Source organism: Labrus bergylta, chromosome 13 (assembly GCF_963930695.1).
Source record: "Labrus bergylta chromosome 13, fLabBer1.1, whole genome shotgun sequence".
Lineage (NCBI taxonomy): Eukaryota > Metazoa > Chordata > Actinopteri > Labriformes > Labridae > Labrus > Labrus bergylta.
In genome coordinates this window covers 29477587-29548290 of record NC_089207.1, presented here as the reverse complement: position 1 = coordinate 29548290, position 70704 = coordinate 29477587, and the positions used below count along the sequence as shown (strand labels likewise).

Genomic DNA, 70704 nt, shown 5'->3' with positions numbered 1-70704 from the left:
CTGTCGCCATGTCATCACTCTCAACCAGAGGGGCCTAGAGGGACTCAAACGCAACGTTACACTACAGAACATCATAGACCGCTACCAGAAGGCTTCCCTGAGTGGACCTAACTCTCCTAACGAGACCCGGCGTGAGCGAGCTGCCCCCGACAGCAGAGCCATGACTTCTCCCACTGACCGCGTGCAGTGTCAGTTCTGCGAGCAGGACCCTCCGCAGGACGCCGTGAAGACCTGCGTCACCTGCGAGGTGTCATACTGCGACGAGTGTCTAAAGGCCACCCACCCCAACAAGAAGCCTTTCACAGGCCACCGTCTGATAGAGCCACTGCTGGACTCCCATCTGAGAGGACTCATGTGTCTGGAGCACGAGGAGGAGAAGGTCAACATGTACTGTGTGACAGACGAACAGTTGATCTGTGCTTTGTGTAAGCTGGTTGGCCGACACCGGGACCACCAAGTGTCAGCCCTCAGTGACCGCTATGACAAACTGAAGGTAAGAAATGAAAATGATCTGTAGCAATGAGAGGGGAATGATGCCCTGCACAAAACCTTCCCTACTGATTGTAGCCCACTGCATTGATTTCTGTATTTGTTCACCTCTTGTCTCAGTCTAACAGTCTAACAGGCACACCGCTAGTTCATACAAGAGTTGAGTTAAACGTTAAACACAAGTGAGCGGCTTTATTTCAGTTATAGAGAGTAGTGCCCAGATACTGAGATAAACCAAAGTCACTAATGGAAAGTCAAGATGTTTAGTTTTTACTCAGTTTGTACACTTACAGTTACATTTATTTAAAACCAGAAACCTTTAAATACCATCATTTTAGTGATGTTGATCTTATTAAAAAAGAGACCAATAACAACTGTCATCATTGTGTGTCAACAACAGATGTTCATATATCTAAACAATGGTTTTGATTTGTAGTAGTTCATCACTTTAAATCAAGAAAGATGAAGTTCTGAGTTTAAGTGGATTTGATACAGAATGCTACATAACTCTTTAATAATAATAATAAAATTGCATTACACTTTTTATAGTGCTTTTCTAAGTACTCAAAAACGCTTAATAAAATGTATTTAAAATAACTTGAATGTTCCTGTCCATACTGAATAAGAGTCGCTGCATGTTATGGCAAGTTACATTAACTGTTATGTTGTCTATTGTTGTAAATGTAAAGCCTGCATTATCTTTAATCAGATCACAAAGTACTCAGTCACACATCCTATGATAAGAAAATCTGAAACACCTAACCCAGTATGACTTCCCTTCATAGGTTCTTTTGTTTTAATGTATGTGTCTGTTCACATTTAATAGTTTTTCATGTTATCTACAAATTCTGATTCAAACAAACAGTATAAATGAGTTGGAGCCTGTCTCTCTCTTGGCCAGTCTTAAATGTAATTGCTGCCCATGCCAGAGACTTTTTTCACAGATTAAGTTAGGAGAGGAACTGCTCATGTGTAGCAGATGGGTCTGATATCAATAAGACATGAGGAGATGCTGTTAGCTGAATAGAAAGGTGGCTCTGCATTCTTGCCATTATTGACGTGAATCAACTTCTTTCTTAGCAAGTCAGTGAACGGCCAATATAGTTGTTTTTCCTTCTACCTCACTGGATCATTTTTTGTCCTTTTCAAGGCAAAGTTCTCAGTTCTTCCCTAAGTGTACCCTAACAATAGCACCGCATCCACTGCATGAAATAGAAATGAGGCTCTGCTTTGTTTCCACTCTCAGTGTCCATGCATGATTCACAAAAGGGGTGAGTTGGGGGGGGGGGTAACTGCATCACAAGTAACACTTGAAACCCTTTTGTGCCCGCTCCTCTCTTTCACAATGCTCGGTCACAGTGGGACTGGGATGCAGCATTTTGGTGAGAAGGTTCAGAGGAACAGTCTTAACCTGTCTGCCTTTGTTTAACCGTGCTGTCGTTGTGCAGAAATCTCCTGGCCGCTTTCTCTGTGTGGGGCGTGATCGTTCACACCAGGAGGCCGACCAGGTGATCAGAATTATTTCTTTAAAATTACACATTCAGGGAAGGATTTATTTGATATACTTTAGTGTTCACTGGATTGATCCTTTAAAAAGCAACAGAATGAAACACACTGTGCTTACATGCAGACACAGCACTGTAGCCTTGATGGAATACAGTTTTTTGTTGTCAGTATTCAGTGTAGTTAATTATTTTTCCCTTTAAATAAACACATCTTCACAACGGTAATATGCCGAAGAGTGGTTGACTAGAGATGAATAGATTCCTTGATCCTTTATCTTCCTTAAGCCCAGACTAACAATGATCTGTTTTCTCTGCTGTATTACATCCTCAGCTACCTGATGTCATTTAACAACGGGCTGCATTCTACTAATTCATGTTTTTATTTGTTGTCGTAACTCGTTGACCACACATTACGTGCACTTAACTGCATTGTTAGAAAACTCATAGGAAACAGCTTGTTTGAAACAGGATTGTTTTCTTCTCATGGCACGCAGCACAGGACCCAGGTGGCATGCAGCTGAGCTTGTTCAGAGTTGCTGTATTTTCCAAACATGTGTTTACAGTGCCTCACATTTCGCAGACATTCCCACACAAAGGAATATTGTGACATTGTAAAGATGCAAGTGTGTGCGTGCGTGTGTGGAAGCGTAATGTGGGACTTTTTCAGGCTTGTTTCAGCATTTACCAGTATGTGACATGATCCAGGTCCGGTATCAAGTCTGTTGTTTTCCATCGATCATCATATTTCTAGTCAGTGGTATGTTTGCGGTTCATCCCAGAATGTAGCGGGCTAAAGGGAAACGAGCATGAGGTTTCAGAGCAAGGAACTTCCTATTCCTTATTGAATCACCAAAATACAGTACTGAAATAGAGTTGGTAAAAGTATTGTAAACAGAAAAACAATTACAATCTCAAGAAAACATTTAAAAAGACGTTATGAAACCAAAGTATGTGTAGGAGTAAAATGGTCTTAATGGTGACTGCACAATTAACTAAGTGGCCTTTTCTGTATAACAAGAAACCATGTATAACTGTTGAAGAGACCCTGTGACCTGCTCTTTGTCTTGCAGGATCAGCACTAAAGACTTCAGTACTTCAGGGGTTTCCTGAACGATGGAGATCTTAATGCTAGATGTCGTTGTATTATGACACATTACAGATATACAACATGCTGTAGTTGTACTATAGAGCGTATGAAACACACTCTTAAGAAGAAGGCCATTTGTTGCATCCTGACCAGCCTTGAAGAGCTGCTAAAGATCATCAACTATGAAACACACTCCACAGTGTTTCGTTAGGCAGCCACTTTTGGAACAGGTTTGGAACCTGCTTCCACTCCCACCTTGACTGACAGCTCTTTAAATACACTTCTCTCCCAGCCAACATTTTGACTTGTCATAGCAGGAAAAACACAGGCGTTAGGATTATCATGAGCATTATGGAGGCTTTGCTTTATAGAAATATCCTAGTCAGACATAACAGTGTGACAGTGAGTCAGCATTCGGAGAGTTGAGTTTAGGAATAATGATGGTGTTTATTTGTACACTAGAATCATTAGTTTGTTTAGTGTTTCTCAGTTAAAGATACTTAGACAGTGCAGGAACACAGTGACAATCATAGATATGTAGCAAGGCCTGTGATGTTTGCAGAATGAAGTTACAACCCCTGACAAAGGATCAAATCTCAAATGTTGACAAAGGACAAAACTTCAGAGTCCTGAGTGTGACCCTTTAGGACTGTGAGAGGAAGGAAGACAGACTGGCCGAAGCAAAGGTGTGGAACCAGAAGCATTCAGGTCTAAAAAAGGAAGCAGCCTTTCTTTCCTCTCATCAGCTTAAAATGAATCTAGGAAAAAAGCTTCCATTAGAGAGAGAGAGAGCTGTCTAAACACACACAGGGTGTTAATGTTCTAGGAGAGGCCTTTTTTAGGAAGCGGGAGAAATACAAAAGACCAAAAATATTCTCAGAGGAGATGTTTTGCGTTTGCTCTCCCTCTCTGCGAGGCTTTATGTGATTCTTCAGACTATAAAAGTGAAGAGAAAGCTTTAAGCTTGTCTACATTCAACATCCTTTTGATTAATATGTCATCTCTCGTGTACATTTCTAAAGTTTAAAACTCGGCTCCTCACCTGTACCTGCAGCTCAGTATCTGAAAAGGCTTTCACCACATTCTCTCGCATATAAATGAATCATTCTTGCGAGAGTGGTTAAATAAAGCCTCTGCTATTTCAGTGCACAGTGATGCAACCACCTTATAAAATCACATTGTGAAACATCTTAAAACGATCTGGAAGAGGTCTGCCCACTCTTGGGTCTTTATGGACCCTTTGTTCTCTGTTTGTTTTCTTCTTTGGATTATTTTCAGAATTTTGTTTTTCATCAAGAGAAAAATCCTCAAGATGTAAGCATCTATACTTTGGGAGTACACGCAGTTTAATAAGTTTGGGGCGCTCAACAAATAGAGATGAAATGTGTCTTGAATTTGACGAAAAATTCATCGTGAAAGTCTCAGACATCAGTTCATTAGCATCCATATTTAGATTAAGTGTTCAGTGTTTCAATTTAGGTGTGACTGCACTTTTGTTTCCTTTTAAATTGATAGCATGCTCGCATGTAATTACACATAAATCATCTTAACGCAGAATAAAAGTTTAAATCAGAAGATATTCTCTACTGTGATGGTACAGTTCCTACCCAATTACAGCCAGAGATTAAGTTTGAAACATAAGCCTTTGATCTGAGTCAGTGATTAACACAGCCGGGGTTTAGTCGTCCAAATCGCTGGCAGATGCTCTGCTAAGCTCCGCGGCCTCAGCAGGCAGCATGATGGGATCTCTGGCTCACAGGGAGCACCCGGGGGGCTCTGCACAGATCAGAGCCCAAATGTGGACAGTCATATCCAGAGGCGGCCTTGTGTCTCCTCTCCTGTGCCCACTACACAGGAGCCAGATATGTTCCCCGTGTTCCAGTTCACCTGAGTCTCCTCCAGGATTTATTCGTCTGTTTAAATGTGTTTGTGGGTGCCTTAGTATGTAATGGTATATCATTTTCATTTTCCCCCCTCTTTGCAGCAAACCTTGGATTCCAACCTCAGCAGTCTAATCAAGAGGACCAGTGAGTTGGAAAGTCTGATGGGCAAACTTATCCAAACCTGCCAGCATGTGGAGGTGAGGCTGTTTATCTGTCTGCTTTCAGGTGCAGGCTGTTCGCTGCTGTGGCTTTTCATGGGCAACAACTCATTGAATTATTAACACAGTGATAAATGACTGGGCCTGAGGATGGCTTTTCATCATGTCAACAAGATTAAGTACTCATTAGTCTATAGATCCATCATTCCTGAAATGCTGATGCACTTTACTGCAAATAAAGTACCTTAAGAGCAAAGGCAAAATATGCATTCATATATTCATATATATCAAAAATAAACGTTAACGTGGACGTTATGTGTCCTTAGTTTATGATCTCACTCTGCCATGCATCTGTTACAAACCCTTACTTATCATACATGTTCAAAAGATAGCAAATAATCTGGTTTTGGTCGATTCAAATGCCATGAAGAATCCAAACACTGATAGAATAAAGTGTCAAAAATCTCAGATGGACATGACTTATTGAAGTTGTATTTCACTCTACATGGTCAAACACAACTGGATGCAGCCCTGTGTTGAATTCTCCTGTCTTTGTAGAGTCATTTTGAACTATAAAACTTTGAAGAAGCAGAGTGGGATTTTTTGGAACAACTTCAGCAACTAACAAGGTTCATGTAGAGTGAAAAGCTTGAAGAGGTCAAAATGCTCCAGCAACACTTGTAGTATGAAGATCAACTTTATTAACAGGCTCGTGGCCTTCATCAGGGTCATGATCTCGATGACCCTGATGAAGGCTACAAGCCGAAATGCGTCCGTCTAATTTGAACAATAAAACTTTGACATTCAAACATTTTCTATAATCAACCCCTACTCCTTGTTTTAACATAATGAGAAGCTCAGCACAGTCTTGCAGGCTGAAAAGCAATTGATTTTATGATACTAATTGCAAAATGTTGAACTTGTATTTGCAATAAACCAAATTAGTTTATATAAATTGACACCTATGGGCCCTGTGCATGATGCAGGTGGCTTTCCTATTTTCCACTTGACTCGGTTGTAATTTTAGATTTTTTAAGAAGAAAATGTCAAAGGCATTTTTCCCTTCACTGGACAGAACCTCTGAAGAGAGACAGGAGATATGAGGAGGATAGAGTGGGGATGACATGCAGCAAAGGGCTGAGCTGGAATTCAAACCCACAGGAACTGTGACGACGGTAGCCTCTGTACATTGGGTGCGCGTTCCCCTCATGCCCCTCAAGTTGTTTAAAGAGCACATTAACGCCCCCCATTAGCACCCAGGGGTGTGTTTGTTTTAAAATGAGGTGTGGTCAGGCGCAATGCTGGCAAGATCCTATCCTGAGGACACAGAAAACTGCTTCACCTTAGACTCTGTTGTGGGAATAATTCAGTAGAATAAACCTTCAGTCAAGCATCAACATATTTCATGAAGTGTCCTGTGTATGCTCTTTGTGTTCAGAAGCACACTTAAAGGAGAGAAGTTAAGTGAGCTGGTCGGAGTTTGGTTTGTTTAAAGTCTTTCTATGTGATTTTTCACTCTTAAATGTATAAATCAAGTATCTCCTCTGAAAATAACTCTGTGAGTCATGACTGTCTACAATGGGTGTAACACTCGAGTCCCACTGTCTGTGATGTTTTCAGAGTTTTTAGAGTCCTATCTTCAGTTTGTTTACATCACCTGGACGGCCGGCTGACTCCTCCCCTCACATATAAAAGTTGTTTAATTGAGGGACTAGAGAAAAGAAGAATAACATACTGTACTCACTGCTTAACTGTGTTTCTAGATCACGCTCATTTCAGGTAAATTTACATGCAGTGTGAAGATACAAACATAATAAAGATCACTAGCATTAACATGCTAACACAACAATGCAGCGCGAGTTGTTTTGGTTTCATGCTGGTGCTCAAGGGCGACATCTGCTGGATCAAAAAATCCCATATAAAGCCTTTAAGCAATAAAGAATGAAATCGGCCATGTACATACCAACATGTCAGGCTGCAGTCGCACCTGGCCGTCAATGAGAGTTTACTCTTTGATTGGTTTTAATCGTGTTACGCCCAAAACACACTTACTGTATGTTTAATTAAGCAAATTAATCAAACCTCTATGTGATCACCTCTGATTATAAAACGTAGCAGGACACGCTCCAAATCACTTTGCGCTGTGCGTTTTAGACTGCGCACTTTGTGCCCTCAAAATAGGGCCTTTAGTCTGTTCATGGATACAACATTACCCTGCAAAATATTATGTTATAACACCGTAAAGAAATATATACCCACCTCCGCTGACTGCTCCTGTGTCCGACATGAGAAGACAGATTTATCCTCTAAGGTCGTTTTCCTGCCACATGGGTTTTGCATCGTATGAATCGTGCTGTAAATAAATTAAACCCTCTCCCCTGATTGGCTTCCTCCTATCTTCTTCTCCTGTCCTGTCTAGGTTAATGCATCGCGACAAGAAAACAAGCTGCTGGAGGAGTGCGACCTGCTGATTAATATCATACAGCAGAGAAGGCAGATCATAGCTACCAAGATAAAGGAGGGGAAGGTAGTGTTTATCACCTTGTGTGTCGTGATAACCTTTGTTTGTATGTTTATCCTTGCCTCCAGGCACAGCTGACAAGCTAGCTTACAACTCCTGAGCATGCTGCTGCTGTTAGAGTGCAACAATAACAAGTCAATGCTGCTGGGTAAAATCCTTGTTTCTTGAAAATGATGTTTTTGTAAGGTGATCAGAGGAGGCAAACACGTATTCTGCACTCAAAGAGAAAAGGCACTTGGAAAAAGAGACTCTGGTAAAAGCAGAAGCACTGACATGTCCTTGCTGTTTCTGTACAAATATTTGTGGGAAAAAAATCAATATACCGAAAAATAATGAACTTTACCTTTGCTCCACTTTATGCTTTAAGCAGTTTTGGCGTCTTCAATTTCCTCTCTGTAGCTCAAAGTTTTGCTGTGGGTCAATGAAGTCACATTGTCTAAACGCTTTCTTGTCAGGTTTTTGTCTTGGATGTGTCTATCATGCAATGTTTGATTCACCAAGCAATGATCATTTTCACTTAGCATTGTCCAATTCGTTTATCGATCTTGAGGTTAGGATTAGGAAGCTGCTGCATAGTGATGCAAAACAAAAATAACGATTCCCTTTAATTGCATTAGAATCTAAAATGGCAAGCTGTTTTGAATTATTCAGGGAATAAAGGTGGCAGACTACTTGTGTGGAAATGTATTTTTGTAAAGTAAACAATGAAATATAAAGAGCATATACCTTTAATTTACTTAAGTACAGTTACAAAGCATTTGTACTATATACACTATTCCCCTTTTAACAGTACAAATATTTGTTAAACTACGGTGCTCATGCATAAGATGCTCATTAAATGAATCCTGTCCTCTTGAATTGCTTCTCTTCCTTTCCCCAAGCTAGATGCCATCAGAGAGGCTGTGGCATGTTTTGCCTTGTTCAGTGTCAGAGTAAGATCAGATCCTAGATACTGAGAGCCAGGGTGTGACGCTTTCCTTCCTCACCTCGTGCCTCATGTCAGGTTCTGGTTTCAGCCAATACACCAGTGAGGCACAGATCAGGGATTAGATGGCCATGTTACCATGGCAGTGATGTGATGGATGTTTCATTAACACACCTTTCATACCAGCATACTTTCTAAAACATGTTGAACCTCACATTTAGTGTTTATTACACAGCTAAAAAATCTTATTGTCACAGCTGGAAATTATATTTTCTTCAGTAAGACTCTCTAACTTGCAATTTAGATCAAATCTACCATCTGGCTGTGTGGTGCCTCATACAGTAGGCAGAACTCCTCGGGCTATTTACCCAGCTTTTCATCTATCAACATGTCTCTTTATTTCTCTGTGTAGTCTGTGCGGCTGAGGAAGCTAGCTCAGCAGATCGGCAGCTGCAAGCAGTGCATCGAGAGGTCCTCGTCCCTCATAACACAGGCTGACCAAACTCTTAAAGAGACGGATCACACTCGATTCCTCCAGACAGCTAAGAACATATGTGAAAGGTAATTGGGGGGGAAAAACAATAAGTCTGGAATATAAAATGGTCCACTTCTGATAATGTTCACGATTTATTACAGAGTTTCAATGGCAACAGCATCCTCCCAAATCCTGTTACCAGAAATTAACCTGAACGACACCTTCGATACTTTCGCTTTGGACTTTTCAAGGGAGAAAAAAATGCTTGAAACCTTGGATTACCTCACAGGTGAGTGAGGGCTTGCAAGGCATGAAGTCACTTAAAATAATCTAGTGCTCAACCAGTATTAACGACCATGTGAGTTCAGGTACACTACAATGTTTGAGCAGTTTTATACTCGCATCTCTTATTATTACAAAGTAATAATTTATGTTTGGCTCCTTTAGGTAAATGGCACATTTAAGATCATCCACTTTATATCCTCTGTGGCTTGAAACAGGAACAGGGATTTATATTTTAACTAGCTAATGACAGAAAAACAAAAAATCTCTCACGTTTCACCACAGTGGAGTTTTATTTTCCCCTAAATGAAACCGGTTTGATTGTTTATTCTCAGCGCCTGTTGTGCAGCGTGAATTAAACCCTGCATGGGAGCTGTAGCTCTAATAGCTGGAGGAGCTGCTACCCGGCTTAATTACACTAATCAGAACAAAGACACAGAAGATGGCATTTTTCCACCATCATTTTTTTTCTTTTTGCGGTCTCTACAACATATTCAAATTGTAGTTTATTTTGTTGTTGTCTTGTGCAGAATACCATCCACTCAGCTTTTCATTACTGGCTCTCAACAACATTTTTTTCCCTTTGTTTTTCAATTGCAGCACCAAATCCACCAGTAATCCGTGAGGAATTATGTACAGCTTCGTATGACACAATCACAGTCCACTGGACGTCAGAAGATGAATTCTCGGTCGTATCATATGAACTCCAGTATGCCATCTTCACCAGCCACTCCAATGTTGTCAGTAAGTCTGAATGCGGCTCTCCAGCTGCAAATTGTTTGTGGTGGGAAACATGACAATGACAGGGGGATTTTCAAGGGATTTTCCTGAAGGACTTAGAATTGTTTGGGGGGGCTGTGTTACAATATCTAAACATAATATTGTATTGTAGCAGCAGAAGAGGAGGGCTTTGTCCACGCTCTTATGGGGAATGAGATGTTACCAAAATACACTGCAATTTTTGCAGCATCTAGGAGGGGATAAGGGGAAAAAATAACAGCTTAGTCTGACTGGATTTACATCCAGACAGACATGGTGAGCTCGATATTGTCTTTGGGTTGGAATGAGCAGCAGACTGCTGGAATTGATTGCGCTAACAAGGTCACAACATGCTCAATCAGGCAATTTATTGTTATCTGCCTCGGTGCCGCAACACATTAGGATGAGTGGTAATGCAGCTATATTTGAGGAGTCAAAACTAGAAGCTGTATGTCTCACTTTTTGCTTTCAGACACTGGGCCTTGCTTGTGAATATTTTATGTAAATCTGTTTTTGTTTTTGTTATTGACTGTCTGTCTTGGCTGCAGGTTTGTGTAACTCTGCTGATAGCTGGATGATTGTACCAAACATCAAACAAAATCACTACACTGTGCACGGCCTCCAGTGTGGCACCAAGTACATTTTCATAGTGAAAGCCATAAACCAGGCTGGAAGCCGTAGCAGTGAACCAGGGAAGCTCAAGACCAACAGTAAGTCAAATGAAACAACGGTACATTTACATTTACATATAGTTGATCATTCTTGAGAATTGTGATGCATCTCTAAAAAACTGTATTTTTCTTTAAGGTCAACCCTTTAAGTTGGACCCAAAGTCAGCTCACAGGAAGCTAAGAGTGTCACATGACAACCTGACAGTGGAGAGGGATGAAACATCATCCAAGAAGAGCCACAGCCAGGACCGCTTCTCCAGCCACAGCAGCTACGGTGTCACAGGAAATGTCTACATCGACAGCGGACGACATTACTGGGAAGCTCTGATAGGAGGAAGCACATGGTAAAAACATTGACCTTTCTGTAGCCATGCTGGTGGTGTGATTGTTAGGAAGCTGTTGTTTGTCTGCCATTCAGACCACTACATAGATCAGAAACTGAGAATGGATGGAATTAGTTCAGTTGAGTTCATACAACAGAATGCAGCTTGTTGTGATGAAGCCTCGTCTTAGTTACAACACCAACTGGACTTTTTGACTTAATGACATTTTGCACAGACATTTATGGATTCATCCTAAAGACTTTGGAAATCCTTAATTTTTTGCTGCAGAGCCGACCTTGAAGTTGACATTTTTAGATGAATAGATACAGATGACTTGTGACAGACTTTAAGATTCTGAATCATGATAAAATGAAATATGTTTGTTGATTCCTTAACTTTAGGGCAAAATCCTTAAATGTCAAATATTATCTGTTTATGACAAAACACCCAAACACCTTCAGACCTCTTCTCATTCAACCTCATTGTGTATTCTATTGAGTACTAAATAGAAAATGCTAGTATGCTTAAACACAAAACTAACATGCACTGTACCTACGTCAGTGCTGTTGTGAGCATATTAACATTCAGATGTTAGCTTTTACCTTAAGCACCAGCTGACCAGACATAGCCACACAGAACCACTAGCACGGTTGTTGTAGACTTTGTCCTTTTAATGTTATAGGTTTAAAATGTTATAATGTAAGCATTTATGAACTCTCCTTTTTTTTTTTTGTCATGCAGGTTTGCAGTTGGAATTGCATACAAATCAACACCAAAGCATGAGTGGGTCGGCAAAAACTCTGCTTCCTGGGTCCTGTCTCGATGCAACAACTCATGGGTGGTGCGTCACAACTGTAAGGAGATGCCCATCGAGCCGTCTCCCCACCTGAGAAGACTCGGGATATTGCTGGACTATGACTCCGGATCTCTGTCTTTCTATGACGCTGTCGGCTCCCAGCACTTGTACACATTTGACATCGCCTTCGCTCAGCCTGTGTGCCCTGTGTTTAATGTGTGGAACCGGTGTTTAACAGTCCTCACTGGACTGCCAATCCCGGATCACTTAGAGGGGACCGGCTACAACGACTGAAGAAACCTGTCCTGCCACAGTTTCTTTGTTTACCCAAAAAGAGACCTGCCTGCCACCTCATTGTGATGCCTACATACTGTTGACAAAATAAAAACAGTAACCAAACGAGATGCACTTAATTTCCCAGGATAACATTCCTTGTTAAGCCCTTTGTTCAAATTAATTTTAATTATTTAAGAAAGTTATTTTGAAGCATCTGAAGATGTTTGTCTTTGCTTTGCACATTTCTGTATATTGGACTGCTGGGTGGTTTTAGGGGTTTGCTTACATTTTTAACTTCATTCTGTTATTTCTAAGACCACACATTTCACTTCCTGTGCTCATGAGGTTGATAATAAACCTCCAAGTGACAAGCAATAACTTTGACTTTAATGTTTTGGAATGTTGAATGATAGGTTATTTTTAATGAAATATTTTTTAAAGTCAACGCTCCTTCAGAAGGTGTCACTATAAAATGTATACTAAGCCACTTAGACCTTGTACCATTATGCAACCTTTCCATGTCATTGTTTTTTATGGAGAAAAACACTTCAGATAGGTTTCAGTAGATAAAAGCAGCTTCACTTGTAATGTGAAATCTGTGAAATCAGCCATTTTCAAATATTTATTCTGTGTTCATGTGCCATTCCAGACCTGCATAACTATTTTAATCTTTGTTGTAGCAGTTTCACAAAAGCTCCTCATTGCAGTTTTCACATTTTAGTTTCCTGTAACAAAATAAAAGTGACGTCCTCTGATTATTTGTGTAATTTGTCCTAATTTCTAAGGCAGACCCTATTCTAGAAATCTGTAGTGGTATAATATTATTGAATACAATGTGTACTTGTTGTTTACACTCATTTATAATTTATGTCTAATTAAAGCTTGAACAAGCTCTCACTACACCCCAGTGAAAAGAAAACATGACCTCTATAGAAAAATAAGTGTCAGTGCTGCTTTACAGGACAGAGTCTGACCCACTCAGAGCCAAAATACAACTTCTGACAAGATTGACTCTGACATGTCTTTTTGTTCGGGAGTAACGTGGCTTGAATTCTGCAGCATCTCCTTTCAACTAAAGTAGACAGGAGAAAAAGGAAAAAAATAATCTGAACTCTGTGTGACCTCCCCCACGAGACGCCCTGCAGGAAAAGCTGCAATACATGAACTCTACCTCCTCCATATTCTGCCGCTAGGTCCCTTTTCTTTGTAGGATTTTGAGATGTGTACATGTTTGTTTTTACAGGACTAATGGAAGCTGTTTTTTTAAGGTAAAAATGTAATTTCCTGTATAATCCAGTAATAAAATATATTGCTTATATAGGGATAATAGTGTACATATATTTATAGACATAAATGCTTGACAAAAGGTCCTTTCGAATTACAGTATAATACTGCAAACCAAGATTAATTTCATGTTTTTCTTGAGACAAAATTCCATTCAAAGTGAATGTTTTCTAATTTGTATCAACAGTGACACAGCATGGAAACAAATAACCAAATTTTAGCACAAGTTTTAAACCTGGCTGCAAATCTAAAATCATAACAACTAGTCATCTTCCTCATGTCTGGACAAAACAGTTATACTTATAATAGAGTTGGCAGACTCTAAAGTTTTGTGAATTCAACACTAACATGAGTGTGATCAATGTTTTACTCTGGGTGTGTACTTTAAGAAGAGGGACTTGATTGCAGACATAATAGAAGTAATAAAATATGCCCCTGGGCTCCACCTGCTGGATTTATATTTCCGTGATGAATGATTAAGTCCTCAGGCCATATCAGCCCAACCCACAAATTCCATCTATCAGGTGAGGTTGGTCTATTTGTCCTGAGGTGTTTCTTTATATTCATTATTACAGGTACAGCCGTTATCCAGGTTGTAACTTGGGCAAATTTACTTCAGACAAGTACAGATTAAATTACAGTTGGTCAGAAATATTATAATGAGACTGATAAGAGATGAGTATCAAAGTAAGGTACTATTTTTGAAAGTTGTGATAAAGACGATGAAATATCGTGCTAATTTGGATTCGGCATCTTATTTGACTTCATTTCTAGGTTTGGCTTCTTAAAAGGTTCTGTTTGCTAAATACATTTCTCATCTGTTATTTACTAGTAGGAATATTTTATGATTTGCTCAAATACTAAAATACACAACCAGAAAAACATTTTTTGGCTTTTAGGCAAGCCAGGGTCACTTTGAAAAAACTATTCTCATAGTTTATCTTCGGGTAAATGCGGTTATTTCAGAGATAAGTCTAAACTCTGCTCTGGGCTGGACCAGGACCATGACCAGGACCAGCATCTCCAACAAGCCCCGCCCACACTCCCGGAACAGGAAGTACCTGCGTGTTGCTGCTGACGTTGGTGCTATACAAAGTGACGATGGCGTTCACCGATCAGTCCCTCCTGGATCTTACAGATAAAGAAACCCGGGAGAAACTGTCGCTATGGGATCGGCGCACTGGTGCCATGGCCCCCCTCACGGAGAAACAAATGGACTCTGTCCTGGAGATCCGAGTGGTAGCTGAAACGCTTTATATCCCGTCAGAGGTGAGCTGTTACTCCGGAGCAAGCTAGCTAGCTAACAGGGTTGCTAACTTACTTTCTGAACGTCAGTGATGTTACATTAAGTCTGAAGCTGCCCTTGTTTGGCCTTTATTCACCTTTCTTAAATGTAAACATGATATTTAAGTGAACATATCTCGAAACGTTAAATTGTAGGCTAACTAGCTGGCTTGTACTTCGCCACGTCGAGCCGTCCAGCTAGCTTCATCTGAAAGCTTGTTGTGTATGTAAGGGAATAAGAAAGTGCTGGTTCTTTTTGCAGTTGCCAATTGAGGACTTGTGCAGCCTTTCGTCGAGGTCTTTGCAGTCCTCCTTCACAGCGACTGTACCCGCGTCCACAGAGGACGTCCTGCTGAAGGGTTTCCAGAGCCTCCATATGGAGAGTGACAGGATAGAAACTGCACAACAGGTGACAACAGTCATGTAAACTCTCAGACAGATTGTGCCACAATAAGATGACTGATTTTAACACACTGATAATCTGTCTTGCAGTTTTTTGCCTGGTTTGCCAATTTACAGGCAAACATGGACCAGGAGGAGAATGAGAAATACAGGTGCATTAATGTTTATTTTATGTTTCTGACATTGTGGTGATCATAGTGAGTATTGGCTGTATGCATGTTTAGAGGGAGACCGGCTGAGAGTAAGGCAGCTGATATTTACACTGTATAGACGTACTGTATGACAGCATGCTCTACATTAAACAGCATCCTCTGTTTTTCTCCTCTGCTCTTTGTCAAAACATAATAAAATCACTGCTCAAACAAACTAGTAGCTAGCTTCATTGATCACCTCGTCTTTCCTTTAGCAAACAGATAATATGTCTGTCCTCTCCCCTCAGGAAAACCAGAGATGATCTGTACTGCTACCAGGAACAATGCGATGCTATTCTGAAGGATTGCTGCACTGCTTTGGAGCACTTGGACTCTCTTCAGAAACAGTACCTGTTTGTGTCCAATAAGACCAGCAACCTGCATGAAGCCTGTGAAAAGCTCCTAAAAGAGCAGGTAAACTGCCTGCTGTTGTTTCAATCATCTATTAACCTGAGCCACGTGATCAGCTGATTATTAAGAGTTGAGAAGTTGGAAAAGTTGTGTTGTTACTGCGTGTGTTTTAGCTATAGTTCAGGGCAGACAGAGCATGATGCATTGCACCCAAAAACACAGATTTATCCGTCACATCTATACGGTCTATACTTTTGGGCTGCTTTGAATTGTGTAAAAACAAATGTGGTAACACGTCTCACCAGAAATGACTAGATATACAGAACAATATCTAGTTCAGAACACCATGACATAGATAAAGGCTTGTGTGAATAGACAAATCAAAACCATTCCCCCGGCTCCTCATTCTCTCTGTTCTATGTTTAATATCTTATTTACACAACAGTTTTCAGCTCCTCTCCAGGATCACAGCTTGTGTTCACTCACATGTAGTAAGGGTTGTTGGAGGGAAGCTGGACTGAACTGGATTTGACCATTTCTGAAATTAAACTGTCATGATGTAATATGTCAACTGTGGTTTGTTGTTTTGTTTTCCCTCTTGCAGTCAGAGCTGGTTGACCTGGCAGAAAGCATCCAGCAGAAACTTTCCTATTTTAACGAGTTAGAAAACATAAACACGGTAGGCTGGTTTTATTTCCTTGTTTACATCTTATAACTTTAAATCAGTTCACTTATGCATTATATATCTGTCGTACTAATTCCATTTGAACTTGTTTATTTCAAACAAGCGGCAGTAATGTCCCAGATTAAAATCATTCTCCGACGCTCTTGGATGTCGGCTACATTTCCAAAGTAATAATCTCTAGAAACAGATTTAATAGAAAGTACTCGGGACATTTTGACTCTAAATAGTTTTCAAAATAGAATGTGGCTTTAGAGATGTACTTTGGTCTGTTTTCATAGTCAACCCTCGTCTCTGAGAGTAGTTACTTTTAAATTAAAATATGTTGCTGACTTTAAAGACAAAGGGGTGGAGGCTTTTAATTGTTGGAAGTATTTTAAGCCTCTTATTTGTCTTTGCAGAAACTGAACTCGCCAACCTTGTCTGTAAATAGCGAAGGCTTTATACCGATGCTCTCAAAACTGGATGACTGCATTGAATACGTGTCTTCTCATGTAAGTAGCTTGTAACCCTGTCTGTGTAGATCCTGTTTCATTAGTGTCATTGAATCAATCATTACATCATGTTTGTAAGCTGTAATTGTGTATGAATGCTTTCCATCAAATGACAGCATTCTAATGCCTACTGTACTTTAAAGGTCACATTATATATTCATCATATTATAACCAGTGTAAATAAGTCTCAGAGCTCCCCTTTAACATGTCTGTGAAGTTGTTATAAATGTATTTGATCAGGTCTATAAACCCCTCTAATTCAGCCCTGCTCAGAACAGGCTGTTTCTGTGCCTGTACCTTTAAATGCAGGTGCACTGTGTAATGCTGCATTCGTGGTCCAAGTTTCCGAGTTTGGAAGTCGTTCTTCCAACTTCAGTGTGTTCACGTGATTTCAGTTCAGAAAGTCGCAATGTTGTAACAACATCACAAAAAGGCGTTGATGCTACGAATGAGATCAGTGAAAAGTAACTGTTAAAAGTTACACTTGACCAAAAAGTTGATTTGCGATAAGTGAATTAATAAATAAATAAAAAGTCTGTTAACATTAAAACATATTTTGCCCCTGGGAAGTCGGGCACCTAATTATTTTCCAACTTTTTCTGTGTTGTTGTTCCGACTTGAGCAGGTGTTCATGTGTATTTTACAACTCGGAAGCTCGTTTTTTCGATGTTTCTGACACCACATGAATGCACCATTCCCCAACTCCCCAACTTCTCTCATGATTGTGGGATTTGTTGTTCAGTTAGGGACAAATATTAGTGTTTGAAAGACATGGTCAAGTGTATTCAGCAAAATATGTGACCATTAGTGTTTTTTTAAGGGGGGGGGGGGGGGTTTGAAGTTTAAAAGAAGGACTTTAAAATACATTTCATAACTGCAGAGCGTATAACCTTTTATTAAAGATCTTATATCTGCTCACAATTCAAACTGTCTAACATTTGTGTCTCTCTGTTGTTTGCAGCCAAATTTCAAGGACTATCCCGTTTATTTAGCCAAGTTTAAACAATGTCTTTCTAAAGCTATGCACTTCATGAAGATCTACATTGTAAACACGATGCAGAATCTCACCAACCAGTTAACAAAAAGGGTAAGAAAAGTCCCCTCTTCTTTACTGAGGCATGGATACTTTATGTGCACAGTCCAATAAGTATGACTCATCGTTTGTTTCCTGCTTCTTTAGGATCCAATGGGCTTGACCAATGCAGACAACGCCTTTACACTCTTCTATGTTAAGTTTAGAGCAGCTTCACCTAAAGTCAGAGTGAGTATTAAAATGAGTTGATCTCTCACGTGATGCTTTGTTTAAGTAATAAAATCTAATAACATAGTTTCTTTTTCTCCCGTCAGTCACTGATTGAGCAGATAGAACAGCGAGCAGAGAAGATTCCAGAGTGAGTTTAAACATTCCTCCAGAATGAAACAGTATCAGCATGCCTCACCGGTCTTTCCTCCCTTCTTCAGCTCAATTCATTTCTTCTCATATTGATGTGAGCAGATACCATCAGCTGCTGGATGAAGTGCATCAGTGCTACCTGGATCAGAGAGAGCAGCTCCTCAGTCCCAGCATCACGTCCACCATTACTGACCTGACCAACCAAAACATTAAAGACCACTGTGCCCTGGTATGATCTTTTAAAGTACAACTTTTCCTTTTTAGATATTGTAAGCTGACATTTGAGCTTCGGGAACATTCCCTAGCATTGTCCCTGTGGGATTGTTTTGTGTGGGTTTGGAACAAACTGAGAAGCTGCGCACATGATAAATGAGTGTAACCTGAGGGTGTGTGCTGCAGGCATCTCAGGCACATTTTTTATTTATTCTGTTCTCAAGTGAATCTCTGTGCAAAGCTTGTTTGAATAGTCTGACATGCTCCTCTAGTGTATAAAAATGTAACTGACCTAAAGGTTGATGCAGTATTTCTGCTAAGAAAATCTTAATATAATTTGATACTTGAGAATGAACTGATCTAATTTAGTAACCTGGAGAGACTTTGTTTTTGATGCTTCTGTGGTATTTAAAAGAAAAAGACTTTGCTAATTGGCGTGTGCGTGTGCGTGTGTGTGTGTGTGTGTGTGTGTTCTCGCAGGTTCGCAGTGGCTGTGCCTTTATGGTTCATGTGTGCCAGGATGAACACCAACTGTACAATGAGTTCTTCTCTAAACCTTCATCCAAGCTGGAGTGAGTATTGCCCGCTGCACTGGTCACACACACACTGGTTTGTCATCAACTTTAAGCACACATGCAGGCAGCTGTTTGTTTAAGGTGGTAACGTTTCAAACTGCATAACAGACCATTATAGCTTGATGTGCTATTTACACAGAATGAGATGACATGACAATTTGAAACGGTTTCAATGAACTACCTTCGTTCTAGAACATGAAGTAGATCTCAAAGCTGGAAATGAACAGAAGTGTAATTTTAGACTACAAAGCATTTAAACGGTGCTTAATCTCTTGACAGCGAGCTGTTAGAGAAGTTGTGTTTGTCCCTGTACGATGTCCTCCGGCCTCTAATCATCCACATCATCCACCTGGAAACGCTGTCGGAGCTCTGCAGCATCCTCAAGAATGAGATGCTGGAAGACCACGTTCACAATAACGGTGAGTGAGAGCTGCTGCTCTGTTCAAAGCTTCTCATTTGTCATGTATGGATTTACTCTGATACCGCTGTTCTGGAGTTTAGGGATTGATTTATTGCAGTTTGGACCTGACTTGACTTTGTGAATCCCTAAATGTGTGATGAAAAAAAACGAGGTAAAGACAACTTAAGACCTGGACTTCTTCTATGTGGAGTTTGGACATTGTTAGCTGATGTTGTATTGTTGTCCAGAGGCTGGTTAGCTGCTCCATTTGTTTGGAGTCTTGTGCTAAGCTAAGTTAGCCAGCTGCTGGAGTTAGCTTCATAATGACTGTACAGATTTGAGTGTGGTCACAGGATCCCTTTTCAGACTGCGTTTCGCCTCCGTTACTACCTCCGAGCTCAGTACAGAGGGAGGAACACTTTACACCATTACGCCTCCACAACATTCATATTGAAGGAGAAACAACACAGTGGAGTAAATATCTAGCCTTGAAATAGCAGACTGAACAGGGCTATCTTTAGTCAAGTTCTGTACGTTAACCTTTTTTTAAGTTTCTCAGGAGGAGTTTTTGAGATCTGAGGTTAACTCAAGTGGGCAGACATCTGAGGATACAGTTGAGCCTGTGCAGTTAGATTTGATAACTAACTGAATGTGTGTCTTTAGAAGCAAGTGTTGGATCAGAAGGCCAAAGTTTGGGGTGGGTTTTGTTTCAGGTTTCTCCCTGTAAACTGACCCTCTGTGTGCTTTTCTGCAGCTACGCAGCTGGGGGCCTTTGACGCCTTAGTGAAGCAGATGTTGGAGGATGTCCAGGAGAGGCTGGTCTACAGGACTCACATTTACATCCAGACTGATATCACAGGCTACAATCCAGCTCCGGGGGATCTTGCCTATCCTGAGAAACTAGAGATGATGGAAGTAAGTCTTGTCTTCTGATTATGGTAATGGATGTACTTTTTAGTATCTCAAAAACAAGAACTCCCACTAATCAGAGCCAGTACAGCTTCTCCTCGAGAACTTTTGAACAACTTGGAAATAATTATGGCTCCAAAAAATGAATACTTCCATACCAGCCTTCGTTCCCCGAGCTTTGGATGATTTCTAAGCTATTTGTTATGACATAATAAGTATAACTGTCTGTCCTTTAAACTTAACCTGAAAAATTGAGCCTTGTCAGGTCAACATTGAGATCAACCAATGCACTAAAGTTCATAAAAATTTTTTAAAACACTATGTTATTGTCTATCTATGTTAGTGGAATTTTTTTTATCTTTTGTTAACTTTTAAAAACCTGAACATTCCTTAAAAAAGGGAGAAAATAAAATGACTCAACATTCTAAATCTAGACTCACAAAATATTTAAAATGCTTTATTTGTGTTCTTTTATTTCATGTTTATTTGTAAAGGGACAATGGAGCAAGTCAACTGACGCCACACACTACAGCATGTATGGCCTAAGCTCATTTGTCAATGCCCGTCCTTATAGAGTCTATAAAAGACGTCAAACATAGATACACAAAAAACCAAACCAAACAAGCACAACAATAAACAGACAGAACAGTACAGGATACAAACCGTCAAACAATCAGAGTAAAACAGGAAGTGGACGAGCACACATGACCACAAGACGGGTCCTCTTTAAAAAAAAAAAAAAAAAAATTGTACAACTTTAAAGTTTTTCTCCTAAAACTAATGAATGGCTGATAATATATTGCTGTCTGTCACATCTACACAGTTTGAATAATTTCAATCCTTAATACCTTTAAATAGCTCAGATGAATCACCACACCTTTGCCCCTGTGAAGTATAAATATGGATGAAAAAGAGAAATGTGGATGGATGAATATTCATACAGTCCTCACCTCTATAAAATCTGATCTGTATCAGGTCACTTCAAAGCAAATCTAAAACATGTTAATGTAAGGCTCCACATGTCTGCAGGTAGTCTGGCTCACCATGGATTCAGGAGTAAACACACTTCATACATTTCACAGGCACTTCTTTGTGATGCTGCCGTTGGTACAGATCAGGTTTAAAAACAGTGGGAAAGCCAAGGCTGTGGACAGCTTCTCTGGCTGCTGATATGTCTTGTGGGATGTAAAAAAAAACACCACATGGATCTGTTAGCCGGATTAAAATCTTGATATTCATCAGAGGGATAACTTCATTTTTTTATGTTTTTGTACTTTTTTTTTCCCCCCACCATGAAATTTCCAAGACATGTTTTTTTTCTAGTTTACGTTTATCTCATTTTGATTCACAAATAACATGGAACTTTTTATTTTAATGTAGTCTTTCTTTTCCTTCTCTGTCTTCAAAAGAAAATCGCTCAGAGCCTCAAAGAGGAGCAGATGAAGCAGATGTCGCAGGAGTCCATGTTCTCCGACGTCCAGCTTGAGGATCCCGACGGTCGAAGGAACAGTAATGCTGGTGCGTGTTTCCACAATGTGACACTTGATTTAAAATGTTGGTGTTATTGTCATTTGCCTCACAGCTTCTTGTACCTGAAAAACAGGGAATGTAGAAGCGTCAAGCCTTCAGACGTCTATCTCTCCTGCTGATCTGCACGGCATGTGGTACCCTACCGTCAGGCGGACTCTGGTTTGTCTGTCCAAACTCTACAGATGTATAGATGTGAGTTTCCTTCTCTTATTTAGCTCATTTATGATGTCATGATGTGTGGTGTATAGTTTTCCAGCTTTTGAATATCTAACTCACACGTGTCTTGCTGTGCCTTGTTCTTTTTCCAGAGAGCAGTCTTCCAGGGTTTATCTCAAGAAGCCTTATCTGCCTGCATCCAGTCCCTGCTTAAAGCCTCAGATATCATCCTTAAAAACAAGGTTGGCACACACGCTTGAGACTGGAGTTTTGTTCTCACTTGTCCCAGAAACTTCTGCGACTTATTGTTATCATGGCAGCTGGTAAATGTGCCTCTTTTTTTGACATAGTAAACAAGATTAGTTCCCTCATAGATAAAATGGGATCTGTTATTTAAATTCCTCGCGGCTGCAGGATCCTTAACTAAAGCAGCTGGGATGTCATCGCGAGCTTATTTTAATGAGCGCTTCATTATGCTCTGCAGAGTGTTCAGCAGACCGTCCTTTATTTATGGGCTTCTCTCACCTTCAAATTTGCCGTCTATCCGTGCTAACCGGCCCGTTTCAACCCAACGCTTCAAATGAAGGCGGCGTCATCAATCTCACAGGGCTTGTTCCCACTCCCCGTGTTGATGTCTTTGTCCAACGTTTAAGTCGCCAGCTGAGCAATAAACGGCTTCAGTTTCTTCTTTTGTTGTCACAGTGATGCGTCCCTTTCCCAGCCCACTGTTAATCAGCAGTTATTAATTAGACACATTCCCTTATCTTCTCTAAAGCTGCTGTTTTATGCTCTGTGAAGCTTGGATAGTCGGCACATGCTCTTTTGTGCTGGCTGCCTGCAGTGTGGATTTAACAGTGTGCTATCACTTTCCGTAGACGCAAATAGATGGGCAACTTTTCCTGATCAAGCACCTGCTGATAATGCGCGAACAGATTGCCCCATTTCACACCGATTTCGCCATCAAGGAAATCTCACTGGACCTGAAGAAAACGCGAGGTAAGATAATTAAAGGTGCAGGGAACATTGGTGTTCAGCTCCATAAAAGCCAGTCATTACATCCTCATGCTCATTAAGCAACTTGTGCCTATCACATGCACCAGTGGCAACAATTAATGTGGAAATGACAGTGTAATCCGACACCATAATGTACATTAACTGATGGCTCACAGGGCAAGCTCGCTCTTCCCATCATCCTCATCACAGTCAAGGTCATATTTAATTTGTAGCACTAGGGGGCACTGTAATTCTACACCAGCCCAGATTAAATCTCTGCTTTGTCTTTAGATGCTGCCTTCAAAATTCTGAACCCCAAGCTTGTTCCCAATTTCTTCCGACTTAACAGCCACAACGCCATACTTGAATTCCTGTTGGAGGTAGTGTTTTTATTTCCTTTTTTTATCAAACATGTGATGCACTTGATGCACTTTGATAGCAAACCTGCCTTTGGGAAATGCCACTTGAGAGTGCTAAAGCTTTTTGTCTTTTGCCCTCAGGGGACTCCGGAGATAAAGGAGCACTACATTGACTCGAAGAAGGACGTGGACCGACACCTGAAGTTCAGCTGTGAGCAGTTCATCCAGCAGCAGACTCAGATCTTTGTGGGGAACCTTGAGGAGTTTCTCACCAAGGTAACTATTCCAGCGAGGGAGGACCTCGTCTCAGGGCAGCTACAGATCCACCTGACCTTCCATTTTTCAACATTTACCTCTTTAAAAAAAAACAAATCAATCCTTTTCAGAGTTTTTTTTTTTTTTACCAAGACATCAAATATGTTGTCAAGTATTCACGTCTGTGTGTGCCTGTGCTGCGATCTCTTACAGTGTTGTGTTATTGTGTGTTTTGAGAAATCGTTTAGTGCACTTGTTGTGCACACATAATTAGTTTCCAGTCTTGTTTTCTGTCTTACTCACTCAGTTTTCCAGTATAATTTAAGTTTGACAAATTGGCAGCACAGGTTTTTGTGCTTGTTTTCCCTACCTCACAGTCAAGTCTTTTCAGTTTGTGATGTTTTGTTTTGACTCTTTGCACTCAGGTTGCAGCTCTTAAAACGATGGCTATCCAAGGCGGTCCCACATACAGCCTGTCTCAGCAACCTTGGGCACAACCAGGTAAGATTTGTCTCAGGAAAAAAAAGAGCCACCGGCATCCCGCTGTAATTCATCATAACTTGTATCGCAAAAGCTAGAGGGCATGTCAATGTTTTTGTCTTTTTTTCTGACCCCCTTTTTTTCTCTCTCTCTTCTCTCTTCAGCAAAGATCAACGATATAGTGATGGCTACCTACCGGGTGATGAAGAGCAAGCTGCCAAGCACTTTACAAAGCATGTCCTTGTACTTAGCCAACAGAGACACAGAGTTCATCCTTTTCAAGCCAGTCCGGGTGGGTGGCAGGAGCGCTCGCTTGTTGCATGTATCGCATGAGTCAATTTCTTTTCAAGTCATTGTTTAAGCTCAAAGAATCCTTCATGCAGTGTTTACATGGCAGGAATGTAATGTGCTGGAGCTCTGAGGTCCTGTAATAATTAACGTAATTGAAACAAATCTGTATTAGAGGTTATTCACATGTATCACCAAAGAGTTGAAGTCAGAAATGGAAAGGCGTGTTTGTTTCCGTCTCCTCATACATGGATGATTTATTGTGTAGCCATGTGGGCAGACTTCAGCTTGTAAACAAACCTTGCACTGCATCAGAAATCATTGACATCACATTTATTCATTTGCCTGGGTAGTAAAAAGCCTGTCAATCAATTTAGGAGAGACAAAAATAACAATCCTGTGTTTGAGTCCTCCTCCCTGGCTTTAAATTATCAGCAGGATTGAACTTCTAATAGAGAAATCTTTGCCTGTGTAGTCCTCATCAAGGTGCCAGGTTGGGCTGAATGAAGGAGAAACAAAATACTCTGGTTGACATGGAAACAAGATTGCAGGGGGACATAGGCCAGATGGAAATGTAGTATTAATTTCCCTCCAGCTCTCAGTAATAGGATGACTCTTTTTCCTCCTCTCTCTCCCCTAGAATAACATCCAGCAGGTATTCCAAAGACTGCACGCCTTGCTTCAGGAGGAATACAGCGGAGAAGACCTTCAAATCATCGCCTGTCCATCTCTGGAGCAGGTACAGTACTGTCGGATTAGCACAGCCCCAAGCAGCCTGACATCATTTTAATAATGCAACATCCAAAACTGCTGAGAGCCACTTCAGTGAAGAAACAGATAACGAGCGCCGGCTAAGTCACGGTGAGCACTCATGTTTTTTTTTTTTTTTTTTTACGCCTCTCTTTCAGATTAACCTGCTGCTGTCTGTGAATAAGTAATGTGCCAGTTTGGTGCACATGTGACGCCGCTGTACATCGTCTGGATAGCGATTGGATGTTGCAACTGCAGCCATAACTGTGTGAGCAGTGAGCTCGAGTAGGCGAGATGACCAGAGATCTGCACTTAAGCTGCAGGCTCGGACTGGAAGCGCTGAAGTGACGGCGTTAAAAAAAAGATCCCGCACAAGGCCAGAGACTCTTTGATAGAGGCTCAAGTAGCCACTGGTATGTCGAGGTCCAGGTATTCATCTTGAAGTCCATAACAAACTTGGAAGTGCGGGGTGTTATTTTGGGTACTGAGCTCGATTTGTTTGAGGTGATGTTGTGGTGCGGGTTCTTTTCACAAAGGAGAAAAATCCATTTGGACAAGGCTGCTTTGCTTTTAACACCAAATAGGTTTGAATTAAAAAGAATTTGCGCAGTATGTGGGGACTAGGGGTGTGAGTAATATGGAGAGTGTTCACACAAGGACACTTTGGGTACCAAATAGAGGCACTAAAGGGTTGTTCATCAGCCAGGTAGCTAATGGCCAGTAAAAGGTGGGCTTGCATTCAGATGCCTGGTTTAGTTTCTCCTCGGCGGGTTTGAAGGAAAACAAGAGAAAAATATTTTAATCCCTCTATTTAAAAAAAAAAATGTAACAGACTGTAACATTTAGCTGAACTCCATGGTGGCTTGATGTTCTACAGGATGCTCATGTCCAACAGGTTCTCCTCTCTGATCCACCTAATGAGTCTTCCACATTTATTCTTTTGAATGTTTTTGTAATTCTGCTGCAGATATGTAAAATACTACAATGAAATCTTGTGTTTTCTACCTTTTTTTTTTATACATAGGCTGATTAAACCGTATATGCTTTTACTCTGGCAAAAATAGTGGATGGTTGACCTTGACAGTTGTGCACAGTGTACTATATGATTTATGGGTATGTTTCCTCAGAGCAACAAAAAGTAACAGGACACTGTAATAGTTGCTCTAATGTGTCTACATGTACAGTTCTACTATTTATGAGCATTCTGATTAAAAAAGAAAGGTTAACAAAGTCCTTTTGGTTTTATTCCTAGAGGCTCTTTTTGTCATTGCATTCAGATACTCAGGACACTTCAGTACGAGTGACTTCACAGAAATTAGAAACTGCCATTCAAGGACATCATTGGCTTTAGGGGGTCTTTTTGGCAGACTGTTGCTGCTTCATTGGCAGCCGCTGCCTTTCCATCTGTGAGATGAGGCTTTGCTGGGGCTTGACCTTCCGTGGACTGACAGCCTTTTGATAGGTGATGAGGGACTGCATGTTCTGGAGCAAGACATTGATCTCTGCACTCTTCTGGCTGCAGAGACCTCTGAAGCATGTCGGGGCCCCGCCAGCGCTAGACCTTTTGCCTTGATTTAGCAGCGACAGTGAGGAAATATAAAGCGAAGCAGAATCAATGATTTAGCCTGAGATTGGATCTACTCTTTACATGTCTTCTATCTCTGCTTTTGGCTACAAATGAATATTGATACCACACTCACTTGCTTTCAATTATGGCGCTGCGTTTAACCATATACAGTGTTCAGTAGAGGTGAAGCTGATGCAGATTTGATGCAGTAGCTGGATTAGGATCTCAGTGTTGGCCAGAGAGACTGGAAGGATAGGTCTTTATGATGATGCTTCCTGTACATACAGATGCAATATTTCTTTAAATCGGCAGGTTTGTCCCCTTGGAGTCATGCTCACCCTACAAAGAAGCAGCTTGAGAACAAAAAGCCCCTCCGAGGTTTTTCTGTGTAAAGTCAGATTTCTTCCTGCTGCTGATTCAGGTAATAAAGTAAAAGTGCCTCTACATGAACAAGAGATAATAAAATGATTTCAAGGACCAAAATAATTAATGGCAACCACTGAACTGTGCTTTGAAATCAAATATGAAGGACTATTAAATAATCAACTGCACCAAAAAGCCGAAGTCGTGATAGGAACAGCTTCAGAGGCTTGACAACATAGATGAACACACCAGACTAGAAAGGCTAAAACAAGATGAGCAAGCCTTCCTGATAGATAGTTTGTGGTAAAGATGTAAGAATAAACCATGAGGTGTTCATGATCGACTTAAAGCTCACATAATCAAAATACACTTTGACCATGTTTTTCATTAAAACTCATATACAGTATGTCTCTAGTCTGTCTACAAACCCCCGTACTATAACAAAAGTCCATCCTCTCCGTCTTTTGCCAGCTTTTCATAATATTTTCGCTTAAACCAACCATTTGGAGATTTTCCCTCAATGACATCACAAAGGGCAGTAACCCCTCCCCCAGGTTGGTGTCTCTGCCACAGCTAGGTGTTTGTTCTGCCCTCTGAGTCTGCCTTCTCCTATCAACAGTAGAGCATGGAGTGAGAAAGTCCATGCCACATCCCCATCCAGAGAGGGGCGTGGTCAAACACAGCTCATTTACATTTAAAGGTACAGACACAGAAACAGCCTGTTTTGAAGCAGGGGGGTTTATAAATAATCCTATACAGAGTGGATTTTTGGCAAGAAACTTCACAGACAAGTTTTAGGGAGCTCTGACACATATTTAAACTTGTTGAAAAGGAGGAGAATATGTGACCTTTAAAGGCTATCTAACCTTTCCATCAGGATGAATCAGAATAGCTATGACCAGTTTCTGTAGCTTTTTTTTTCTACAGTTATACTTCAAATGTTAAAATTGTGACTTCAACATCTGAAATACCCTATCTCCACAATTAGAAAATATATTAGAGTTTCATAATTTCTCTTTCAGTGAATAAAACGTGTTTATTTGCGGTTGAGGCCCGGTCATATGTAGGGTTTTTTTTTCGTGTCCTATTTTGCAGTCCAAGTTGTGAGGGCATGCAAAGATAAGTAAATGTAATCTTCCTGAGTTGGGCCTATCTGTCTGTGTTGGATGGAGTTTGTGTAACCTGCTTTAGGGCTTCGACGATCTGAGCCCTTTTCAAATTTCAAACCTTTCAACCTGCGGTGTATCATGGAAGAACGAAGCAACAGAGATTCAATGGCATATAAATTTAATTAGAAAAACTATTTAATGGTGGAAGCCAATAATGGACCCAGAGCGGTTTTGACCTTTGATCTTTCTGCTTCGCATGGGCCCCCATCTGTCACGCTTTCTTCAGCGATAACTGCTGCGCCCTTCAGCCAAATCTCTGATAACTTCCATGACTTCTTACAGCAGAAAAGCTGACACAAAGAAAGAAAGAAGGGGAGAGGACTCGTACATGCAGCAACACTTCTAAACTCTTACTTCTGTTTTTCAGACATTTGTCTTGTAATATTTTTAACATTTATGAATATTATCAATCAAAACTATCTCCTATGGAAGCCGTCAGCTGCTAATTCCAACACATAACCATGGTTAATTATTTAAACTTAACAATTGAATGCCTCATACTTCCACATTGAATTATTTATTTACTTTGAATAGTGTTGAAAATGACTTCACATGTTTCTACTTTTAAACATCTGTGGTCCAATAAATGGTCTTTCACATTAAGCTCATGAATTTATGAACTTTAAGAAACCAACATTCAACCTTTGAATAATTAGTTAGCTCGATGTGTAATACTTTGATCAAACGATCTTTATTAGATTCATAAAATCAGGTTAAATAGAGATTTCAGGATTTGATACTAAAGATAAATAATCAAGCTTTAATATCCAGGCTATCACAGATACCTTCCTGATACCTTCCTGGACCAAGTCTGGAAGCCTGATAGCTGGAGAGGTGCCAGTCCACTTCCTGAGCACTGCCAAGGTGCCCTTGATCAAGGCACCTAACCCCCCCACCAGCTCAGGAGCGCCCACTGTGGGCAGCCCCCTCACTCTGAAACCTCTCCATTAGTGCATGTCCATAGGATCCCGTGTGTGTATTTCAGCCTATGTTTGTGTAGCATGTTAACTAGACAAAAAAAACTAATTATTATCCAGTAACTGGAAACATTTACTGATCGACAGAATTGCCAGCCGTTCTCATTCTGAACATAGTCAAAGGTTATAATCTGCTAAAATGCTCACGACGACATGGCTTACTGATGTTCGACGATATAGGATCACCGTCTTCATTTCCGCTTGTTAGCATGCTAACATTTCACCAACAGCACACACAGAATGTTTTTTGTCATGAACCAAATAGCCGATGAATTGGAAAATTGAACCTGGTGATGGCGTTACAGTGAAGTCATAAACTCTGCAAAGTCAATGCATCTTGACTTCCATGTGCCACAGATATTTTGTACTAAATTCCTCCATAAGGCGGTTGGTGTTGTCAAGATATTTCACTCTGAACAACACATTAACCACATGACGGCCCCATGAAGGGGAAGTTAGGGCATCACTTCCGTCAGCAGGCTTCATCCTCTGGAGACCTTGAATGTCCATGGAAGTCATCCAGGAGTTGTTGAGGCATTCCAGTCTGGAGCAAACATCCTCTGCGTTCCCCTGAGCCGTTAATGTGCCCAAAAATACAACATCAAGGTTTCCAGCGTGACCTACATAAAAATGACTACCTGGAAATGTCACCTCCTAAATTCAGATTGTCTTTATTGTAAAATAGTAACATGCAATAAAGTAAGTGACATTTCAATTCTCTCATTAAGTATTCAGCCATGGTTAAATGTCATTTGTAGATTGTTAGTTAGCTTATAATTCAACTTCATCGTTCCGTTTCAACTCCAGGCTGCACACACTGAAAAGGAATGTTACGATCTATTCAGCAAACAGCAAGAAAAAAAAGAAGGAAATCACACTTTATTTCAGTTCACACAGTTTCCATTTAACATGAGCGTGTCACCTTATCAACAGCAGTGACACAGGCACTCTCACTCTCTTACCTCTTTTGGGTCACCGCTGTTGGCTATCTGATCATTGGTCACTGGGGGTTGCTTTCGCTGCTGGCAGTGCTCAAAGCAAATGTTGGAAACGTCATGCAGTCACAGCTCTGATGAGCATGATCCACATGAGGTTGGGATCTGAAAAAGTTGTTGGAGCAAAACTACAAAAACACATTTTATGTCTAAAAAGGACACATAGCAGGACAAATCAAGTTAATGAGGGATTCAAATGATGCTTCTATCTTTTAGAAACAGCAGCAGTGACAGGCGAGTTTAGTAACAAGACAAACACAGAAGACTAATTGCAATATTCTATCAGTGGATTCACATTATTTATTGAAAAAGGGGAACAGGAGAAGCTTAGGAAAGAGGGGTTTGCCTCCATACCTTGTCCAGATTAGTTTAAGATTCTTCACTTTCTCCTTGGCAAACTGCGGGAGTTCGGGGACTTTCCTTGCTGTGTGAATCCAACACTTAATTACCTGGGGATATCTCCAACTCAGACTTCATGTTTTTAGGAACGCTCTGAGCAGGAGGAGAAAAAAAACAAAGAGTCTTCATAATTTATTAAATTCTTTGAGGCCTTTAACTTGTGCTTCATGAATAAATCAAACCCATGTCCCTGGATACCATGTCATATCATCTCTCACAAGATAAAAACCCACTCTGTGACAAGGATAGACAAAGACAAGGCTATGAAAAGCTAAATTCAGAGCTGCTTTTGTGATTGTCAAATTATCTCGATAGCGCATACAAAGAACTCATGTATGTTAATAGCATCTGTTCACCATTTGTCTGAGGTCCCTAGTCAAAGTGCATTTTCAAATGTTGGTTTAAACACACAAAAATACACTGCAACGACTTCAGAGAGATCCTTTTCTACTCCAAATGTCACTGCAAGGCTTTCTCTTTGTCAAGGACATCCTGACTGCAGTTGAGTGACAGGGGATTTTACATCCACCAAAACCTCATTGTGAGCTTCTGTTAACCATCTTCTGGGTATGTACCCCACCGTAGCACACTCAACCGCTCAGATTTCAACCTCAAATTCTCCTGAGGAGCTTTTAATGTTTCCTGGATTGGGTATTAATAGTCTGCAAATGCAAAAATGAGTTAATAATTAATAATATTACTTGAGACAAGCACAGTCCTTTGCCAACCAAGGCCAGAGATTCATTGTCAGCATTCAATTTGAGGTAACTGAACCATCTCTGCCCTCTTGTTTCTGTCTCAGTCTTTGCACAGTGTGGATCCTGTTCACAACTTTGCTGTCAAATGTGTAGATTGTCGTATATGTACGTGAGCCTACATTGGAACCAGCCCTTCATTAAGTGTGCAATGAGCCACAACATGAAGTGCAATCCAACTGAAAACGCCTCGCTGTAAGTACAACCTACTGTTCTTCAGCATACTGTAAAAAAACAAACAGTTTTACAGTAACGTTAAGTAAACCTTAAAAAATGTTATTCAGAATGTTCTCTGTGTGAACCTTAAAAGATGTACAGATTGTCAGGATAGGAGTCAAAGTCATGCTTTAGGTCGATTTCTGATCCTGTTCAAACTGAAATGATTTCCATGTTGATTCATAGTCTGTCCCAGATCTTTATTACTTACACTGCTTAGTTTTTTTATTTTTTTTTATTTCAATTATTTTATTTTTATTCATTTTACCCCAAACAATAGACGCAATGCAGACAAGACAGTACCAGCAGCAGTAACATATATCTTTAACCCGTCTTAAAACAGCACCGTACTGACATTCACACCCCCCCCCCCCCCCACCGTCCCGAGCCCAGTGCAAAGCAACATCTAGATGTCATCAAATTCATGTAGAGACAAGAATAATAATAATAGTAATAGAACCGCGGTGGTGATGAAGGGCCCTCGCACCCCTCTGCATGTCGGGGTGTGTTGCGACCGCGGGAGTGCAGCAGCAGCAGAACGTGGCTAAGCAGCAGGCCGTGCAGTTCGATTTGTGTAAAAGTCGTAGTACTGGCATGTTGAAATAGGCAACGTAATGACGATGGATGTAGTACTTACTCTTTGCAGTAGGGGGCACTATTGTTGAAGTTGACTAATGTTATGTCAATGTGTTCAGAGTAATATTTACAGTCTATGGTTCAGAGGCCAACCCTGATCATACAAGTGAAATTTCAATCAGATCAGACAAAGTTTATAGGATGTAGTACTTAGTCCTTGCAGTAGGGGGCACCATGGTTGAAGTTGACTATTGTTGTGTCAATGTGTTCAGAGTAATATTTACAGTCTATGGTTCAGAGGCCAACCCTGATCATACCTGTGAAATTTGAAGCAGATCAGAAAAAGTATCTGAGATGCAATACCGCCTCTTTCCAGTAGGGAGCGCTATGTTAATGGAATAATTGTATTAGGTTAGATGTGATCATGCCAGTCCAGACATTGTTCATGTTAAATTTTGAGGAAATCTGACATTGTATATTGGAGGTAGTACTATTCTGCACTTGGGGGAGCTATGGTTAAAGTTTGTTATTTCTATGTGACTGTGTTCAGAGGCCAACCCTGATTATACCTGTGGAATTTTGAGAAAATCTGACATTGTATATGGGAGGTAGTGCTTAAACTTTGCAGTAGGGGGCGCTGTGGTTACAATTTATTATTGCTATGTGACTGTATTCAGAGGCCAACCCTGATTATACATGTGAAATTTGGAGGAAATCTGACATTGTATATGGGAGAAAGTACTTATACTTTGCAGTAGGGGGCGCTATGGTTAAACTTTATTATCGTTTTGGGATGGTGTTCAGAAGCCAACCCTGATTATACCTGTGAAAATTGGAGCAGATCAGACAAAGTATATGAGATGTAGTACAATGTCTTTCCAGTATGGTGCGCTATGTCAGTTGCCCAATTATATTAGGTTAGATGTGAGCAGGCCAGTATTGAGATGATTCAAGTGAAAATTGAATAAAATGTAAGATTTTACATGGGAGGTAGTACTTAGTCCTTGCAGTAGGGGGCGCTATGGTTAAAGTTGACTATTGTTATGTCAATCTGTTCAGACGCCAACCCTGATCATACCTGGGAAATTTTAAGCAGATTGGAGAAAGTATGTATGATGTAGTACTTTGTCCTTGCATTAGGGGGCGCTATGGTTAAACTTTAATATTGTTTTGTGTCACTGTGTTCAGAGGCCAATCCTGATCATACCTATGTAATTTCTAGAAGATCAGACAAAGTATATAAGAGTTACAGCCACTTCCTGTTTGATGGTGATGTGATTTGTGGACTTCCTGTTGAGTTTTGGGCGTGGGTGGAAGAGGCTTTTTTGTAGGTTTTGTCATGCATAGTAAAATTCAGAATTGTAGGTTCAACGTGCTGCGGGGGCTGAATGTTTGAAATATTGTAGGGGGCGCCATTGAGCCATTAAGCCACGCCCACTCACTTAAACGGTATAAGATGTTTGACTTTACTACCAGGATCATATGTATGAAGTTTCGGGACAGTACGACTATGTTAAGCCCCTGAAAAAAGTACTTCCTGTTTGATGGCGAGCGACGCGCCCGTATGGCGACAGCGTTGGACGTAGGCGTTTGAGCTTGAAAGTCTTGTATGGCCAAGGTGTTAGCATGGTCCACACCAATTTTGAGGGGAAAATGAGCTACCGTGTGCTAATTGAGAAGCAGTAACTTCCTGTTGTCAACAGGTGGCGCTGTGACTAATCAAAAAATGTCAATCATGGATGTGTTCAGGGCGGGTCCCGTATCATGCATGAGAAATTGTAATATGATTGAAGAGTAGATGTCAGAGATATAAGCATTTACTTTTTTGGCAACTTGCCAAAACACTCTAAAAACTTAAAACGCACGTCACGGCCACGCCCTTTGACGAAATAAGAAGCTTAATATGCATACCAATTTTCGTGAGTGTATGTGAAAAAAGCCTTTATGGGGAGGCCATTTTGAAAATTTCAATGGGGCGCCGCTGAGCCATTTTGCGAATTTTTTTCACGAAACCTCCAAAATATCACATTTTTTGCGAGACCTGATGACTGGAAAGTTTGGTGAGTTTTCGGACACGTTCAGGCCCATAAAAGTGGCCGCAAAGAGGAGGAACAATAAAAAGAGGAATAATAATCGCTATGGGTTTCAAGAGGGTCCTCGCACGGTTCGTGCTCGGGCCCTAATAATAATAAATAATAATAATAAAATACTGAGCTAATGATGAAAGAAAGAAAATAAATAAATAAACAAAAACATTCACACACAACAACAATTTAAAAAGCAGCAAAATAAATAAATAAATAAAAATAAAGCCAAAAGACATTAATCAATTAATTAATTAATCAAATTAGGCTTCTACTTGATCCCCCATTATGGGAATATAATCTATAACACGACCCCAAACTTTTTGGAATTGCATTTGTTGTTGTAGTTTTTATTTCTGCTGTTTAAGTATAGTTTATATATTTTTGGCATTTCTATTCTTACCTCTGTTTGCCCACAAGTCAAGGGTCTGCTGTTGGATTCCTTCTCAGATGATGTGCCTGGCTGTAGTTAAAAGTGTTTGGATCTCCTGCTTGGTGATATCCTTGACTCATTGTGGTACAGAGTAAAATGTAAATGGACTGACTACTACTCAAAACACACACTGATGGCAGAGGCTCCTATTTAAAATGTCCATCAAAAGTAACTAATACCATTCATCACACTCCACCACAAAGCAGCTGGAGCAACACACATCAGACCTCTGACTGTAGGAGCTAGGGATCAAACCCTCGCCTTCCGGTTGAGACACACGACTCCACCAACTGAGCTCCAACTGGTGAGTAGAGAAATGTCAGATTAATAAATAAATAAATCCAATAACTAAAGAATGGTCAAATAAACACATACCCTGCATGGCAAAAATAGAAAAATAATAATGGTAGAAACGTTGTATCAGTGTTCTAGAGAATCCGCCTCCTCTTTTATTTGATCTCTTCTCTTAAGTAGTTCTTCTCACCACTGCCATTATTCTCAAACTTGTCTCATTTTGAATAGACAGTGTTTTCTATCATATGCTTTACTTCTTTGAAAAAAACATCTGAATTATCAAACTGACTTTGCAAACTTTGTGTTTGGGGAATAACGTGTTTAATTGTAATGTTGCCATAGAGGAAATGTAAATTTGACTTTAAGAAAAAGAAAAGTAAGGAAAGAAAAATAAATCCATATCTCTGCTGCGTCTTTCTTGAGCTAAATAATTAAGAGGTCTCAGAATCACTAATTAACAGTCCTTCAGTGGGCCTTATATAGAAACTAGATAATAGAAATTAATCATAACACAAGCCTGCAACTGACTTTAACACCAGACTACTTGTAGAAGATAAAAATAATGTTGGCATCAGCTCCAAGTCAATGGAAAATGCTTTGATGTGAAGATCAGGCTCATCTTTGTGCTTCGTGCAGTGCACACACACTGTAGGTAACTTTGAACAGAGCATGAACGTGGTGATAGAAAACACTGTTATGTAGACATTGATGTATCTGTTTTATTTGAAAAAGGAGGCTACTAACAAAGTTTATTAATCATAAGTATCCTGGGGTTTTATTTTGATAAGGTGTGTATCACAAAATTATAAGGAGTGCTGCTTTTGTCATATGTTATCCCTCTGCGTCTGTCAGCCTTACTTCCTCTTGTTTGTCTCCTGAATAACGACAGTGATTTAGAAACTGTGACTCAAAGTTATGCGTGCAATATGAAAAGAAAATGCAATAAATGTAGAGGAATAGCAGCCATTAAAATGTGCTTTAAGCTTCAGAATAAATAAGAGTAAACTTAACTCTAGAAGACATTTTCTATAATGCATGCTCTGGTGAAGTTATACGTGTGTTATCTTCTTTTCTAAATCAATTAGACATAATAAAACATAATATTAACATAATAACCCCCCCCCCCCCCCCCCCTCATGACATCTCGCCGAAGCAAGCAAAAGGAAGCCTTGCCTTCTTCCAGTAAAAACATAAACACAATTCAGGTTTGCATTACGTTTGGAACGGGGCACATGAGGCTTATTTGTGTTAAAAGACAGAGGCATAACATGCAGGGGAAACATCGGGAAGAAATTTCAGTTTTAAACACATGCTGGATTTCATATTTTTCCAAGTAATTGTGTAAGAAGCAGGATGGGAAAAGTTGTGTTTCATCAGAGAAAACAGGCCTATAAAGAAAGGGATGATAGGGGATATAAGTTGACATCTTAAACATTTACTGTTTGCATTTTTTAAATTACCATTTTGGGTGTTTGATACTTTTCCTTGGTTGTGGATTTTGGTCAGATCTTAAAGAATGTGCAACCTTTTGATCCAGTAGATGTCGCCCTTGAGCACCAGCATGAAACCAAAACAAACTTCTTTTTGGCAACCCCTCTGCCACACTGAAGCCATCACTCTCCTAAAGCCACACACCTCAAACCCCCCTCCCCTCGCTTTCACACGAACGAGTAATCAAATGGAGCTCACCATAATTAAGCACCGTTAAGCCCAAGCAGTGGACTAAATTGTCCTAAGCTGGAGCTGCAATAGAGCCTGCATTGTTGTGTTAGCAGGCTAATGCTAGCAAACTTAAGGTAGCTCGTATCTTCACATTGCATGTAAATTGACACAGAATGACTGTGATCTAAATGCTTACTTTACATTCAAATAAGAAGTGAATTTTTTCTTTTATATGCATCCAAACCTGATGTTAACATGGCTCTGAAAACAACACAGCCAGGGGGACTCGTGCTTCTCAATCATTGTAGACAGTCATGACTCAGAGAGACATTTAAATAGGATATGTTTGATTTCCTTTAAGAGAGATATGTACCCTGGATTCTTTTTTTTTTTTTTTTAATATCATTTGTGTCTTCGGTATTGTTATTTTCTTTCGTTAAAACAATCCATTTAGCAATGAATCTTTAATAGCAGATCTTTTGTAAGGAGGAATCTGCAGAAATAATATGTGCTCCATTTGATTCTTTAAAGGAGTGTATATATATATATAGTCGTAATTAAGACAACCCTGGCGTATTCCCCATGGTGATATAACTCTCCAAATTTAAAGTTTGCAGGACATTTAAACTAAAAACTGATTTTAATGTTGAATGAAATGTCTACAAATCTAAAACAGCAGACCCATTCTTCCATATATTCCTCTAAAGCTCAAGCCCTTTACATTCTGATAGTAACAGTGAATGATTATTAGCAGCATATAATACGGTTGTAAAGTGTTACATAGACATCAATAAAATCAGCTTCTGTCAATTCTCTCTTTAATTAGATGGGCCTTTATCCTTTCCAGTGACTGCTCCTTTTCCATTTGTCTGCTAAGACACTGTGTCTACTCTGGGCAATGGAACTGTAATGTTGCTCAGATTTGCAGAGTTGTGGGACATGCAGGTCCAGATCTGGGCGAGCGGAGAGTAAATCTGTGAGCCTTTCATCTGGATATATCTCCCCAGAACTTCTTGCCCTGGCTTGTCATGGTTCTCTGGATAAATGAGCTGCATTAAAAGAAAAAAAAAAGCCATTCTTTTTTGAGCATGGATTGCAAATCATTAATCACAGCTGCAATTTGCTGCACACCGTTGGATATTGAGGCTCCTATTCTGTATGCATTCTAGGAGACACTTAACAAGTAGTTAGTAAATCAGTGCATGTACATCCACAGTGCATTTATCATTACCAACCTTAAGCTACATCTCCCACTGAAGCGTAGTATGTTTAGCTGCTGTGCAAAGGAGATGCAGAAGCAGTCTTGTGAGTGTACGTGAACACTGACGTCTGAGCCCTGGGCAAAGATTAGAGGCATGAAAGGAGGGTTACACACATGTGGGTCAAAATACAATCACTTCCACTGCTACCTCAAAGTTCATGATTCAGTGAAGCAGTGATCTCCAACTGGCATCAGGTTCACCCTTCAGACATTAAAATTAGCAATACTCACAACCTGACCTTTAGCAAGAGAGCAGCAGGTTAATCAAAAAGAAGCCATCTGGTCAAAGAGCCTAACCCTAGTGGTCTTTAAATTAACGTTTACAAAAAATACAGATTCAAATTAAAAATACATTTCTACCTGAATTAGTAAATTAATGGAATTGATTGAAATACACTTAATTGCTTTCAGGTAGACAGTAATATGATAACATTCATTACACAAAAACAAAATCAGTCAGTTTTATATAAAATGCAGCCAGAAGCTGGTTGGCATAAAGACTAGCCTGTATTTAAAGGTGGCAAAATGTACCTGTAATCGCATTAAAAGTTCACCTATAGCAGATATGAAGCACGCGCCATGTACAGAGGCTGTAGTTCTCATTGCAGCTGCAATGGCTTCCAATCTGACTTCAACCCTTTGCTGCATGTCATCCCCCACTCTCTCCCCCTAACATTTCATGTCTCTCTCCAGCTGTCCTGTCCAATAAAGCCAAATGATCTCAAAAAAACTTTTAAAAAATGTTGTCTAATTTGAGTAACCTATAAAGAAAACTTTTAAAAAGTAGCATTTTTACATTGTATCGGAAATGATGTGCCTGACCATAAAAGAGAATTCTGAGGAGGTTATATGAAGCCCAACGAAGGCAGTTGCCATATTGGAAATGTGATCTCAACCTAACTTTTGATCAATCTTAAAACAGCCAAAGAGCTGGAGCTGAGACAGGCTTTTAGCCTCCTTGCGAACAGCTAAAGCGCATCCACCATTCAGTCAGTACATACGCAAATGTATGAATAACTCTGAGGCCAAGGTTTTTTCTGAACCAGGCAGTCAACATGTTTATTTCTGCAGTAATAAAATGTACATTTTAAATGGGACCTAATTGGGTTTCCTTGTCTTTTGCAGCCAGCCTCAAGTGGACACAAGAGGAACTGCAGTTTTCTGTACTTCCTCATTAGCTTTAGTTGCCAATTGCCGCTTGGTTTTAATGCTAAGCTAAGCTAACCAACAACTGGCTGTAACTGCAAAAGCACTGTGCAGATGCTAGAATGGTTATTACGTTCTCATCTAACTACAGTATATTCAAGAAATTGAATAAAAATATTTCCCAAAACATGGCACTGTTTATTTGACTAGATACAATACTTGAGAAAGACTTTGTTTAAATTATCAAAAATGAACAAATGTTATGGATTAAGGATTAACATATAATTTCTTTGGGATTGTACCGTGTGCACTGGCCTTTATTTGTGAGCATGCCTTTGATGTTGGGCACTACGTCCTTGAACTCAAGGATTATGCAAGTGCAGTCAGCTGCCTCAGCAGAGGATGTTATAATGGCTGTGTTCCCAGGGGGATAACTTTGTCTATTAAGGATCATTAACACTGTACAAACCGTTTATCAAAGGGACAAATGCGCAAATCCTATGACCTCGTCCTTGATCTTCCACTCGCACGGCTTAAAAGGATTCAAAACATTACCCATTCCATAAGGACACAAGGTGAGAAAACATTCCCCACTTTTGTAGAACTTCTTAATTACTTCATTCAGCTTTTACACAAAATAGTTGTCATTCATGGCATGTCTGGTGAATGTGCTGGTGATTAAACACTGTAAACAGTGGTTTAGGAGAGGCTATACAGCAACAGGAATGCCTTTATGAAAACAGCTTCAAACGTACCTTTGGCTCACCAGCTGTCTCTTCCTGCAGTGTAAACATGTCAGTAGTATTTTGATGTCTATCTCAGTGATGTGGGTCTCATCATTGATGTTGGGAATCTCTTTTTTTACAGCTTTTAGAGCCTTCTGTTTAATCTGCCTGAACAGGCAAAGGAGAACATCTGTTTATTGATAATTTGCCAATGAGAAAGATGAGGACATTTCATCAATAAAGTACTATCCTATATCATATTTCCTGCTACAGCACATAGGAAAACATGTCAACATAGTACAATAATTGCAGATTTAGTACAATTTACACACATTGTAAATCCTCAGCAGTCGAGCACACAACATTAAGACACATAAATCAAATGCAGACGGGTCAGTACCTGCACGTTACTCACCTCTGTCTTACCGTCTTCAGAGCAGCTTTCCTCTCCTCACTCGTGACGGGTGCATGAGAGTTCACATCAATCTTTCCATTCAAACTCCCCCTGTGCCAATGTCTCAGCTCTGACATTTGTTTAGCTTGCTCAAAGAACAGAGTCAAAGACAATTTCAATATTGCACTTTTCTGTGTTTCCATTTTTAACTGACGGTATACGTCCCTCGTTAACCTTTTCTTGAATTTTGATAATTTTGTCTGAACTGTAATTTAATTCATGTTCAATATATGACAGAGCTGCTGGCAATACTCACACTAAACAAAATTCATAACCAGTGTAAACTACAGTGAAGGAAGAAAAAAACAGATTCACTATCACCTCTCCACCTCTGATATTATAGCTTCCCCACACTGATATTACTTTTGGAAAATGAAAATGGCCATCACTGTCATTTCCAGGTACCTTGAGCAATATAGAGATACAAGACTGGCTCCACTGTACCTTTCAAACACAAGGAGTTTGTTTTGCTTTGTCTTGTCTGCTTTGAGACAGAGGTGGACATACAAACCTAATCTCATGTTATATCTTTTCTTTTGTAATGACAACAGGCAACAGAGAGAAAGAAACTTATGACAATAAAAAACATTTAAAAAAGCATACTGGTACATGTATGAAAGTAACCATTTCAAAAAAATGTTTTATAACCTTTTTGTTCAAAAGACTGTAAAGCACAGAGACAAAAGTTTGACATTAGCACAATAGTACTCCACTTACTTTAAAGTAGTAATACTATAATTAAAAATAACATTAAAGTACAAGATCATAAGAAAGAACATCAACATACTCAATTATACATCTTAAGTGGGTTATGATTACTGAAAAACGTGATTCAAAGTGATTTATAAGGACCTGTTTAATGTAACAACTGGTTCAGTTGGAGCTTATTTGGATGATTTTAGCTATCTTGCTAATTGTGCACATAGACTACCTTAATTCAGACCTAGTATGATTAAAGGTTAAATTATGTATTAAAACCGGAATCTGCAGCGCCACAAATAATTACTGCTGTTAATAAATTAAATCAAAACATAGTACAAGATTTGTTTTCTGAATTGTGGTAAAAAAGAAAGAAAAAAAATAGCCTTCAATAAAAAACAACGGTTACAAACGGGAGGGTCAAAAGCAACCCAGTCCCGTTTGTAACCTTTGAGACTGGGTTGTCAAAAGACAACCTATTAGACTCCAAATTGTACTTTTCCTTTATCACTTAAATAAATGCATTTTGTTACTTTCTACCAGCAGATGTGTTGCCACAATAACAAAGTTTCCCGTTTCTGATTATATGTTAGTGTTGATTTCATCATTGAGCAGACCTCCTCTGTAAAATCGGGGTCCACACTCTCTTCCTGCAACTACAGGGGGATCTTCAATCTCCTTTTGATCTGCTACAGAGAGGAATAATTGGGAATTTGACAGATGTCTAAGTCATGAGCGGCAAGTAGGGGCAGGAACAAGTGACCCCTTCACACCTAAACTGATGACAAGGTTTACCTTGACAGCTGATAGAGAGCCTCTGCTCCACCTTCTCCCAATCTGTCTGGGTCTGAGTCTCACCAAAGTAATGCGTCTTCCTTCCAGCATGTGTAACATTACCTCAGGGAGCTCTGAGGTGAGTCTAGACTGCTCAGAGGAACAGCGGCTGAAGACATAGTATGAAAGAGAAGCATTACTACACTACTGTAATCATGAGAGAAATATACCAACTCAATATAACAGATTTATGTCTGTTTACAGCAGAGGAGCTTCAAAACAAACTAACATCTTATTATGCTTGTAGTTGGCTAATATGTTAGCATATTGTAAACTCTAAACCTTAAGCAATCATTAAGCGACAGAAAACATGTGACGCCTTCTCAAATGTTTCTGATCACTTACCAAACATCACACTCTTTTTTAGCTTCGCTTATTTGTTCATCAACACTTAAAACAAACAGTGTGTTTAGCCATCTTATCACTTTGAACTTCACCGACTGCCAACTCAATTCTACATCAATTCAGTGCTTGGAAAGTAGCATACTACTGTTATTTAATGAGGGCTTTTGGGCTGAAAAGTACCAACTATTTGGCTAAAAGCAGCCAACGAGGTAGGACGCTACTTTTAAAGCTACACAGGGATATTTTTATTCTTCAACCATGCAAACTGGTTGCCTTTGCTAATTGTTAACTATAAGAAAACCATATAAATATGTAAAGTAGGCTAATGCTAGTTAGGGCAAGTGAGCTAAGTTGGTTATTTATCAAGCTAAGTATAGTTTGCCAGCTAAGTATAGCCTATATTAGTAAAGTTTTTTCAAACAGCACCTCTCAAGAGCTGACGTCACACAGTGCTAAACAATAAAAGATTAAAACAGGTGAAACAAAGAGATAGCAACAGACGATAAAAAGATGATGTCATAAAGGGTAAACAAGCATGTAAGTGTTTTAAGATAACCTGTAATAACAGCAGCTTTCAAAACACATGTTTTCAAAGTGCTTTAACAGACAGAGCAAAGGAATGTACTAAGGGAATAATAAAATAAACATCAGCAGTTAGACAAAACAAAGATAGGTGTAGGGAGAAAAAAGGCAATAATAAATGCAAACACAAAAGTTCAACATAAAGAAAATGCAAATCAAAGTGATAAGACAGATCAGATCAGATCTGAAAGGAAGCTCAAGTACTTAATGAATACAATTAAAGAAAGAAAAAGAAGAATAATAATAAGAAGAATAAAAGCACTGAAGACAATAAAAATACATCACATCACAGGAAATAAAAGAAAAATAAACCGAATAAGAGTTTGATGAATAAGTAAATAAATAAATGTAATGAAGGATGGTTGGAATTGGACATGAGAAGAAGGATAAGGAACGAGATAAACACATTATGAGCAGTGAAATTAATAAAGTAAAAGAGGATGTAGACATCACATAAAAGCAAGTGTATAAAAGTGAGTTCTAAGAAGTTTTTTAAAAGATCTCAATGATTGTCTGCATCTCATCACATTTCAAACCAACCCGTACTTGTTTAAAGGAATCTGCTTTCACTGCAGCACCAAATGGAGAAATATGAAACAAGTGGCACTGTCTTAGATTTATATCTCATATAATTTTGCATTTTATTCACATTTTGAGTACAATTATGTAACAAAAATACATTTAAGAGAATGTTTTTTAGGTCTTTCTCTAATGATACCGTGGATCATAAACCATCTTCACAGCGTCTGGTTTATTTGTTATTTACTGAAGTATCTTGGCTCTCTCAAGTGGCCTTTACGGGCAGAATATTGCAAGTAGAGATGGCGTGGTTGTGAACAGATGCCGTACATTTTCATTCCCAGCTCCACCAACTCACTTTTCTTAATCGGTTGTTCTTCTTTTGGAAGCGTGCCAGCACACAGCTTCCCAAGGTCATGTGTTGCTAGCGGAGCTAAGATAACTTGAGCATTCAAAAGAGAAGCTGGAGAAGTTGTCAGGTATAGGATATTAACAATGGAATCTTTGTGGTCGTCACATGTCTCGTGCTTTCCTTCAGGCTCTCCGGGCTGTCACAAAGCTGTCGGTGGGAGAAGTCACCTTCTTCAGGACTCTCAGGAGAGGCACAGGAACTGTCTCTCTGGTAGGATTGTGACTGACTCATCTTTTAAAGAAACGTGATATGTCAAGTGAAGCTAAATCTCTAGAGGACAGTCGCTAAATAATGCACGATTACATTTGTATCACTTTTGTTCAAGTGCAGATGCCCCGCAGTAGTTTTACATATAGTTCATGTACATCCAAGACATCATATATCTGCAGAATAGAGTTTTCCTCATGCCAATTCACTTCTAGATGCATTGAGAGAGGTGTGTAGGTTTTTTGCTTTCAAAATGTAATCTGTACACTAAGATTTCATTTTATATCGACATTTAAACTTGGTTGAGACTTTTATGTCAAACAAGATAACGTACATTCTTTTTCTGAAAGAAACAACCATGACACACTATCCTTATTAAAGCCCATAAAATGATCTCACTGGGATAACAGACAATGCACTTCAATACCATCCTTTCATTGAGGATGATGCGTCAAGGGACGTAATTACAGTCACTCCTGACAGATTCATGACTAATACCAACAACCTTATGTACCTTAGTCTATAAAAGCCTGATCTCTCCGTGCTGCATTTTTATCATTTATCGCCAATACAGCACCAAAGTAGAAGTAGTCCTTTGTGTTTACATACGGCCTAAGGTTTAAGAGAGACTCCTTTCATGCAGGATTTGTATGTACAAACAGGTAAGCTGGTGAATTCCATGTGTGGTGTTTTCTTTATTCATGATTTGTATTCATTGCTGTTGATAAGTAAATCAAATAATCCTTTACCCACATGCTCTAAATCTCAAGGCTAAGATGTTGTGCTAATTATTTCCACTCTTATTGTTCAGTCTAGTGCAGGCAGAATAACCTTTCCGAGCCTTTGGAGGATATTATCAAGAATGTGGACCCTGGCTCTCATTCTTTGTTTGGGAAATATTTTCATGGCAGGCGAGGCCGCTGATCAGCATTCAGAGCCATCCCCTGTAATCCCGCTCTCAGAGACGGCCTCCCCTGCTCTTTTAATACTGGAAAAACAGAAATCCAACAGCTCAATTCATCCACCCCAAGTAGCAGGACCTAAAACACCACACCCTCCCATGTGCCTGGAGTCGGCTGGAATCAGAGATGCCTTCAAATATGTCAATAGCATGGTGTCTCTTGTTGTTTTTGTGGTCGGCATCGTGGGGAATTCAGCCTTGCTGAGAATCATCTACGTAAACAAATGCATGAGAAGCGGACCGAACATTCTCATCGCGAGCCTTGCTTTGGGCGATCTGCTCCACATTGTGATAGACATTCCAATCAATGCGTACAGGGTGAGTTACTCACCTCATGCCGTGCAATTACAAAGAGAAAACAATGGTGCACCTTTTCCTGCTCTTTTGATCCATTTTAAAAACTTCAATCTCACCTTGAATTGATTGTTAGTGTGTGTGTGTGTGTGTGTGTGTGTGTTATAATGCTGAAATTGGTCTCTGTTGTTGTTTCAGCTCATGGCAGAAGATTGGCCTTTTGGGTTGTTATTGTGCAAACTCGTTCCCTTCATACAGAAAACCTCTGTTGGAATTACAGTGTTGAGCTTATGTGCTTTAAGTGTTGACAGGTAAGGAGATAAATAGCACCTTTCTCAGCCTTACAAGAAAACAACCTTGCCAGTGACTATCTGTATTCCATCAAGCAGGATAGTTATGTTTAGCATTAGCCCTTGAAATGTTCTCACACTGAAAAAAATTATCTTTGTTACGCACAAAAAGTCCCCCAAGCCATAATATTTCCTGATTGATTCTGCAGATATCGAGCTGTAGTGTCCTGGAATCGAATCAAAGGCATCGGGGTCTCAGTGTGGACAGCAATCGAAATAACTCTAATATGGGTTATTTCTATTCTGCTGGCGGTGCCTGAAGTTGTCGGCTTTGATATGATAACAATGGACTTTAAAGACAAGCATCTGAGAATATGTCTGCTTCATCCCATGCAGACCACACCATTCATGCAGGTAGGGTAATGAAGTCCAGCAGCTAATGCAACAGGACAAAACAAACCAATCAACATGTGTTTGATGTGCTATTTGTTCAGAGGAAATGAGACCTCACTGTCACATTATTTCTCCTAACATATTCCCAAAACATCCTTGTAGATGCCGTTGTAAACCCTCACATTTATGTGAAGTATTGTTTCATGAATGCTGTTATGCTGCAGCCACCGTCTGACTGTGGGCCTCTGTCATGTTTCATCAACAGTTTTATAAATCAGTTAAAGACTGGTGGCTCTTTGGCTTCTACTTCTGCATGCCCCTGGCTTGGACCGCCGTCTTCTATGCTCTCATGACCAGGAAAATGCTGAAAAATACCGAGAATACACTCAGCGATCATACCAAACAGGTTAACACTTTTAGGCACATTTTGCCACTTTGTTTTGGGTGTAACATTAACTTCAATATTGACCATTTCTTTCCCTTTTTGCAGAGACGAGAAGTTGCAAAAACTGTCTTCTGCCTTGTGATTGTGTTTGCACTTTGCTGGTTTCCTTTATACTTGAGCAGAATATTGAAATTAACTGTATATGATGAGAAAGATCCTAATAGGTGTCAGCTACTAAGGTGAGCATGAAAAATCAGCTTTTCTTTGTGGCATTTTCAGATTTGTGTTGTTGCCTGATTATAATGTTTATCCTCTTTTTTTCAGTGCCTTTCTTGTCCTGGACTATTTTGGACTAAATATGGCATCCCTCAACTCCTGCATCAACCCTATTGCGTTGTACATAGTCAGCAAAAGATTTAAGCGCTGTTTCAAGGTAAGATGTACCAGTGGTGCATATTTTGTTTTTTCAACATATGTAGGGCACGATTCAATTTAAAACCAGTTGGGGTCGAATGATCCACATTGGGTGAGTTATCAAATGTGTCATCAAGGACATATGGAGTCATGTCTGTAAAGTGGGCAGACTGGAGCAGGCAATGACCTGAGGGGGTAATAAGTGAAAATGGTCTGGAAAAACATCGTCGGGGGGAAAAAAAAGAGAAAAGAAAGCAGACACTTGGCATTCTACCAAACGGTTTGTCACCGAATCGGAGTGATTTGTGTTCAGGGAGAAGAGAAAAAAAATGTAGCTTCAAGGCAATTTCCAAGGGAAATTTCTTTTTAAAAGCCTTTATTGTATTAGGAGCTCAGAAGGACATATCTAAAACATTCTTTGATTTGATTTGGCTGTCATCACACCAGAGTGCTTTGATTTGATTTGGCTTTTTTTGCACCAGACCGCATGTAGAACTTCTTTTCTTCTGCAATACATTTACATTTCACATTCATGTCTTTTCATTTGACTTGTTTTTCTATATTCTTAAAAAAAAAATTAAGGCAATGATTTCAACAGATGTCATTAAGAACAGCTATAAAACAGAACTGCTTTCTATAGTGCCATCACTCAATTATAAATTCTGCATTAAAGCGACAAGGCTTTTTACTGTAGGTCATTATTCAAACACATGCAAATAGCTCTGCACTCACATTACTCCACCCATAAATAAACCACGTAATGTGCCATTTTCAAGCCATGTTCAGTGTGTGTTGTTCCCTAACCAAACTTTCCATTCTGTGTGTGCATGTGCATGTGTGGTCCTTCAGGCGTGTCTGTGCAGCCCGTGTGTCTCTCTCCGAGCTGTTACTCATGACGAGGTGCAGTCTGTTTTGAAGTCCAGAATGCAGGATCAAGCCTCAGAGCAGAGCTGCAACATCAAAGCTCCCAAGCAGACTTCTACACCTCCACCTGAGCAGGAGAACGCCTTACTGTGTTAGCAAAACTCATGTGGAACTGTGAAAATCAGTGCTAAGGCCTCAAATATTTCTTTATTAAACATATATACGGCTATCAAAGCAGCTAGCGAGGCAGCAGAAAAACCTTGACATGCCTTCCTAATGATATAAAATACCTTGTGAATAACATGTCCTTTGTACTGCTGTTGTCAGCTCAACATCTGCTTTGGCATGAGCAACCTGGAGTCAGACTGTTCAGACTCTTTGCCCTCGGGGGCTTGACTCACTCCCAAACATTACATCAGATACCTCGTACCTATCCTGTATCATGCATCACAGTTCTCAAATCACTGTTTTGAGCACGATGTTAACCTGGCACCCATCAACACAAATCTTGTCACGGCTTACCGCCTGCATGTGTATCATTTTGATTCTGCTCCTGGATCCTGGCACCTTCGGAAACCCAGCAAATGGGAATTTAAAATTATTACGCTGGGTTTTAAGGGGGGTACGGTGTATTATTAGCACATAAATGCGTGTCTTTATCTCTGTTGAGTTTCCCCCATTCACAACCGCCTTAGACTTTTCAGCATTCCTTTCTTCTTGAACCTTGAGAAACATATCAAATCAGCGCCACAAGTAGATTCTGTCGCCGGCGCTGAATGACTGATTGATGGTGGCCTATTTTTAATGCATTGTTAAATGTGTAATGCATGGAGACACTTTATAAAAGACCTGAGAGTGGGGAAGAAGGAAAACGAAGATGACAGAATGAGGTCAGGAGGAGAGAGGGGATGGGGGGGGGGGGGGGTGCCGCCGAGATGAGCACCTGATAGGTCTTCCTGTCGCAGGACAAGGCAAGCACAAATAGAAGCGCTGTTCTTTTCACTAATGCCATATCAGTCTGCAAAACTGTCTTGATGCTGCGCGCTGGAGTGCCTTATTAAAAGTTTAACTTGTCTGTGCAAGGAGCATAACCCTCAACTGTTTGTTCAGGAGTTTGTTTGAATAAAATTGTGTGAATACTTGTGATGCTTGAGAGGCTTCTGTGGAAAAAAAAGTGTAATATCGACGTGACTGAAGCTTTTTATCGTCTGTAAAGTACAGCAGACTGCTGCAATAAAATTCTCATTTTATAGTACTTTTCATCCTTTTCAAGCACATTGTAATAAATGGGTTCATGGAAATGCTTTATGCAAATCTTACATAATGGAAACCATAGACGTTTGACACTGATTCCTGTATTTGGTACTGAAGGAATCTGATTTATTTTTTTAAACAGTAAAGCTTTGGAATTTGAAAATGAGAGCGTGTTGAAAAAGGGAGAACAACCAAGACTAAATTAAAGATTATTTAACATTTTTTACATCAAAGGAAATAAGTTAAAGGTAAAAACCCAACAACAGTTTCAATCCTTTATTCAACACAGCCTCTGCACTAGAAGATAGTATTCTCTCCTGTAGCAGGAATAACTTCTTGTAGATGTGTTGCACACACTAGTTCAAATGTTTTGACCACTCAGCAGCAAGATGTTTGAGAGGGATTTCTTGCATTTACAACATATTTTAAATCTCCTCACAACATTTGAGCCTGAGTAGATCTGGAGATTGACTTGTTTATTATATAACCCTGAATTTCTGCTTTGAAAAAAACAAACATCACTTTGTGACTTTACAATATCTGAATCCCTTCAAAGGTCCACCTTCATTTTAGACTGAACTTTTGGAGGGCTGGCCTTTAGTTCTCCAAAGTCCCACTTTGCTATGACTCAGAATCTATGGTTTTAAATTGGTCTGACCCTGAAGCAGGAATAGTCTGTGTAGGAGTTGGTGAAATGTCCTTCAAATGAAATGTGATTGGTTTGTGCCTTTAACGTCTTCTGGTCCTTTGACCTTTGTCCTTGGCCCTGCTTTCTTATTCCTTGGCAATCTTTAGTCTTGCCCCAAGGTTCTTTTTTAGCCAGAAAAAGGCTCCCCCCCCCACCCAAGCTAACATCCCATGCAAATGTGTGCAGTCACTTTAGACGACACATCCACATCTTGGAAACTTCTTCTTGGGCTGAACATGTTGTCCCTGCAGTCATGGTTAATATTTCTTTCCACTCTGATGATCTTCTGCAATGTGGAGTTATTGGGTCCCAATAGTTTGGGGATTGTTTCAAACCTGTTTACAGACACAATCCTCTTACTGAATGCACGAGCGAGATCTTTAGAGAATGTCATTATGACTTAACCATGCTCTTGGATAACAAGAAAACAGACTCTAAATGTCTTAAGAATGAATGGGACAGGTTCCATTAACATTCAAAACAGCAAAAAAGGAACACACTCAAATGGTAATAACACTTCAGATGCATGACCACAAAAAGAAAAGAAGAAAACAGAAAAATCAGCACTCAGCGTATTATCTGGGTAAGGTGGATGCATTGCCTTCATCAGCGTCCGCATGCTGCTGCTTGACCCAGATAATACCAACTTTAAACATTGTTTTCTTGTAGTCCTTTGGGATATTCAGCCATAATATGTCATTTTTTTTTAACTTCTGATCTGGTAAACCTGCTTCCAATTCTGTAGATTTAAGTTTTGTTTATAACTTTCCCACATAAAAAAAAAAAATCAATTTTTCTGTTGATTTAAAGTTGTATTAGTTGTCAGTTTTAGCCATGTTTTATTGAAGTATATCACCATAGTCTATAGTTACTGTGTAACGCGAACTTGAGGAATGTTGAGATTGGCAAATACTGGACAAAGCTGTACTTCTTATCTCTTTGCTGATCTCATCCAGTTCATGTGTAAGCAGTGTTTTCTTGTTATCGAAGTGCATGGTTAAGATCATCAGATCTTGGTCAGATGTGAAGAGAGAGATGTACCTGGATTTCACAAGTTTTTTAAATAGAATTTCTGTCTTTGGTATATTCTTTCCTTAAAACTATCCATTTAGCAGCAAATCTTTTAACAGCAGATATTTTGTAAGGAGACATCTGCAGGGTCCATGTGATCTTTTAAGGGAGTATACATATCTAACTAAGACATGGCTTATTCCCTTAAGATTGTTTTCTCTCCAAATGTAAAGTTTGTAGGTCATTTATGAATTTGTTTAACAGTCAAAGGTCTAACTCTGGATCAATCTATAATCAATCTGTAGTGACATTACAAATCATTTCAGTCTTTGTTGTTTCCAGGTAAAAAAACACAAAAGTCTACATGAACAAATGTGGTGAAAAAGTCCAAACTTCTCATGATATGCGCTTACCTTCATGGCTTTATATTATGATTGCAACCTTCATTTATATTATGACTCTTTCATATCGGTGTCATTGTTACTGAGTACTTTTCCACTAACAGCTCCTGGCACATCAAATAGAGAGCACAAGTAGATGCTGGTTCCCCATCACATCACATCAAACCAGCAGGCAGCCATCTTTATGTACCTAATCGATTATCCTCGCTCTCTCTGATGTATAAACAGAAGATTAAAAAAACCAAACAGTCAGACTGGAATCAGTTTGTTAATACGACTAGCTTATTGAGAATCCTTTCAGTTTTTAATATATATATATCCTGGTATTAAAAATGTTGTTACACGTTAACGGCATGCTATTTTTAAGTTGTGCTGTGGGGAAACATTTGAGCTATCTGACTCAAAATGTGTTTGTCTTTGATTAGCCGTGCCAAAAATATGTTTGAGGAGAACAGAGAAAGTAACACGCGTGCTTCCAGCCTGCACGGTTGTATTGCATGCAGAGCTACACACTCGTGCATCTTTCTGTGTACTGACATGAGAGAGCCTGGGTCTCTCAGGCTTCTACTGTTGGATTCATCGCCGTCGGACATGATATCAGAGTTCAATATGCTCTGCAATGCTTGAGCCAATTTGTAACATTTTTTATTCAGTGCAACTTTTTTTTCAGTGCTCATATGTATGCACACATGTTGGATGCTTCTTTTGAACGTCTTATTCATTTTCCATGGCGCTTCAGAGGATTTTCTTATACATTTCCTTCAGAAATACGAGTTCACATCCTGCAGCAGCAAGCTTCATTTGACGCGTCAGTCAAATACTAATTTGTGTCAAATGCTGTCAAAATGCTCAGGTCCCCTTTGTTAATTCAAATGCCAACAAATACAGTGCTCTCACGTTCCCAGCAGTAAGAAATCACAACGGTTGGATGACACTGACACAATCATGCCCCTGTATCCACAGAAAGGGTGACGTCAGCGTCGGCATCAGCGAGCAGGCGGGTGTCTGCAGACCTTCTTTAGTAATCTGTGTACACACAGGGCTCACATCAGGCTCCCCACGGTGCTGCCCAGGCTCCCCAGACTGTGGATTTAATTAAACACTGTGAAATTAATTAATCAGTGGGGTGGCAGGTAGAAGGACTTCTCACTGGAACAGCTCACACAACCAAGACAAGCATTTCATGTGCACTGACAGTTATCAATTTGTTGTGTGTTTTATTATAGTGCTTCTTTATAGAGATGCTGGAAATTCTGGGAGATTAAAAGGCTTGGCGTGCGAAAAGAGCCATGCAAATTATCAAAATAACAGCTCCGGAGAATCAAAGTCTAAACCTGTGTTTGATCTGTTCTATCAATTAATTAAAAAATTCACTTCTGTATAATAATATGGTGCAAATTAGATGGAAATGAGATAAAATATTCATTTAGTTATCTGGGGAATCTGCCTGGAGGGCTTTTTAGTCTTCAGTCTGGCTCAAAATGCTGTCCATATGGCAATTATGTACAGTAGTGTTGCAGGAGGATTGGTCTGATGCCTACTGGCAGAGAGGAGCCTGCCTGTGACAAACTGCTGCTAGGATCTGATGTGAGTTGAGGGAGATAATGAGGCTGTTGTAAGCCTTAAATATAGAGCCTGGCCCCGGGGTGGCATATCTAAAGGCTCAGGCTCCCTCATTGTTGCACGTGCAGCTGAGGATTAAAAAACACATTGACATTTTTTTACTCATAAACTTTGTCAGAACTTCCCACAACTCTTTGGACAACTTCTGCTTTCATGTGGCAAGCCTCTTGACATTGCTTTGTGGAGGAGCTAGGTTTCCTTTTTTATGTTTTTTTGTAGATGTGAAGTCTTTATTTGATTCTGCTTTGAGCTATCTATAGCTCTTTTTAAGAACCTCACTAGAGGATGTGTACGATCTAGGGTACATCCTAGGATGACTGAAGCTTTGAGAAACGACACATTTTAATGTCAATTTTTTTTTTATATAGATCCCATCGGCTCAGCTTTCCAATTATGTTTCCCTGACAGGGTTAAAAAAATGAGGTATGTTGTTTGTTTTACAGCGTCCTCTGAGAGAGCCCATGCCTGCTGTGTTATAAAGACAACTGCCCACCTCTTATGAGGAACTCTTGACATCCACTGCCTCCATCACACTGACTGTCATATATACAGCTTTTTCTCCTGAGGAAAACAATGGTGCAAACTCCAGCTCTGTGTCTAATTCAGACCTGCACCACACTACAGGTTTCCTATTTGAGTCTAGCAAGGACACCATGCAACCAAGTGCAATATACAGAAGAAAAAAATCCCTGCAGAGTAATTGAGTCCCCTGGGGGAATTGCTATAATGTTTCATGGAATGCAGGTACCTGTAGGCCTGTGGACCATATTTACAGCTATAACTCGGTGAAATAAACAAGACACACTCCCTAATACAATACCAGCAGGCATATAATTAACAGCCATTTGGGGTTCGCATACTAAATAGGAGGGTGAGAAAAGAGAGAGAGTGGTGCAGACTCTCCAGCCAATAGCGAGGAGACTCCAGCCCGACCTGCAAATGGCAGGCAGAGTTAGACTATTGGGCAGAGCTGCGAGTGGTCACTCAACCATGGGATTAAAAAGCATTTAAGCCTTGTACCAGAGGGCCCCCTCCCTCTGTTATTTCTGACCATTCAGGAGAAAAGAAAAGACACATTTTCGCTCCCTGCATGGGTTGTTATTGCCGGTGCAAAACTGCAGGGTTACAGGTTTTTCACAACGCCAGCATCCATAACCGTATTGCAGTGCTTTCTAGCAGAAAAACATAATGAGCTAAACCTAAAAGGGTTTCTGTGTTCTGGTTAAGGTGCAAAATGGCCTGTCACTCCTGTTGATTTCATTCATGTCTGGATGTAATGGAAAACATGCAATCAAATGTAGGACAGCGTTTGCTAGAGTGGTTCACTTCACACTTGTGTTCACACTTCTAATGCCTCCTGGGTAACACCAGGCAAATTTATGACAGGAGGTATTGATGTATTTATAGAGCTGGGGTAGTGAGTGCATAGGCTTGATTAGCACAAATCCATGCCACTGGATATATCAACCCCTTGGTTACCTGCATGTATTGTGCTGGAGAAAAGCTTTTTGATTTGGTGGTAACCAGAGCACTGCAGCACCCTGCCTGGCTGTGCTTGTTTTGATGGCCGATGATGAAAGCGCAGGTGGATGCGAGAAAGCTGCTGCAAACTCCTCCGCTGTGGTTTTTTTCCTATTAGCACAGGAGTGGAGGTTTGCAGTCTGGCCGCTGGGCGCAGCGGGTCAGTGCTCACAAAGCTCTGTTTGTTCCCCGGCCTGCAGGGCTCCCAGGGTAAGCCCGGCTCCAGAGGGGAGACAAACAAAAAGGCACCACTGTCTCACACACACCCAATGTGCTCTCCAACACATTCGTCTTTTCTCCTCAATAGGGTACATTTCTCTTCTTTAGGAGAGGAATGGCAAAAGGAAACAAGTTTTTTAGAAACAGGGCCTCGGGATAACAAAACTGCTGTTGTTGTGAGTTATGTGTTTTTTCTCAGTTTAAATGCCATTTTGAGTTGTTGCTTGTGGTGATGTGTTTTTTCCCCCCATTTTCTTTTTTTTTGTTTTGCTTTGTGTTTTTTCATCTCCTTTTGTCGAGCTCAGACTCGGAGCTCTTTGTCTTGTGCTGCTGTATCAACACATTCTGAGTGAAGCCAAGGAAGCCGCCGCCAGCAACAGGCAAATAACACATCATATTTAAATTTCAGCAGCTTAATTTAGAGATTATATATAGACCTGTTTGTGTGCAGCTGGTGCAAGAAAGAAACAAAAAAGTTCTCCAAATTAATGAATAATTTCAAGGTGTCCCTTAGGTCCATGTCTGCGTGTGATTTCTCAAGATGAAATAATGTGCAGGATTCTCTCACAGCTGCTGTCACGTCGGACGTTCACTGTTGTGCTGCAATCTGCAGTCCAAGTATAACTCCATTATTGAGGGGCCTTTAAAATGGGAGCCGTGTGACACACAGCAGGATGATTTAGTTTAATGACCATGGCAGTGACAGTGCTGTGATGGAAATTGGACTCCCCCTGCAAATTTACATCACTTGAGGGTACTCGGGGTTCTTTTAGCGGCTGCACTCGGGAGCACGAGCCATCAGGAGGTCCTGGATATGTCATGCTTGTCACCTTCCTTTAAGTGCATCTGCAGACGTGGGAGAGGGATTAATATTATATAGCCTACGGAAGCACAGAGACCGTCTTATCAGCGCTGCAGATGTGATAAGCACCTCTCCCCCCATGAAAACCAGGAAAGATCTCCAAGCAAAGAGACAAGCATCTCTTTGTGTTGTTTCCTCACACTGCTGCACAGTTTCAATGCGGCTTTAGTGGCAGATATGGTGCAATTTCACATCTGTTGTAATTTGATGTTACCCGGATCACCCTCTGTGAAATCGGTTTGATCACAACATGGCTCCTTTCAATTATTTAGAAAGTTGGCATATGGCTGTGGCGATAGTAATCTGTTTTCTTTTAATTTTGAGGTGTTTGGAAAAAGTGTACAACACAAGCCTTAATAACAGATGTGATACGAAAAGAACATGTAGTCTCTGTGATCATGCAAGTTGGTATCCTAGCATCGACACATCTCTATCTCTTTTTAGAGGAAAACATATTTATTTAATAAAAATGTCACTTTCATGGAAATATTTTCCATCACTGCCATGACACTCATCTCGCATTAGTCCACATCAATGCAGATGTCAGTGTGCACAAATTGCAATGCCCTCAAAGTGATTCTGAGCTGTGAATGGAAGTTATGGCAACCATTGCTGTCACTTCAGTTTTATCAGAAAAGCACCCAGTGGAACCATGGAAACAAGATGTGACACAAAAAAACATCCACATCAAAGCCAGTATATACTGTAATTAGAATTTATTGAAGCCTTCTCAGATAGGAAAGGTACATGATCTTTGGAGTCAGTCCTATACCTTCCATTAAACAAAGTACAGCGCATTAAGCTGTGGTATTACATTATGATGCACAACTGAATGTGCCCTTTTGTCATGTCTGTTGCTGTAAATAGAAATAGGGCATTTGTGTATTTCTAAAAGAGAAAGCATATGTTATTATAGAAACTCCTCTTTACTGTTATATTCTGATGTGCATTACAAGCTAACAGGCAGAGCTTTCTGTCTGTTTTTACAGGCAGGAAATAAATATCTGGACAGAAGCTTAAAGTTTAGAGACCTTGAGGGTCTTTTAAAAAAAAAAGGTTTTCTCACGAGTGTTGCCTGTTTTCTTACACAATACCTAATATGCGTGCGACCCACCAGCGACAGGGCATAATGACTCGGCAGGCCACCTGGCACCCTCTGAAGTTGTACGGCCAAGGCCAGTAGCCACGCAGAGGCTCGCAGACCCTCTGACAGTGAGTGTAGCTGCGTTGGCATTCTGAGCAGCAGATCCCCTGGTGGTCCAGCATGGTGTCAAAGGTCATGGCGGCTTCCTCCCTGGCCCCTCCGCTGCTGCGCTGCAGTTTTTTTTAAAGCAGTGTTAATTTAAGAAAGAAAAAAAAAAGAGAGAGACATCTTTTTCTTAATTCATGCTCATTTGCAATTCAAATGTTTTCAGAAACTTCTCATCCTCCCAAACATGAAACTGCAGCTTTCTCTCTTAGGCAGCATGCATTTTAATAACCGCTGGGAATTTTACGCTTTAGTTCGTAAGTTCATCAACTTGGAATGGCGGCTCTTACCCCCCCCTCCCCGACCTGTCATTGTAGCCACTAATATGACACCTACTCAGCAGCATCAGCAGTGTAGCATCCAGGTTAGCACTTTCCCCCACCATCTATCTCTGTGAGCTTTTAGCACTGTTATCTTAAGGATCAGGAAGTCGTCTGTGAAAGTGTTAACAAAACAGAGAAACTTCTCTTCAATTCCTAATGTTCCTTTAAGGCTTGCTGCAGGGCTCAGTGTGTGCCTCCTGATAGTTACTCCCCAGCTCTAGAGTCTTGTTTATCATAAACAGTGTGTTGATGAAGCTGGTACCCACGTGATAGGGGTTTTGGGGATTGTACCCCGATCCTGCAGTCGACTGCGCCCCCTCCTCTTCCTCCTCCTCCCTGACTCTGGAGATGTGATCGTCTGTGTGACTCACAGGGTCCCTCTCCTCAGCAACTGCCTCCAACTCCTCCGTGTTAAACTGCTGCTTGGCTCCCCGTGTGTCTCTCTTTCTCCTCTCCCCATCTGTTACAGCAGGGCCACAGGAGGCATGAGTATTGGGTCAACATCCACAAGATGCCGTACATGTCCTCAGAGCTCAATCCTACATAGCTGGGGCGGTCTCCCATGTCCTGAATAATTCAATTAGCAGCCGTGATTTTCAAGCAGGCTTGCATATATAAGCGTCATTCTTTTTTTACAGTACAAGACCGGAGACTTTAAACTCTAAATGTAGTTTGTGTTCAAGATGTTCAAGTGTTTCACCAACTTTGCAAGACAAGCTCCAATGTTTAAAAAAAACGTGTCAGCAGATAAGAAGGGAAATGAGCGCCAAAATGTAGATGAACTTTGAAAGAATATACCAAAGTGTGAATGTTCTCTGATACCAGGTTAGAAGTCACACATTGAGTATTTTCATACATTAAAGCAAAGGAAAAGCAGAACCTTTGGGAGAGACTGGTTGGAGCCAGTAGATGGGAAGTTCCCCACAAAGACCCAGAATCTTGTTGCTCAGAAAGCTGGTGTCCTTCAACGGCTGCTCGGCAGAAACCCATATGAGGAACTCCTCATCAAACCTCACTGGCATGATTCCATCTGTCTGTCGAGAGGAATAAAATAATGCCCTTCAAATTCTAAAGCTAGACAAAGATGACAAGCGAGCAGAATATCTTTTTTCTCATTCCAATTTGCAGCGAGTAGTGTATATATACCAGGTCAAACATCAACGCCTCTTTGTTGTCGGCTCCCATGTGTGGAAGGCTGGCTTTGATTTGGGATTTTATATAGCACTTGTCTCCTCCAAAGAAGCGGATCCCGGTTATTCCCTGCAACAACCCAAAAGAAAATAAATCACAGAAACGCCGTGTTTACACTCACGGCTTTGCTACTTTCGCTAAACACACAGAAAAAGTCTCGGCTGAACTACCTCAGGAAAAAGAGATGAAGAGAAAGAAGGACAAACTCACTCACAATTTGAAAGTCATGAATCTCCACGGTTTCCTCAGCTCCGATCCCAGTTTTATATCGCTCCAGGTTGTTGTCAGAATCGATTTCCACGGATCCCTCTCTCACCTCGCCGTTGATGTTCATACTGTAACGGACGTTATAAACCTGGCAGGAGAGTGGGACGTTAACTGATTACTTAAGTTATGGAAATCTCCCTCGAGAAAACATCATCAAAATCAACCTAATTTATTTCTCTTCAAATGTCTATTCTTCTTTTCCTGCAGAATTCCTGCAAGACATGAGGGACTTGTGCAGACCTTGATTTGTTTGTTCTACAGGTGAGCTTCAAATAAACATTACATTATAAAATACACTAAAGAAACATTTAGACTAATCTATTGTAGACAGAATTAAAGAAGCAGTTTAAGATTGAGAGCCATTCTGTTTATGATGAATGCATTAGTTGTACCTCAGTGAAAACCATTAAACATTATAGTGATGGCATTAAGAAAAGACATGTATGCACTTTGATGCAAAGGTTTTATCACCAGAGGATTTTATTAACTACTTTGCAGCCTCCTTGTGTTCACTTTTTTATATATATCTGTCATTGAAGGGGGCAAAGTAATAACTACAGCAGAATCCTCTGACGCCACTTACATTTTTATCGCTGACTTTCCACAGGTAGAGAGCAGTCATGGATGCACACAACATAAACACTGCAGCGACAACAAGAGCAACAGCTCCACATCTCAGGAGGCGACTGACTGCAGCAGAGGTCTGTGTGCTGGACCTGCTTTGTTCCTTCACAAAGGTCAGGAGGAAGAAAAAAAGTAAGAACTGGCACACCCGTAACAATCCAGGACAGATGATTATACTCCTGGAAAAAAACTTTAAAGTTGGCAGGGTTTATAGTTTTCTTCACATGTCATGGATGTCAATTACGTTTCCAATCAAAAAACTTATGAAGTGTGTCTTACCGGAGGCATGCAGTGTTCAAAACAACCCGATCCATGAGTGGTATTTTGGATTTTTTCCATAGTCTCCTTCATGTTGTCCTCTAAAACTCCTCCGCCTATACTGATGTCTCTCTGTGGAGAATCAGGATATCCACCGGGAGGCTTTTTCTGACGTTTGAGTGTGAATGACGTAAAGTTGATATAAATTCTTTGAGCTAAATTCTTCATCTGAATGTTACCTGTAGGTTTTCAGGTTGTCTAAAGCAAGGTGGAACATCCTGTGGTGCCAAACTAAACCTTAACTCCTAAAGCAGGTCTGACCTGGTGCCATGTGTTACAGGAAGTGATGTCATAGTCAGAAGAAAGGTTGTCACTGGACCTTTCAGACATTTTCTGGATGGACACACAGTATGTGCTTTAAGGGAATGTTTTTATGCCTTTCAGTAAACCACATCCTTTTTACACTTACAATAGATATTGATCATGATTTAAATGAAAAGACAGATTCCCTCTGCTTTGGTGATGCAACAGCGCTTCCATACACAATAACAGACAAGCACAGATCTTTCTTTACCATTCATTTTCTGATCGCTGATAGCTGAAAGGCAGGTTTGTGTTACTCTGTCTCTTTCCTAACTTGTAAAATAAGTAACATAGTATGAAAATAGGTGAAAACATGAAGTGCTGCAGTTGCTTAGAAACCAATTGAAGCTCTTTTTTGGATGAGTGGTAAGCTGGGAGGCAATCAGAAAAGGTGAGGGGATTCTTTGACCTTTGAAAAACATGTAATCATCAGAGTATTTGATTAGCGCTGCACAGTCACTACATTGTGTTCCACTGAGGAGAATACGGCACCGGCTTATAAATTAATATGTGATTATTGGAGAACTGCATTTTATTTATTGTGGCCCATAAGCCTTTAAGGCAAATTAAATGTATTCAGCTGGCTGATTGAGGTTATTCTGTGACAGTATACTTACTGAGTCATGTCATGCAGATCCTCTTGTAGACTGTTGTTAAACAGCAAAACAACAGACGTTTTTGAAATGTTTATTTGTGCAACAATGTGACAAAATCTATCACAAACATGGTAATCTTCCATATTGATTGTTTTCCACAGCAGGACGGCCCCTTCCAGGCGTAATGTCTGTATAGGTCATGCCCTTTAAATAGTAACACATGCTCTTGAAAAGTCATAATAAAATTCTTTACATGGAATCATTATGAAAAATATATTATTAATGTACAAAACTTTGCATATTACACATGATACAATGAACAGTCTTATATGAGCCCAAACACACAACATACTACAAAACACTGCAACGATCCCACAAAGTCATTAAACATGAGAGTACTGTACAGTATAAAACAGAATCCCTTTGTTTGAGGAGCTTTACGAGTTTGTGAACTCTGGGATGGAGACCTCATCTGTCTCCTGTATTCGAGCAGGCGTCGAAGGACCGACGAGAATATAATCAAACTCCTGGTGTTGCACTTTTTCATACACGCTCTGCAGCCCGTTGGTTTTGGGTAAGTGAGCCGGGTAGTAGTTTTCCCTCCTGCTGTCCCGGGGGAGTGATGCAGTCTTGGAGAAAGTTGACAGATGTGGTCCACAGGCCATACTTGTGTTGGGCCTGGTGGCTGAGGGACTCCAGCATCGATCTGAGTGTCCCAACACTTTGCACTCGCTCGTGCATGCCCAGAGACCTGCAGAAAAGAACATGATCAGAAAATTAAACTCATTATGTTTCCAGTTTATTCGAAAACTGTTCTAAATGGCTAAAGTATTTTACTTTGCTTGGATTAAAATACAACCCAATTTGACATTTCATTGTTTTTTCAACACTCACTGTTCATTGGTGGCGACTCCTTTTTGTGCACATCTCCACTTATATCCGAATCGCTGTCATTGAAGTCACTGTCCCCCTTTCCGCTGTCCTTGCCGCTGATGTGTGGATCTCTGGCTGAGATAGTGGTGAATGAATTACCCTTCCATATCGTTATCGGCCTCACTGTTTCTTTCCCGTATCCTGGAAGTGTAGAATAACCCTGAAAGAATTAAAAAAAAGAACATCCTATGTGAATTTCATTCAGGATGCAAACAAAAAAAGAAAGTGGGACAAACTTTCTGTGAAAAAGAACAACTTTACCTTTAATTTTCCCTCCATGGTTCTGCTGTTGGACTCAAAGATGCCTGCTGTCGGCCTGCCATCCTCACAGCTTGCCTCTGTTGTGTTGCTGCTGGCCAATGGAGGTTTCTCTGGAAATGGATGGGCATCAAACACTTTTCCTTTGTGGCTGGCAATCAATGAATCAATGTGACCGCTCTCCACTTTCTCCACATTTGGTGCGTCTTCTTTTTCATCGTACTCCCTGGTCTCCTTTTTCCGGCGGCTGCAAATGGTTGTGATGAGAATGATGGCAAGCAGGAGGAGGGAACAGCTCCCCGCCAGGACGATGATGATGGCTATGGACATATCCCATTCAAAGAGCTCCTCGTTGCCATTTTGAGCCAAGGAAGGCATGCTGGGTAAGGCTCCTTCTATGAAACTAAAGTGTATAATGGCCGTGGAGGTGAGCGCCGGGGATCCATTGTCGCTGACCGCCACTGTGACTTTGACATTATCTGTGAGATCATACGTCAGCTGCCGGCTCACGTGCACCTTCCCTGTGTCTTTGTTGACGGAGAAACCCAGGTGTCCCCCCTCTGTGATTTTATAGGACAGCTGTGCGTTGACGCCCTCATCAGCATCTGTGGCCCTTATCTGTGTCACCACATAACCTGCAGGTGCGTCTTTGGGCAGGAAGACCTCTGCAGATCCTTTGTAGAGGGGCGGCTGAATGATAGCAGGCTGGTTGTCATTCTGATCAACTATTTTCAGTCTGATGACAGCTGTGCTCTGCAGCTGGGGTGACCCCCCATCGCTCGCCTGGACGTGTATGTCTAGCAGTTTCATCACTTCATAATTAAAGCTTCTCAGAGCATATATAGAGCCTGAAACTGAATTTAGAGACACAAATGTGTTCACTGGAGACCCCATTATAACCCCATCCACCAGTCTGTATGTGATTTTACCATTATTGCCTAAATCTGCATCCTTGGCTTCTACAGTGGTGATGTAAGCTCCCGGGGGGTTATTTTCCACTACAGAAACTTCATACACAGATTTAGTAAAAAGAGGGGCGTTGTCATTCTCATCGTTGACTCTTATGGTAAACTGGGTGATCTTTCTCAGTGGAGGTGACCCGAAATCCTCAGCCATGACCGTCAGGTTGTACTCACTGATCCTCTCCCTGTCTAAGGCTGCAGCTGTGACTATCATGTAGCTGTCCTCGTAAGCTTGCCGTAGCTTGAAGTGGTCGTGTCCGTATAGAGTGCAGTGAACCTGGCTGTTCACACCCGCGTCTCTGTCCAGGGTGCTGATTAGAGCCACCAGACTGTCCTTGTCTGCAGACTCGCTGATGTGCGCAACGCCCGTCGTGATGGAGGTCATGGGGGTGATGCTGATTTCTGGGGCATTGTCATTAACGTCCGACACGTGAATTATGATTTTACAAACGGAGGGGGTCGGGTTTGGTCCCAGGTCGGTCGCCTGCACGTCTAGCTCGTAGGTGCTTTTGTCCTCGAAATCCACCGGGCTCTTGAGCGTCAAGCGCCCTGATTTATTATCCACTTGGAAAAGTTCTCGGATCTCATGAGAAACCTGTTTCCCAAACCCGTACACCACCTCTCCGTTTGAACCCTCATCTGCATCCACTGCGTTTAGGTCTAGGATGACAGTGCCAACCTGTGCGTCCTCGGGCAAACTGACAGAGAAACTATTCTGGTCAAAAACAGGGCTGTTGTCGTTAAAGTCCGTCACTCTGATAGTTATCTTTGTTGAGCCCGATCTGAACGGGTTCCCTCCGTCTGTGGCCACCAGCTCCACTGTGTATAATGACTGAGTCTCCCTGTCTAGCTCCTTCATTAGCACCAATTCCGCATATTTAACCCCATCCGCTCTCAGGAGCACATCAATGGTGAAGTGACTGTTGACAGAAATCTGGTAGCTTTGGATGTAGTTTGAGCCCACATCCGCGTCCACAGCCGGGTCCAAAGGAACACGGGACCCCACAGCTGCATTCTCCGAGATCTCCACTATAGATTCCCTGTTTGGAAACTCGGGAGAGTTGTCATTAATGTCCTTTACCTCCACCTGTACGTGGATCAGTTTGTAACGATCTTTGGAGAAATTAACCACGTCAAAAGTGATGAGACACTGAAGCGTGTGTCTGCACATTCTCTCCCTGTCAATGCGCTCCCCAACTGACAGCTGCCCGTCGCTTTCTCTCACCCTGATGAATGAGTCGTTGAATTGTTTCATCATCCTGAAATTGGTCTTGGAGGAGTGAGACAGACTCAAGGACATGTCCTTGGCAAGGTTTCCGATGACTGTGCCCGGCGCGTCCTCCTCATTGGTCTGGTATCGAACAGTATTTCCATCGGACCGAGCCGGTGATGCAAATAAAAACTGAGAAAATGAGAATATAAAAATCCACTGGTGCCAATAAGTTATTAATCTGCCTCTTAGCATCTTTTTCTCCTCTGTGAGCAGCCTCATTGTGCGCCGAAAAGACCGCTTTCACCTCTAGAGTGAGCTCTCCATACGAGCTGAATGAACTGAACTGTGCTGGAAGTGAAAGTTACTCCGCGCAGGCAGACAGTCAGACACGCTTGTTGCCTCGCCTTCAACACAGCTCAAAATCCTGCAGTGGCGGGGTTTATACAGCTCCTCATGCTAATGAGACGAAGTGTGACCAATCCCTCGCTTTAGAATTAAAAATACCCCCATATGCAGGAGGGAAAAAAAGCTAAGCCTGTTTTGAGAGTGAAGCAAGTTGAAAAATAAAGAAGGGGGAAAAAAGAGGGCAGAGAGATATGCCATTGCTTGAAGATAGTTCCTGCACTCTTTATCGCTTTATTACAGCCATTACAGTGATGGTTGTATTTAGCAAAGCCGTTTTTTGTGCGCGCGCGTACATGCACTCACGAGGCTCTGTTGTTTAATTTTGGTAAGCTGAGAAAGGTTTTGTAGAGGGTGCAGCTCATTATAACAGCTTCATTATCTGGAGAAACATTCAGCGTGAAGTCATCAGCAGCCTGTCTGAGGGAGGAGTGATGCAAGATCGATTAGTTGATACAGTTTTTCTTTTTCTGGTTATCTTTTATGCACTAAATAACTGCCATCATTAAGTCCTTCTTTTGTCACCTTTACTACAAACACTACCTTTACAAAATGCAACACTTTAAAAAATCTCTCTAGAAAAAAACAAGAATTTGTTTGTTTTCCCAGGTCCCGTTTATCTGTGCAGATCATTCTCCTTCTCCTAATGGGAAATATACATGTAGGCTAATTATTCATGTTTATGTTGACTACAACCCTTGCTCTAGAAACACAACAACATGCTACAGCTGTTATGATTTCCAAATCAAATCAGATTCAAATAACATTTAGTAAAGCTTTGATAAGCCACTTACTTTTGCATCTTAACTGGAACTGACATATACAGGCAAAAATATGTCTTTACAGTAAAAAGGCTAGTGTACAATATGAATCACTTTAGTTTGGGGCTTTAAGGCTAAGCTTATTAGTTCTACTTGAGAAAGATCTAAATGATATCATTCTTTAATCATCACATGCCCCACTGTCTGGTACAGCAATGACAAAAGGTTATATAAATAATAGTTTAGATTAAGTCATGTTACAGAACAAATACATGTGATCACTAACCCTGCTCTCGTATCTAAGTTTTTGGATATTCTGCCACCAAGATGTTATTGCAGCGAGCCAACGGTAATGAAGCGTCACTGTTTCTGTGTTTTAATGTTCCTGCCTTCAGCACTATTGGATACTGTGAATGCAAATCAATAGTGTTTGGTTTTAAAATATAAACTTTGAGTTAAAGATCAATCCGCTAGTGGCTTCATACAAAATCTATCAATTCATCAATCCATCAATCTTTATTTGTAGAGCACCAGTTTATAACAAATGTTATCTGAAGACACTTTTACAAAAGAGCAGGAAGAAGACTGTACTCTTTGTTAAAAGCTTAGGAAATATAACATGTTTACCTGTTTCTCACAGACACAACTCAAGACATGTACAAAGACATAAAGACTACAAAGAAAGAAGTTGTTTTTAAATGTTGATGTGGAAGCACAATGTCCAAGTGTAGGCTAGCCAAACATAATTATCATGGGCAAACTTACTAAGATCCTTGTGCCAATTTTGCCTCATTGGGCCAAATCCCAGCAGTCAGGTCGCAAAATCTTTTCCTGAAGGTCAGAGGTTGTGTTTTGTGAATTTTTTTATTTTTTTTTGGGGGGAAATATGTTTAACATGTTTAACCAATACCACATACTCCAGGTGTCTACATACCTTTGACCTGAAATGAGCTATATGTATGTATGTCTTTTTGTTCTTTAAAGATGTTTGTTGAGCCTCTAGTGGAGCATGGAGATTTGATTGGGTGATATTTTCTTTGTTTTTGCTTCTATGACGAAACAGGATTGTTAAGAAACTAAGAGTATACCCAACATCTACGAAGGTCTCTTCTTCAGTCTTCAGCTCACTCTCTGACTATTAACGTATAACTTCTCCATCTTTACATCTCAAGAGGGCATGGAGGTTAGAGTATAGTTTACTCCAGACTGTTTATTAGTCTGCCACAGAGTCCAGAGTGTGCTGCTGCTGCTGAAGCACAAACAATGATGTGAAACAATAACGCTAACAATAGCTATAATGATCCAATAAGCCTACAGAGACACGTTGAAAGGGAACGGCTGCAGTAAACAACAATAAGTGTGTGTGTGTGTGTGTGTGTGTGTGTGTGTGTGTGTGTGTGTGTCCACACAAATAGAGAAACAACTGTGACAGATTTGTTTCTGAAGGCATTAGTCATCATATTTAGGAATAAACAATGTTTACTGATGCTTTGGAGTAAGAATAATTATTAACATTTCTCTGAGGACAAAACAGATTTTTCTAATTCCCCAATTAGATTCACGACAAGGCTGCCAACATGTCTTCAAGCGCAATCTAAAATGTAATTTGTAAAATTAGCCACTAAATAGAACTACACAAATGGACTTTGAGCCCCTGATCTAAGCAAGTTTCAGGAAATGGAACTGTTGTTCTTTCAGGCTCAATTTGCATGAAATGTGTTCCTTCCTTTTTCTGTCTCATCCTCATATGAGTTTCCTCGTATATGCAACACAACACTGAATGTGAAGCAAAAGACAACATCAGAAACAAAACCAAATCCAAATGCTCCCCTGTCACTGGGTTCCTTTACTGTGTTTCTGTGAGATCACACCTGGGTCCATTTGCATGTTTGATGTTTTCTTTCACTTTTGCTGTCAGAATGAGGCTAAAGTTAGAGGTGCTCCCTCCACTGGGGATGAAGAAGATAAAAGGGGTTAAGTTAACTCAGCGGTTGGAGGAATTATGTGACAACAATATACAGTTAAAGCTTTTGATTATTGATTATATGACCATGTGCCATATACACATTAACCATCTCCTAAATCTACAGTTCATAAAGTGTATGGAGTGTTTCAATCTCTAAGTGTTCTGACCCACAGTGGTGTGAGTTACTGCTCTTGTCTGTGTCATTTTGAGCTGGGCAGCTGTTAAAGGGCCGGATGTTCCTCAGTCGGTAAAGTCGGTCTTCTCTCAACTGAGAAGTCAGGGGATCAATCCCCAGCTCCTACATCACATGTCCTATATGTCCATGGGAAAAACCCCAATTTGCTCCTGCTGCTTCGTCAGTGTGTGAATGTGTTTGAATGGATTAGTTACTTCTGATGGACACTTCAGACAGCAGCCTCTACCATCAATGTTTGAATGTGTATGTGTGACCTGAGGTGTAAAAGAGCTTTGAGTAGTCTAGAAAGGTCAATTAACTTTTACCATTAAAGCAGTGCATCCAGAGCAAAATGCAGAAAACTGGCACAGTTAGGAACTAGCCAGTGAATGTTAAAGAACTTATGGGTGAGGTGTTTTGGTCTGGAAGTTGTGAAGAGCAAAACAAAGGTAAAGGGAAAGATATCTACCTTACACTCATCAGGTGGACACACACAAGACTTCAAATTATGTTAAGTGATGCTATATATTTTGTGTTTGCTAACATCTGATAGCATTAACTCTATAGATTGTCAATGTCTCTGCACCTTCCGTTGTTGCAAAATGAAGCCAAAATCCCCCCCTGGACTGTCGCTGACATACTATGCATTTGGACTTAGAGTCAAGAGTCTGCACAGTAGCGATCAGCTGGAGGAGCCGAGGTACTAATGTTCCTTCTCGTCCGCTAACCAAAACATTTAGGCTTCCTTTAGAAAGGTAACGATTAGCCAGGTCGATGAAATCCACAGCAGAACATGTCCGTTTAAAGAGACCATATTATGCCCTTTTTGGGGTTCGTATATTTAATCTATGTACCTACTTTTGTACGTTCACAATAGCTAAAGTTTGAAAAAAGTGTCTGTTTTCATGTACTGCTCCTCCTTGCTCCCTCTACACTCTGAGTCTGTCAGCTACGCTCTGCTGAGCCCACACTGTTAGACCCCACGTGGGCCAAGTCTGCTCTGATTGGTCGGCTGATCCGCTCTGTCATTATTGGTGAGTTTCAGCTGCAGGGCTTTCCACAACGGGCCAATGGGCTTAGATCAGTGATCTCACACTGACAATGACGTCGGACTGACAAATTTTTATCGAGAGTGGCTAGAACCGAACGTTACATGCAGCTAACAGGAGGACATAGGAGAAGCCGCATTTCCGCGGACATTGAATTTTTTCACATAGATGTGCCTAAACATGCACAGGACACTTGGAAAACACACTAAAGAGCATGTAAAACCAGAAAAAGCATAATATGGGACCTTTAACGCAGAGCTGTATTACCCTCATGAGAATAATGAAACAGAAAGACAATGTTTTTTTTACAACTGCTGCTGTCAGAATTTTACTGCTGGAGTGGCATAATAGCAGTATAATGTACTTTTGATGCAGCAAAGGAAGGAGTGGAAAGCATCGAGGACGGTTCATCAAACAGTTTGATAAACAATTGTTTCTTCTTTCCGCTCAATTTGGAGCCACATGTTATGTAGGCTGATTTTCCCTTTAATGAGAACAGAGGTGATCATAGATTCAGTGTGGGCGATTCTCTTTGGATTACATTAAAGCAGGTCAAATGGCTGTGTTGATAGATGGATTATCGCACTACAATACAGCCTTAATTTGAACTGGGACACGGAGGAGTTTATGTGAATTCATAAGGAGTAAATGGTTGTTTATGGTTGAAGAAGGTTATTCAGCAGATGGTTGTTTTTTCACTGTGGTGGGCAAATTCCACTTTTTTTTTCCCGCTTCATTTGCACATTACATTTAATTGTATTATGTAAAGATCTTGAACATAAAATATATTGAATGTTTTTTAGTTTTTTTTTGCAGGGTTCTCCACTCGTTATGACCTTCCAGCAATTCAGGCTGCATGAATATCCTATTTTCAGATAAGCAGTGCTCTACATTTTAAAAAGGATAATAACACAGAGTGCAGAATAATAATTTAAAAAAAAATTCTACTACATGAGCTCAAGGTCATATCCACAGAAGGACTTTATCCTGCATCCCAGACTCTGTATTCGAGCTACGTTTTATATAAATATTAGATTTTTATATCTTTGTAGCAATTTATGTGGCTGTTTTTCATCCACGATGAAAGCAACCAACTGTCAGATTCATCAGCTATGGAAAAAAAATATCTGCATGATGCTGATGGAAATTCTTGATAGCGTTTTTATGATGAATGTTAAATAATAGTATCTGGTGTAACTGCTTCCATGAAAGTTACTGGCAAATTATTCACAGCCTCAAACAGATTCACCAAGCGAGTGGAGGAAGTGAGCTGCAAACAGCAAAAAAAAAAAAAGATGAGAAGAAGAAACAGTTGCAGGGAAAGATATTTCAAATTTACTGTTGGCCCACAGACACAATTCCATATTTAATGGGATTGTAAATACATTCAGTTTCAAGGGATGCCTTTGCATTTTAAGTTCTCTAATCACTATGGTCCATAATGTGCCTGAAGAAATGCCATGATAGTCTGCATTAGTGGAAGGCACTTAGACTCACATTCTTTTACCAAGATTAGAAATCAGAGGCAAATTATACTGTGGTGGAGCTCAGCTACACCCAATATTGCTCTGGTGGGAGATCGCTCACTTTAAAGAACTCTATATCCTCTGCCTTTGAGAAGCCAGACTCTCTCTCTCTCTCTTTCCTTCTTGCTCTCTCTCTCCATCTGTCTCTCTCTCTCTCTCTCTCCATCTCTTTGTGTTTCCTGTTGCTTAGTTCGCCCATGTTCAACTTGACATTCAAATATGACATTTGAGTTACATTTGGGTTGAAGAAGTTCATCTGACACATTAGCATACGGCTGTTAGCGCACATTCACGGCTATATGCAGAGTCTGTAATTAATTGTTGTGTTGCAGATCAATCAAGAGAATTCTCTGGAGGACTTGTCAAAGGAATGGCTTGACATATTTACGTTCTTGTTGATTGTAAGACAAGAAGATGGATATCACTGTGAATGTTGCATGCTAAATACGAGGCAGTAACTAGCAGTCTGTTAGCCTAGCTTAGTTAGACTGGAAACAGGAGGAAACAGTTAGCCTAGCTCTGTCCAAAGGGAACAGATTTACTAAGTAGCTAACTGACCAGTTAGTATGTTGATTAGTGACCTTTTGAGCTGCTAGACAAATTCTGTAACCGTTGGATGAAGACAAACTAATAAATGTGTACTAAACTAAGCCAAGCAGCGGCTGGTTATAGCTCCATGTGCATGCAGGTTCATTGATCTTTTCATCTTGTTCTTAAGAATGCCATTAGTGTGTACAGGGAGTAGCCCCCACCTGAAATCTGATGGCCACCCAAGATGCCACCCAAATGTCCTAAGCTATAATTGTCTGTCTTCCCAGTCAGAGGTAGGGCTGTAGTTCTTATTTTCTTTTTGTATTGTAGATTTGTACATAACTCAAGGCTGTTCATACAATCTGTTATTATCAATACTTGTTTTTGGGTTCTCAGTTTCAAACATTTGTGTTCTTTTGTAGATCTTCAGTTACTAAAGAACTATATAACATCCTTAATAAATATATATATATAACATATAAACTCAATCAATTTGTTTATTTGTCCTTTTTGTTGTCAGCTGATATCAAATTCTCTCTAATATTTGGAGTGGATGCCAGCTGGTGAAAATGCTCGTGTGGATCCAGTCGGGTTTACTTTTTGGATTACATCCTGAAACTCTTTCATATAATTAAAAATATGTGAAATAAACTTGAATATATTTCTTTGATCAGTGTAATTACCCAAAATCTTTCTCAAGCTTGCTGTTATATCTAATATAACTTATTTATTCTCTTACAGTTAATTCTAGATATCTTATTGCATTTTACAAATTAACTTTCAGTTCCATTCCATTTTCACTTTGAATTATATTCAAAATACAGCCACATGTTGTGACTACAGTCTCAGGTTTTACTGCTGTGGTCTAGCAGAATGTCAAAAGCTGAATTAAAAGAAACATTATAATCAAAAGTGTAATTTAAAAAAAAATGTCCACTAAGATCCCTGTGTATGACATGTAACAATATTCATATAGGTACACACATATTAAGCAGGAAGTAAGGAACATGTGAGGAACCAACCAGGAAGGATCTAAGCCTTACTGAATCATTAATGAACATCTC

General features: G+C 40.3%; 5 protein-coding genes across 13 annotated transcripts in view; 3 read left to right on the top strand and 2 right to left on the bottom strand.

Moving 5' to 3' along the window:
• The window catches only part of mid1 (midline 1), a 28217-nt gene extending 15312 nt beyond the window's left edge, over window positions 1–12905 (top strand). For 6 of the 9 annotated variants that reach the window (XM_029277477.2, XM_065962325.1, XM_065962324.1 and 3 more), the window contains exons 2-11: window positions 1–493; window positions 1938–1997; window positions 5066–5161; window positions 7542–7649; window positions 8981–9129; window positions 9205–9332; window positions 9926–10069; window positions 10633–10794; window positions 10892–11099; window positions 11820–12905. The exon at window positions 1–493 is cut by the window's left edge and continues 229 nt beyond it. In XM_029277477.2, coding sequence (XP_029133310.1) covers window positions 1–493; window positions 1938–1997; window positions 5066–5161; window positions 7542–7649; window positions 8981–9129; window positions 9205–9332; window positions 9926–10069; window positions 10633–10794; window positions 10892–11099; window positions 11820–12168 — 1897 coding nt within the window. In that variant the 3' untranslated portion in view covers window positions 12169–12905. The remainder of the gene's footprint in view (window positions 494–1937; window positions 1998–5065; window positions 5162–7541; window positions 7650–8980; window positions 9130–9204; window positions 9333–9925; window positions 10070–10632; window positions 10795–10891; window positions 11100–11819) is intronic. The other 3 variants (XM_029277478.2, XM_020634508.3, XM_065962326.1) reach the window with 3 other exon arrangements.
• A 1594-nt stretch (window positions 12906–14499) lies between these two features.
• Window positions 14500–26372, top strand: cog3 (component of oligomeric golgi complex 3). Its single transcript, XM_020634491.3, has 23 exons — window positions 14500–14703; window positions 14981–15127; window positions 15211–15272; window positions 15560–15725; window positions 16267–16341; window positions 16746–16838; window positions 17800–17925; window positions 18019–18099; window positions 18186–18229; window positions 18334–18460; window positions 18925–19016; window positions 19299–19438; window positions 20174–20334; window positions 21738–21846; window positions 21932–22050; window positions 22167–22256; window positions 22890–23010; window positions 23299–23387; window positions 23508–23642; window positions 24047–24122; window positions 24266–24393; window positions 25030–25128; window positions 25298–26372. The coding sequence occupies exons 1-23, from the start codon at window positions 14536–14538 to the stop codon at window positions 25325–25327; spliced, it is 2478 nt and encodes an 825-aa protein (XP_020490147.2). The 5' UTR covers window positions 14500–14535; the 3' UTR covers window positions 25328–26372.
• A 17793-nt stretch (window positions 26373–44165) lies between these two features.
• LOC109984338 (endothelin receptor type B-like) lies at window positions 44166–48311 on the top strand. The gene is made up of 8 exons (XM_020634440.2): window positions 44166–44475; window positions 44625–45092; window positions 45267–45379; window positions 45568–45772; window positions 46017–46157; window positions 46242–46375; window positions 46461–46569; window positions 47400–48311. The coding sequence occupies exons 1-8, from the start codon at window positions 44464–44466 to the stop codon at window positions 47568–47570; spliced, it is 1353 nt and encodes a 450-aa protein (XP_020490096.2). The 5' UTR covers window positions 44166–44463; the 3' UTR covers window positions 47571–48311.
• Window positions 48312–55692: 7381 nt separating this feature from the next.
• cnmd (chondromodulin) lies at window positions 55693–59806 on the bottom strand. Its single transcript, XM_020634439.3, has 7 exons — window positions 58927–59806; window positions 58607–58750; window positions 57971–58111; window positions 57712–57825; window positions 57446–57599; window positions 56832–57025; window positions 55693–56307 (listed from the first exon to the last, which is right to left on the bottom strand). Exons 1-7 carry the CDS (start codon window positions 59131–59133, stop codon window positions 56077–56079), a joined length of 1185 nt encoding a protein of 394 aa, XP_020490095.3. The 5' UTR covers window positions 59134–59806; the 3' UTR covers window positions 55693–56076.
• Window positions 59807–59941: 135 nt separating this feature from the next.
• Window positions 59942–63660, bottom strand: si:ch211-199f5.1 (protocadherin-8). Its single transcript, XM_020634433.3, has 3 exons — window positions 61059–63660; window positions 60759–60957; window positions 59942–60615 (listed from the first exon to the last, which is right to left on the bottom strand). The coding sequence occupies exons 1-3, from the start codon at window positions 63507–63509 to the stop codon at window positions 60302–60304; spliced, it is 2964 nt and encodes a 987-aa protein (XP_020490089.1). The 5' UTR covers window positions 63510–63660; the 3' UTR covers window positions 59942–60301.
• Between the last annotated feature and the right edge of the window lie 7044 nt (window positions 63661–70704).

Bases quoted from the DNA above. Each gene is read 5' to 3' on its own strand.
- LOC109984338 (XM_020634440.2), top strand. The intron at 45,093-45,266 runs GTGAGTTACTCA...TTGTTGTTTCAG, and splicing joins TTCCAATCAATGCGTACAGG to CTCATGGCAGAAGATTGGCC. The intron at 46,376-46,460 runs GTGAGCATGAAA...TCTTTTTTTCAG, and splicing joins AATAGGTGTCAGCTACTAAG to TGCCTTTCTTGTCCTGGACT.
- cog3 (XM_020634491.3), top strand. From the start codon at position 14,536: ATGGCGTTCACCGATCAGTCCCTCCTGGATCTTACAGATAAAGAAACC. The intron at 20,335-21,737 runs GTAAGTCTTGTC...TGTCTTCAAAAG, and splicing joins AGAAACTAGAGATGATGGAA to AAAATCGCTCAGAGCCTCAA. The intron at 24,394-25,029 runs GTGGGTGGCAGG...TCTCTCCCCTAG, and splicing joins TCCTTTTCAAGCCAGTCCGG to AATAACATCCAGCAGGTATT.
- si:ch211-199f5.1 (XM_020634433.3), bottom strand. From the start codon at position 63,509: ATGAGGCTGCTCACAGAGGAGAAAAAGATGCTAAGAGGCAGATTAATA. The intron at 60,958-61,058 runs GTAAAGTTGTTC...TAATTCTTTCAG, and splicing joins CCATGGAGGGAAAATTAAAG to GGTTATTCTACACTTCCAGG. The intron at 60,616-60,758 runs GTGAGTGTTGAA...TCTTTTCTGCAG, and splicing joins GGAGTCGCCACCAATGAACA to GTCTCTGGGCATGCACGAGC.
- cnmd (XM_020634439.3), bottom strand. From the start codon at position 59,133: ATGAAGAATTTAGCTCAAAGAATTTATATCAACTTTACGTCATTCACA. The intron at 58,112-58,606 runs GTAAGTGGCGTC...CTCTCCTGCCAG, and splicing joins GGAAAGTCAGCGATAAAAAT to GTTTATAACGTCCGTTACAG. The intron at 57,026-57,445 runs GTTCTGCTTTTC...CTGCTGTAACAG, and splicing joins CCAACCAGTCTCTCCCAAAG to ATGGGGAGAGGAGAAAGAGA.